Source organism: Wolffia australiana, chromosome 14 (assembly GCF_029677425.1).
Source record: "Wolffia australiana isolate 7733 chromosome 14, ASM2967742v1".
Lineage (NCBI taxonomy): Eukaryota > Viridiplantae > Streptophyta > Magnoliopsida > Alismatales > Araceae > Wolffia > Wolffia australiana.
In genome coordinates, this window is record NC_135848.1 from 7779133 (window position 1) to 7851221 (window position 72089).

Below are 72089 nucleotides of genomic sequence, written 5' to 3' on the forward strand. Positions count from 1 at the left end.
ACAAGACACAGAGGTTCGCCGCAGTCACCCTCCATGATGTTTTCTTCAAACTCCTCATTTTCATCTCCAAGCTCCTAGTCTTCATCATCACCACATGCATCTGCCAAATTTATCACCTTTCGAGTAGGGCAAACATTAGATTTGTGCCATTTGAGCCTAGTTTTTTATGTGTGGACCAATTTGGAACTCTTGGTTTCGTCTATTTAGCATAAATATACTGTATTTCTCTAGATTCTCTTGATAACTTTGTATATAGGCCTCCCTATCCCTCATTTTACTATAATTACCTTGTGAAACTCTCGGGATCGCAATACATCGATCTATGGTTGTGCATGCTCGATACCTAGTACAAAACATACACTAGCGCTTTGAAAAAATCTATCTCTATGCGTAGCTCTCTGAAAAACTACCAATCTGACACATTAGCCAATTTTTGCTTTTTTTAACTATTTGGAACTCTCTATTTGTCTGCTTTAAGGAAATTTGACTTTATCTTAGCAAATTCTCCTATTAGCCCTTTGCTTGGGTCTTGGGTTCCCTATTTTACTATAATAGCTTGTGAAACTGTCTGTGTCACAATACATGTATGTATGGCTTTGATAGCTCGAGATAGTAAAAAACATATGTGTCTTGCTTTGAGCAGCTATATCTCTACTTGCGGAATTGTTAAATGATGTCTATTTGATACTTGAGCCTATTTTGGCTTTGTTATACCATTTGGACCTCTCAAGTTTGCATCGTTATACAAAGTTGACTCTATCTCGCAATACACGTATCTATAGCTTTGTAAATGCTGTGTATCTATCATTTCAGCCTAGTTTTTGGTCTGTGGACCAATTTGGAACTCTCGGTTTCGTCTATTTAGTGTAAACTTACTGTATCTCTCTAGCTCTTTCTTATACGTCTAATTTAAGGTCTGCATATGCCTCATTTTTATATGATTGGCCTGTAAAACTCTCTGTCTCACAATACAGGTATCTATAGCTTTGCAATTGTGTGTATTTGTTATTTCAGCCTAGTTTTTGCTGTGTGGACCAATTTGAAAATCTCGGTTTTGTCTATTTAGCGTAAACTTACTGTATCTCTCTAGATTCTCTTTATAACTTTGTTTATAGGCCTCCCTATCCATGATTTTACTATAATTACCTTGTGAAACTTTCCGGATCACAATACATGGATCTATGGCTCTGAATGCTCGCTACATAGTACAAAACATATATCTAGCGCTTTGAAAAGCTCTATCTATATGTGTAGCTCTGTTTAAAACTGCAAATCTGACACACCAGCTGATTTTGATTTCCATAACCATTTGGAACTCTGTATTTCGCTGCTTTGAGGAAATTTAACTCTATCTCTGCGGATTCTCGTATTAGCCCTTTGCTTTGAGGAAACATCGTAAAATTTTAGATATTTTACGATGATAGCTTGTGAAACTGTCTGTGTGGCTTTGATAGCTCGAGATACAAAAAACCTACCTCTCTTGCTTTGAGCAGCTATATCTTTATTGGGGGGATTGTTAAATTCTGTGTATTTGACACTTGAGCCTATTTTGGCTTTGTTGTACCATTTGGACCTCTCAGGTTTGCCTCGTTATAGAAAGTTGACTCTATCTCTCTAGCTCTTTCTTATACGTCTAATTTAAGGTCTGTACATCAAATAAAACATTAAGATTTTCATCAATGCAAGAAAACAACTCCTTTTTGTAAATCAGCATCATCTCCTTTTTCTTTTTGCTAGGAGCAGGCTTGCTAGTCATGGGATTTAGCTTAAATTTTTGACAATCCTTAAAGAAGGTAAAGCAGTTATTTCTACCTCTGTGGGTTGGATCGCGGTCAGAATGCCACGATCGCCAAAGGATGATGTGACATGCATTCATATCCACAACATGACATTTCACTTCATCCACATATATCTCGCCAATGGAGAATTTCACCAGACAAGTCTCACTGACTTTGGCTCCAATATCATCATGAATCCACCCAATCTCATAATGTTGCGCATGTGGCTCTGTCTGCAAAGCTAGCTTCTTCACCATGCTGAAAGAAACAATATTTTCACTACTCCGTCCATCAATAATGACATCGCATATCGTTTCTCTGACGGTGCACTGAGTGCGGAAGATGTTCCGTCATTGAGGGTGTTCTTCCTTCCTTGGGGTGAACATGAGCCTTCTCATAACCAAAGAGAGAGGTTCGCCGCAGTCGCCCTCCATGACATTTTCTTCAAATTCTTCATTTTCATCTCCCAGCTCCTCGTCTTATCATCATTTGCATCTGCAAAATTTATCACCTCTCGAGTAGGGCAAACATTAGATTTGTGCCCTTCTTTATTGCACCGATAACACTTCACCACAATATTTGGCGCTTATGTGTTCTTGGTAGTTGAGCTCCTCCTAGGTTCTATTGACCTAGTCAGCCTAGTTAAAAAGTAAAATAATAGTAAAATGAGGGATAGGGAGGCCTAAAAAGAAAGTTATAAAGAGAATATAGAGAGATAGAGTAAGTTTACACTAAAAAGACGAAACTGAGAGTTTCAAATGGCTCCACACACCAAAAACTAGGCTGAAGAGTCAGATAGACAGCATTAACAAAGCTATAGATACCTGTATTGTGATACACAGAGTTTTACAAGCCAATTATAGAAAAATGAGGCATAGGGAGACCTTACGTTAGAGATATAAGGAGAAGCTAGAGAGATAGAGTCAAACTTCTATAACGAGGCAAACCTGAGAGGTCCAAAGGGTACAACAAAGCCAAAATAGGCTCAAGTGTCAAATAGACAGCATTTAACAATCCCACAAGTAGAGATATAGCTGCTCAAAGAAAGAGATGTATGTTTTTTTCTATCTCGAGCTATCAAAGCCATACATACATGTATCATGACAGAGACAATTTCACAAGCCCATACATACATGTTTCACAAGCCATACATACATGGATCTAGAGACCCAAGCAAAGGGCTATTAAGAGAATCTGCAGAGATAGAGTCAAATTTACTTAAAGCGGACAAACACAGAGTTCCAAATGGTTAAAGAAAGCAAAGATATGCTAATGTGTCGGATTGACAGTCTTTCACAAAGCTACGCATAGAGATAGACTTTTTAAAAGTGCTAGATATATCTTTTGTACTATGTAGCTAGGATTCTGAGGCATAGATCCATGTATTGCGATCCAACGAGTTTTACAAGTTAATAATAGTAAAATGAGGGATAGGGAGGCCTAAAAATAAAGTTATAAAGAGAATATAGAGAGATAGAGTAAGTTTACACTAAAAAGATGAAACTGAGAGTTTCAAATGGCTCCACATACCAAAAACTAGGCTGAAGTGTCAGATAGACAGCATTAACAAAGCTATACATACCTCTATTGTTATACATAGAGTTTTACATGTGAATAATAAAAAAATATATGTATTGTGATTTGGCATCTTTCCCTCTTTAAAGTCTCTCTATACCTTGTTTTATTATTGTTGGTTGGTTAAACTCTCTCTGTTTCAATATATATTTTTCTCTGTTTCTTACTCACCTCTTTCTAAACACTTGGAGAAATTAGTACAAATCTCAAGAGCTCTCACTTTTGCCTCTGTCAATAATTTTACCTCCATGTCCTAGGGTTTGGCCTATACCTTCTAAAAAGTCTCTCTATCCCTCCTTTTACAACTTTTGGTTGGTTAAACTCTCCTAATATAAATACCTTCGACTTCCAAAAACTCCCTCTATCTCTCTCTTTCTCAGTTTTAAATATCCTCATTTTATAAAATTCTCTGTGTCTCACTTACTTCTTGTTAAACACTCGCTATCTAGCCTAGCCCTCAAAACCTTTATAATTAAATCTAGTGGCTAGGAAAAATGGGGCACATATATTTAATCTCTTCTCTGCTCTCTTCGTATCTCACTTTGGATGTCTACTCACTTCACTACATGTTGTTTGAAGCCAAACACGTCAGATTTACTTGATCCATTCTTGTTCTACAAGAGTGTGGGAGAGTGAGTTCAAGGGTGATCGAATTTCTTGGAGAAAGAGCCACCACTTGGCCCTTGGGGAAGTGACAATAAGGTTCATGTGCTCTCCTGAATGTTTGATTTAAATTTTCTCACCATTTTCTAGGTAAACATTCCAATGGATAGCATACACTTCAAGCTTTCCAACACATCAAACGATACTGAACAATTCCTCATGTACCAAAAGTTACTATGTTTTCAGTCTACTACCCGTTGGTGCCAAAAAGTAGGGAACGACAATCGTCATCTGTCACATCACAGGTCACATGTCACCATGATGGAAATGTGATGGATGACATGACGATGGCAGTGACAAAATTCAGGGGTAGTGACGGTGAAAGTGATGCGTGAAGAGGTTTACGTGGCCATATGAGATAGTGACGGGGTGCCCTGAACGTAAGACGTGACGAAATGGCTGTCACGGACGGTCGTGAGATTTATTTTATAAATTTTAATAGTGAATTTATTGACTGAAATTATGAATATAATGAATTTAATAAATAAATTATTGACAGAAAAATTAAGGACTTAGTTAATTTTGTTTTAATATATTGTAATAATTAAATTACTGACGTAAAATTGTGAATATAATTAATTTAATAATTAATTTATTAATTGGAAAAATCAAGGATTTAGTGAGGTTTTATTTGAAAATAATTTAATAATTATTTTATTGAATGTGAAATTATGAATTTAATAATTAATTTCTTAACGAAAAAATTAAGGATTTAATTGATTTTTAAAAATACATTTTAGTAATTAATTTGTTGACAGAAAATTGTGTATAAATAATTAAATTATTAATTTCTTGACAGAGAAATTATGGATTTAGTGACTTATTTTTAGATACAAATTAATAATTAGTTTACTGAAGGAAAATTCTGAATATAATTAATTTAATAATTATTGTCTCGATGGAAAATTTAAGGACTTAGTGACATTATTTTAATTACATTTTAAAAATTAATTTAATGACAGAAAATTATGAATATAATAAGTGGAATAATTACTTTCTGGATGGAAAAATTAAGAATTTAGTGACATTATTTTAATTACATTTTAAAAAGTAATTTACTGACGGAAAATTATGAATATTATTAAAGTAACAATTAGTTCTTCACAAAAAAGTAATGATTTTGGACTTTTTTAATACATTTAAATAATTAATTTATTGACTAAAATTTGTGAATGTAATTAACTTGATGTCGGCCGTTTGCTATAATTTTTATTGCTTTGAATTCTTAAAGTGTTATTCTCTAGAGGCAAATTTTAAATAATATATTTTTCATAATCTATTATTAGTATTTGTTATTTTTTATTTTTTCTCTGAAATTAAAACCCTACTCCAATAATTTTTCTGTTAACATAATAGTTTCTTAAAGGCATTGTTTAGTTACAGTTATTGATGGCTGACTAACTTACTATTTTTTGAGAAACTATTTTGTAAGCTGCTCAACTTCAATCACATTTTGTACATAATAATATATGTGAGTAAATACATATGCGCAGACATATATGGTTTGAACTATTTATTGTTAAGTTATATACACATGGTGAGAGTGACTAATTTCCAAATGCATAAAAGAATATGTTAAGCTGAATATGATTTTACTATTTGAAAATAGATAAAATGACCTAAGAATCATGAAGAGTTATGTACGATGGTTTTCGCAAAAGTTCTTTTACATGATTTGGACACACATCGCATAGAATGTTTTGGCCCCTCCAATGGCATCCGCTTTTAAAGCCAAATATATAGAGACAAAACAATCAGAAGATCATGCACTTGACAACTTTACGCCTAGAAGCACTCTTCCAAAAGACAGCAGCTGCAAAGGGTAGCGAAGTTGGGGACCTAGAAGTCACAGGAACATTGAGTAAAACAGTGAGCAAGCGTGAATATATAAAGTTATACAACAACAGAAATTAAATAGGTCTGACTTCTAACAATGAAAACAAGAAGGTGTTGGCCAGACCCCATGGTAAAATATTCAAGAAGATACCAGGCGCAGGTAAAACAAAAAAGTTTGATGATTCAGCAGAATGCATTGACTCTTCATATGTTTTCAAACACGTGCCAACATGACAACAACTTAGAACACCAACTTATTGAAACTTTATTTGATATTATCTCATTCATCAACATACCTAAAAGTCGCAAGAACATTGAGTAAAAAGAGAGAGAGCGTGAATATAAAGTTATAGAACATCAGAAATTAAATAGGTCTGACTTGTGGCCCGTTATGGGGAGTGGAACCCAGATATTGAAACATTAACGTACACAATTGATTTTTTTTAAGAAAATGAATATCAATATATTGGTTGAGAACTCAAAGAGGATTGAGACTTAGTTAAGTTCTCAAAAAAAAGGTACCTGCGCAGAGATCAGGACAAAAGACATTGATCGGGCAAGAAGAATGGAAGAAATAATTTTCCCAACGACTATCACCATAGCTGCAAAAAAATTGTCTAATAAAATTACCTTAGAAGATTGGACCGATATAAGTAAATTAAGATTAATAACTTACACTAGTCTTCGTCGTCAAAAAAGTCATTCACACTATCTCCATCACACAGTTAAGCATTCTTGACACGTAACTAACACTTGACTGTCACCAAGAGCTCGATGCTTTCAACAGTAAGACGTGCCCGCTTGAAAGTGACTACTGCACATCCTGTGGAGAATAAACGTTCCACTGGGGCACTGGTCGCTCATACTGAGAGAAACTCTTGTGCAAGGGTAGAAAGACGCGAGTAGGTTCGTGCCAATGCGTGCCCACCATCCTAGTGATGTTTGTGTCCTTCCTCTCCATTGATTGTAGATACGTCTCCAATTCCTTAGTTGGAGTTGGTACTCATCTTTACTTCCCCCTAGATGGTGCTACGCCATAGATGAGTTGTGTGAGCCAATCATCATCCTCGGGGTCGTTACCAATTATGTCTTGTTCACCATGTAGGGGCATAAGTCGGCGGAAAAATGCCAATGCATCCTAAATGCCACTAGAATTGAGTGATGCTCCCTTGTTGAAAGGGTCAAGAATTTTTGTTGTTGTAGTCGCACAATTCTTCTAAATCATCTTCTCATATTTCAACATCTTACACTCTATGCTCTCACAAGCTTTATGGGCTAACACAATTTGAGCAATGGTCATCTTTCTTCCCTATGTGAATATTGTAGACATATCAAACTTGAGCAAATTTCTATCGATATGTCGCATCAACGCCTTTAAGATGTGAATGACTTCCACGTCTTCGAGCCACTAACATAATTTGTCATCCTGCAAAATGGCCCTAGAATGTCGTAGAAGTCTGCCAACATTTCCCACTCTTCGCGTGAGGGTCTCATGTCCTTATCTGTTACCGGCAAGATTTGTGAGGCCATAAAATCTATGACTTCTCGCTTCTCTAAAGTGACATGCAACATGTCATGCGTACTATTCCACCGCATTGGGCAATCTGATGGGATTTGATTGTGATTCTTATGCATGTCTCTGCACGTCTTTATGTATTGTTGTCGTTGTTGTGTCGATGCTTGGATGATTGTCACTAAGTGCCTAAGACGGGAAACCGCGTCCCCTAGGACAAGGCCACTGTCATGAATGACAATTTCTGCATGACTTGCCGCAACATCCCGCATGGTGTCCAAATCATCTATATAAGCGTTGTAATCAGAGTTGATGCAGGATGACTAGACGGAACGGGATTGGATAATGACAGATATAAGATGTTGGGCGACTAAGGACAGGGTAGGATAAAACCAGACCACAAAATCACACGGTCACTTTCGAGAATTAAATCCGATAAAATAGTGGTGGTGCAGCCCCTTTCCTCGTCGAGGGCGGGAGTACTGTCTTCAACCACCACGATGATGTTAAGCACCAAAATCAATAAATTCGAACGATCGTCCGTTTGAAGATTCAAAAAAATTGATTCAACTAATCGCTTGAAAATCTTAAACCCAAAGCAAACCCGACGGCGGTGGATGAACTCTCGAGGAATACTGGACGAAGAACATGGGACACCAAAGAGTTTAGGAGTACCTCAGCATCAGATAGTGCACAACAAGGTTGCAAGGAATTCTCAAAGCATCGTTGGTGGGATGATTGATGTGCGCTTCAATAGGGTGTCGTAGATCCAACTGCGCGGTCAGTTGCCGGGGGGTCGAGCGGGGAGTCACCCCCTTGCGGGATGCGAGGCAGCGCCCCGACACCTAAACAGTAGGCACGGCGACTAGTGGCCACGAGGGCGTCGAAGGGCACAGCGGGCGCGCACTGGTGGCCCAAGACTCTGCGGGTAGAGGCAGACGGACGCGTGGTGGCGGGTGCGAGCGGGCTGCGTGGGCGGCTTGCCCGGGCAGGGCTTGCGCGGGCGACCGGCGTGGGCAGCCCGCTAGGGTGGCCGGCGCGGGCGGCCTGTGCGGGCAGGGCTTGAGCGGGCGGCTGGCATGGGCAACCTGCTAGGGTGGCTAGCACGGGCGGCCTACGGGGTGGCCTACGCGAGCTGGGCTTGCCCGCTAGGTGATCGGCGCGGGCGGCCTGTGTAGGCGGCCTGCGAGGCCAGGGTTCGTGTGGGCTTACTATGCGGACGACCGACGGCGGTGGCGGCGACAGCAACAACGGCAACGATCCGAGAGGGAGAGAGAGCTAGGGAAAATCCTTCAAGAAGAAAGAAGCTTCAATTCTTGAAATAAATTTGCCAAGTGTTCTTTTGCAACATTGGCCTACATATAGGCCTTGGAGGAAAGAGAAAATATGAGAAATGACATAAAATAAAAGTGCACGACGTGTTATCGTGTCACGTCAAAGGGTAGTTCTGGATCTGGCATTCACAACATGTCATGATGTGTGACGGGGCGTGTGTAGGTGGAGACCTAATTGATGTTCGTGCATTGACTTGGTTGTTGTCAGGCCGGTTCTGTAGTTGATGCTGGCGACGAGCCATGATGCGGAACGTCTCGGGAGACGGTGGTGGCATATCCACAGAAGGTGTGTTGACGTCGTCACCACCAAGAGTCATATGATGTGTCCGTTACGCAACTGTCTGTAGTCCTAGGAGGTGTGTTCACTGATACATGTAACGATTTCAATGTAACCTGGACGATGATGTTCAGCACATGGCCAGCACACGAGACATATTGGTCCACTGTGAAACGGTCATTGACCGGCCTGAGTTCCTTTGCGAGCAGTGCAATCATCCGCATGTTACTTGATGCATTGTCTGTAGTGATAGATGCAACCTGCATGCTCAAAAGGTTAGTTTTGCAATAAGGTAGTACGATGCAAAATGAAGCTAGACGGGATGTCTCCGTCCTTCGTCTTCAACCCATAGTCTTCCAATGCTTGGAGCACTATTTTGCTCATATTCTCGCCATCATGTTTCCCCACTAGCTCTCGTATAGCAAGTACACATTCACATAGTTCCCACCGGTTATTCACCCAAAGAACCATAATGTCGAGAAGACCACACAAAGTCTTAGCGGTCCACGCATCCACTGTCAGTGAGACCTTGGGGACATTTGCTAATAACTCTACAAGCCTCCCCTTCATGGTCCCATATAACTTATATGTCGTAAGGCTTTATTAGCTTCAAACCTGGAAGGTCAACTGTCATCTCTACAACGTACTTCTACATAATCTTGAACCCTATGTTGTCCACAATGGTCCATGGGGAGTTTGTGAGACAAAAAAACTACGCTCTGATCTCCTTTGTCTTCTCCAGTGTCTTCTTGACGGCACCACCCTGCCCGTACGCCTTAGCTATTGTTTGTTGATTGAGATTAGTGCCCTTCAGCTTGTTGTATAATCTGGCATGACTGAACTCCAAGTGCCTCTAGAAAATGTTTGTAGACCCATCTTTTTGCCGCTTCAACCTATTTCGTAGTGGGTCAACTTTTTGGTCGCGGCATAATAGGCACGCCCATATGCATGACCCAACCTCCGTGAAATATTACAATACTTTAGCCTTCCCTTTGTTTTTGGGACCTGACGGCTTTACCACCGGTAGAGGGATTTCTTGAACATCCTCCTCTGATGACTCTACTGCCAAGTCAACGCACACGTCGCCAATTGTAGTTTCCATCGGCGATTGTGTCGTAGAGAATAGGTGAAAATGCACCAGTAGTCAAATTCAAAAGTTAACTCATTCAATGAATAAATCTCCATGAAATTTACAGTAAGATACTATGAACATTAGAAACATTAATTACAAATATTAGAGCTACATCATCATCACATCAGCACAATTATTTATGAGATTTTGGCATAAAAATTTGTAAAATTTCAAGTCTCCTGGTGGTCTTTTGAGACGAAATTTCCCCATGTGAAATAGGGGTGTGAAGAAAATTTCCCCATGTGAAGTAGTGAAGAGAATCATCACTAAGACCTTGAATGTGTGAAGAGCGTAACCATCATTCTAAACTTAAAAGGAATAACAAGAGTGTAACCATCATTCTAAAATTAACCATCATGTGAAATAGTGAGAGTAGAGAGTGATCGAGATAGGGAGATAGAGAGTTTGAGATTAGGAGATAAAGGAATAGAGAGAGTAGAGAGGGATGGAGATAGGGAGATGGAGAGATAGAAATAGGGAGATAGAGAAAGTCAGAGCAGAGAGTGATCGAGTTAGGGAGATAGAGAGATTGAGATTGGGAGATAGAGAAATAGAGAGAGAAGAGAGGGATGGAAATAGGGAGATAGTGACAAAAGAGTTTGAGATGGGGAGATAGAGAGAGTGAAAGCAGAGATAACAAAATTCAAAGACAAGTGATAGATATATTAAAATAGAGATACTGAGATAAGGAGATAGAGAAATAGATAGAGTTGAGAGGGATGGAGGTGGGGAGATAGATAAATAGGGAGAGCAGAGAGGGATGGAGATAGGGAGATAGAGAAATAGAGAGAGCAGAGAGGGAAGGAGATAGAGAGATGGAGAGATAGAAATAGGGAGGTAGAGAGAGTAAGAGCAGACAGTGATCGAGATAGGGAGATACAAACAGCAACTTCAAAACTAAAGCAAATCGCATGCTTGAATGAACATAACAAGGAGTTCAATGAAATGTATAATTGTTATAAAAAGTTAAATTCTCAAATTTTCTGTAGTTGATGACAGTTGATTCTGTTCAGATCAATCTAGTCCCAATAGCTCATATAAGTAGAGCAGATTTCAATCTAATCTACCCAAAGAAAGCAAGGGTTTAGATACCTTTTCAAATGCCACGGTCCGGTTGTCTCGGGCTGTAAATAAAGGATTCTCCACTGCCAAGCTCCGAAAGTATCAATAAATTGTTGTAACTTCGTTCTTGTCAGTACAAATTGATAATATAGCACGCTGCCAAAAACCATTCACCATTTAATGCTAGAGATAGAAATACGGAACAAAATCAATTATACAATACCTATTGATATTGTTGTAAACTTCATCATCAACGGAGAAGACGACATACTGCTTGACGGAGAAGCTCCTCTTGGCGGAAGCGGTCCCCGACTGACAAAGAATCAATGGAGAAGAAGGCACTCAAAGAAGAGCTCAACCTGGTAAGAGCTCTCTCGACCGGGCAAGAGCGTTCGACCTGGCAAGAACTCGACGGAAAATCCTTGGAGAAGAGCGTTCGACTTCGATCCTAATGGGGAATCCTTAGAGAAGGTAAGCTCTTAGAACTTCTATGACTGTTTTAGATGTTATAACGGGGAATCCTTAGAGAAGTTAGAATTTAGATACTATTTCCGTGACCAGTGAACGGGGCGACGATTGTGGGGCGTGTGATGGGTCTGTGAAGGTTTTTTTTCCAAAATCCTCAGATGTGTGACGAGACGGTGACATGACAAACCGTTCGTCACGTCACAGTTCGTCACTGATCGTCATCCGTCCCGTCACGTCTGGGGCGTCACGTCCCGGACGTGTCGTTCCCTACCCAAAAGTTACTATGCTCATAGAGCACACTCGCCCACCAATTGTGGCCAAAGGTTATCTTTAGCGTTAATTTTTTTTTGGCTCCAAAAGTCACCAAACTTTCTAAAAATCATATTTAATTATTAAAACTTATCTCAAATAAAATAAATATGTAGTTCATTTATTAAAGATAGTTTTAACTAATTTTTATTTATTTCATTGATTTTTCTATTTAGAAAATACTTTAAAAATTCAAAAAAAATAAAATCACGAAGACCAATTTTATTTGAATTGCAATTTATTCTCTACTCCTTGAGGATTCGGCCATTACTTATCTCATTCTAAGTAAAAATATTATAAGCCATAACAGAGGCCACTCAAACTCGTAGTGAATTAAAACCCAATTGTTCGCTCCTTAAAACCCAAAACCCTTTCACTGTCTTTACGCCCTCCTCGCAGTTGCGAACTTGCGAAGCACAGCGGCGGTTTTGGTTTTTTCCATGCCCCACCAGCCCAGCGGCGGCCGCCGCGAAGGAAGAAGCCACTTAAACTCCGCCTTCGCAGTCGCTCCCATGCAGAACCCCAACCCTGGCTTCCCCTTCTTTCCCCCCTTCTACGCACAACCAAATTGGAACTTTCCTCACGCGGCAGCTCACCTATCACCCGCCATTCCCCAGCTCTCCCCTTTCTTCCAAAGCCCTAATCTCGTTCCTCCACAACCAGCCTACGCCCATCAGTCTCAGGTGAACTATGGTGGGAGTAGCCAGGGGGCTCCGTTTGAAAGGGCCGAGACAGCTCTAGAGAAGGCGCACTGCGAGGTGCTGGCGGCGGGAGAGAATGTTTCTGCCTGGAAGGTGTCTCAGGCTGCGCTGGTTTCTCTCCAGGTGGATTCATGGGCTTCTTTGGGTTTCCAGTTTCAGGACATCCCCTATCTCCGACGCCTGGTGGCTATCGAGGGAAAGGTTCGTACATCAGTCTCCAAAGATCAGATTTTTCAATTTATCTGATCGCCGTTGTTCGTTTTTCTCAAGTTCTTTCTCTGGAACCGCGGCTGAAGAATATCTGTTCGAAATTCCGCCTGGAACATTTTAAAAATCTGAGTCTCGAAGTCTTTTTCTATTCGGAATCTGGTTGAAAAATTAAGATTTCTCTCGGTCTTTCATTTTTTCCGAGGCACCATGATATATGGCCATTGATTTTTCAATCTGCTCGAACTTTATTCAGCATGATCACTGTGGGAATATGCAGTAATCTCTCAGCATTGGAATAATTGACCTGGTTAATTCTTTCAATATTTAACCTTGAACCTTGATTTGTTACTTTTCACTGATTGATCTCATGCATTCGTCATCTCTCCAGGTCAACGCGTTCATACATTGCTACATTGGTGTGTGGAGAATCGCGTCTCTTCACGATCTTGAGATTGCTATTTGCAAGAATGAAGGGATCGAACAGTTTGATGCTCTTAGACTGGGGCCATTGTTAAGGCATCCGCTAGTATCCCACTATTTCTCCATTCCTCATGACACGAATGAGGTGCCAAAGATTAATGTGGAGGAAATTATTTCTCATTTAAGCTTTTACTTAGATAAGGTCAAGCAAGTGGTCGTTCCTGAAGAATTTCTTGATTTCCTTGCTGATAAATACGGGGTGAGCTGTAAGGAAAAACTCGGGGTGCGGATTCATAGCTTAGGGTGAGTCCTTCAACTCTTTTGTATTCACTCTGAATGGATCCATTTTAATTATTCACTTCTATCTCCTTGAAGTCTGATACAAACCCCAAACCCTCAAAGGGTATTTTTGGTCATTTAAGGAGGGCTGCGAGAACGATTTGGAAATTACTTCTTGTGAAAAGAGGGTAACTTCCAAATGGTTCTTCACTGCTCTCCCAAAGAGGGTACATCTGAAAGGAAAATATACATCAGAGGGAAATGACCAAAATACCCCTGGGGGGGGGGGTTAGGTTTCGTCACAATATCTCGATGAAAGTTAAGTTCCAACGCATAATTTGATTGCTGGAGCATTTTCCTACTTCCATTGTCTGCATTATGGCTTCTTTTCTTTTCTTTGTCATAATGATCCAGTTCTTGAGAATTCTCAGAAACTGTGCACTAAAAATATGAATTCCTGTGATAATGATATATCATTATGGTTGAATTCTCCTGTAGGTTGATATTATTTTTAAGCCTTTTGGCTTGTGCGTCATTTAGGTCTAGAAACTGACAGTAGTGAACTTACCTTATGTTATCTTGAAGATTAGCAGAGCGCTTACTTGTCTTCCTTCAAAAATTTTAGCATTTTTTTTTCTATTTCATCAGGTTGCATATTGCATACATTCGGGATGCAAAAAGAGCAGAAAATTTAACTCGCAGCAAAAGGTTGGAAGATACAAAAACATGCAAAGGAGAATCAGAAGGAAGACAATGGGCTCAGCCCCCTAATATGTTATCAGAGAAGCGAATCCTTGACAGGAGGTTTGGTTTCATTTCCAAACGTATTAAGTCATTTTCCTCGGCTTGTGATGACTTTCAAGGTAAACACATCAAGTTTGATCCGTCAAGTGACGATGACGGTGAAAATGAATCAAAATCACGTTACCATGGCAGCCCTCAATCAAATAATGATGTGCTGCAGCGTATTAGTAGCTGTCCTTATCCATCTACTACAGAGGAGAAAAAGCGTCTTGGTCTGCAAACCGAGATAGAGGCAAAGTCAACTTCTTCAAGCAAGAAAAGTCAATCTAAGATTGATAAAATTTCTGCAAGGAAAAGGAAGTATGAAATGATCAAAATGAAAATAGATGAACACGCCACTCTTGATAGAAGTACAATGCAAAAGTTTGTAACCAGGTGGAAAGAAGCTTGCGGGAGACTCTCTACTTTTGAGGTATGTTTTTCACCATGATTAATAATGTTTTCTTTTTATCATTTTTATTGGAACTCATCTTCCTGGGGAAAGATCATTTGATGATCACTTTGTCGAACCACTAATTAAAAAACCTTTGCCTGCCGATGTTCTGTACATGGCTGTTGAGAGCGCTGTGATTGCTCAATATTTATTCTCAATAACCTTGTAAACGTAGGTTTTTATATTTTGAAAAAAAAATTGAGTTGCTTTGTTACATCATTGCATCATCTCCATGAAAACAGGAATTCAGCCTTTGTATGGGTATTGTGTCCATTAGCCAGTGTGCCGGTCTCAAGTCCAATCGAGTCTTGATTTATCAATTCTGACGATTGATATGGAAATTCCAGGCAATGATGAATGACAATAAAAAGTCATCATCGTCCATGTGAGGACAATGATGAAGTCATCATCGTCAATAATCCATGATTAGGTTGACGATTATGAAAACATCATCCTTATCTTAGTGGTGGATGATGACGAAAACAAATTATGATCCTAGACCAGGACGACGATGGCAAATCATCATCCTCATCGTTACATGCATTGTGACGATAGATGGTGATTTTGGGACGAGGATGAGAAGTTAGCCCTCGGATGGCGAAATCTAGTAGTCATCTTTAGTGAGTCTGATTCCAGCAGAGAGTACTTGTGCCTGAGGTTTTCAAAATAAAATTAGAAGTACTTGCAGCATTTTGTATTGGATGTCAATGATCAACCTGGAGATTGTTGATATGTGATAAGCACGAGAGGGTCTATTTCCTAGAATTGATAGCCTTTGCCACAGATTTGGAAAATTTTGCTAGAATTCGTTTCTAATTAAGTGCGCATCCCTAGTTTGATGATCAAGATTGATAAAATTTATTATTTCTTCAGGTTCTTCGCAGAATGCTGAACTTTTATAAGCCGGATAATAAATTGAGAAAGAAGGGTTCAAGGAGCTTTTATAGATACCCAGGCATTGCTCTGCTTAACATCGCTGTGAGTTTGTATGTTTACTATTCCTTTGTCAACTCTAGTCAACGGATTGTATAAATATTTTCTGGCTTCCCTCAGTTTTCTTGTCAAAATAAAGCTGATTTATTTCGCTGAAATTCATTCCTTTTTACTTTTTTATTCGTTTATTCTTTTTCCACTCAAACTTGTCAGTCATGTTATCCTGATTTATTTCTGCAGTATCAAAATTTAATTCAACATTCTGGCCATTCATACTTTAGGGCGATTGGAGAGAAGGGACCCAAACTTGCATATTTCTATTCCATTCAATCAACGTTAAACAGGCAGATAAGTGATTGCGAATGATTGGGCGCACTCCCTGTGTCACCTAATGCTAGAAAAATTGTCAAACTTTCCTACAGCGGTAGTTGGGAGAAGAAAATTGCTCTTTACTTTATTGTCGACAATCACATTTGCAGGATGATTACGTTGTCCCTTTGTGTCATTGATATGCACCTCCCCAGGAATCACCTGGAAAAGAGCAGGAAGAAAGGTCGTCTCACACGTGCTACTCCAAGCAGCATGTGTGGAGACATTCTGCAAATGTGATTGAAAAAAAAAGCATGTGTGGAGACAGCACAAGCGGAATCCCTGCCCATAAATACTGGCAGAGGGGAGTAGCAGTTGAGATTTTATTTTCTTGAAAGGTTACCTAGACGACTGTGGCTGGAGGAGGAGATCCTCCTGTCTAGACACCAGAGGGAGTCGTGGCTGATCTAGCGCACCTCTTCTCCACCTATCCTTCTCTTGTCATACAATCTATCTTGTTCGCTGTTCTCGCTTCTGTGAACTTAGCATTTCTTGATACCGTTAATATTTTTGGAAATTCCTGGCTAAAGAGATTGAGATTCATCGAATGAGCTAGATCTACTGAGTAACCTATCAAATCGAGATAAATCCGTCAAAATTTGTGTTATAAGTCGTGGTTTTGTTATGATAGTTATTTTATGATTTATATATCTATACGAGGCCAAGGAACCTATGATTTTAATTGATTTTGATTTTATCTCCATTTGTGCCTGCTCCCAGTGTTGCAGGGTTTCTTTCTCTCTTCTTGCGTTTCTTTCTATTTTTTTCCCCATCCACTTACATAATGGATGCAGTTCAAAAATTTGAAATGGGGATGTCTCCTTCATCATTGCAGATAACATCTATTAGATGTGGGATCACTGAGAGTTTTTATGATGTTTTCGATAATGTTATTCCTGATTTTGACGGTCAAACCTCTACTGAGGGCATTGAGTTAGAACTTCCAGAGGAAAATGATGATCAGTCAGAGACAGTTGTTTACATGCGGAAACTTGTAAGCAGTAAGTTTTACATGTCTCTTTCTTCATTCAGTTTTTGAGTAATAATGGGCGAGCAATAAATGAGAGAATATTAAAGATTTGTGCCAGATAATTTCTCCATTCTTAAAGAAGGTGCGTAGTGGATCGGATGGAATTATTTATAATTTATCCAAAATAATACTAATCCTGCGCACTAACTTAAAACATGTGACCAATCAATGAACCAATAAAATTACTTGTTACAAAGAACATCATGTCCTAAAGTCAGATGCTATGCCAGAAATGATGAGAACAACTCAAATGGTGACCTTTTTCCCTCCATTGTTTTAATATGCAGGTATCACTGATGGTGACATTTTACAAAAGATAGTGCATTACTTTGAAGCCATCTATCCTAAAAAATATGTAGACCAACCAATGAAAAATGAAATTGGCGTTCTTAGGCGATTCCATGATTGCAAAACTTGGTTGGAAAATGAATTTCATGTGGATGAATTTTATTCCCTTGGTTGTGGTTCCTTAGTTGAGTTTTTAGAGAGGAATTTTGACCGAATTCCTGTTGAAGTATGGAGCTATTTTTCCAAGGATCCGTCAAGAGGCTTCATTGTTGTCAACCCACAACAGTTTGATACGTTTTTATCTCAGGCACAGAATAACAGTGGGGATCTTGGTGTTGAATCTCAACGTTATGTTTTGCTACTACTTCAAAAACAATTTCCTACAATACGTCTTGATTTAATCAGTGAGAGTGGTGGTTTCCCTTTTCAAGACACAGTCAAGAGACAAGGAGACAGTGGTGTTTCAAATTGTATCTACTACTCTGCTGCTTTACTGGGAAAATTCTGCTCTGAGAAATTAAATATAAGTCCTGGAAGCAATTCTATGTGTACAGAGTCTGAGGTAGACTATGAGGGTGACCATGTTTCAGCCAAAGATGCAATTGAATGCTTGCTTAAAGTGCCAATGCTATCCGATTTAAGATCCTGGACCCACTGGGACATCGCATTTGGCCCAAAGTTCGGCCCTCTCTTGCCATGGTTATCTAAGCAAATTCAGAATGATGAAATATCGTGCGTTGCACTATCAGATGGAAGATTGATTAGGATTGATAATTCTGCCACCATTGATGAATATTTGGAAGCTTCAGTTCATTGTTCCCCATTTAACGCTACACTGAAGCTGTTGTCCATTTTGGCCTTGTATCGTGGAATACACAATCTGCCAGTTTCCCTTCTCAAGTGCTATACTGAGAAGGCGATCGATTCCCTTATTGGATGCAGCAGAGAACCCCAGAGTTTCAATCCCGCACTACATTTTCCAATATACGATAGTGGTGACGATTCATCATATGATGGTGCTGGTGAAATCAGATGCAGGAGTGGTGCTAATATTGCTGCCAAGTTCGTTCTTGATTGTCTGGAACAGATGCCATCCGAATTTCATTCTTTTGCTGCGGATATACTGATGTCAGGTTTGAGGTGTTCCATCAAAGATGCGCCGCGCATAATGTTGCAGGAATGCAAACGAACAGAGCAACGCACTATGCTTCATGGCATTGGACTCTCGCTTGGGATAGTGGAGTGGATTGAAGACTACAACTATTTCAAGTCAGAAATATCTGCTCTCTCATTTGCACCTTCCAGGGATCCATGTAAGATCCTTGTAACAGCTTTTCCTGTTAACAAGGAGGATGTTGGGGATTTTTCTGCCCGTTCCGCTGCCATTAAATCAGACATGAATGTTGTGTATTCTGACCTCCAGGTTGGTAAAACTGCTGTTGAGTCCTCTAATGATATATCGATTGTGGATGATGATATTGAGTCTGAAGAAAAGATGAATATGGATGCTGCTGTTGTTGTTGAATCTATCAGACGTGATGAATTCGGTTTGGATCCAAGTTCCAGTTGCTCTGACAGTTCATTGCTGAAAAAGCAGCATGCCCGCCTTGGGAGAGCTCTGTATTGTCTTTCTCATGAACTGTATTCCCAAGACTCACATCTCCTCCTGGAGCTGGTACTTGTGCCTCTGTGCAGTTTTCCTTTTTCTTTGGCAGTTTCGTAAAAAAATATGTACCTCTACAACCTATCCATTTTTGTTCTTATGTGAACAGGTACAAAATGCTGATGATAACACTTATCCAGAAGTAAACGAGCCTACTTTGGTCTTTATTCTTGAAGCTGATGCCATTGTAATCTTAAATAACGAACGTGGATTCTCTGCTGAGAATATTAAAGCTCTATGTGATATTGGTAATTCTACGAAAAGAGGGTCTAGTGCAGGATATATTGGGCACAAAGGCATTGGATTTAAATCAGTGTTTCGGGTATTTCAACAATCTTAGATCTTTTTCTTTTCGGTAGATACATTTATTTTCTTCTTCTTTTTGGCATCTTGCTTTTAGTCAGACCTTATTACTAGAATTTCAATCAAGTAAAATTTAAAATAGATTCATTTTCCCATTTTCCCGTTTCTATTTTGCCATCGTTTATATGTCACAGGGAAGATCATATGCGGAAGGCAAGGAAGGGTCACAGATAGAGGGGAGAGGGAAAGGTAGAGAGAGAAGGGTAGAGCAAGTCTCAGTCAAATTCTTCATGTCCCTTCGAAACATATTGATAGCCTTTTATAGGGAGTTGCATTTTACTGCGCTGGCACTTTTTGTAGAGCTGGCCAGGTGTCATATCAGTTGGCCAGTATGGTACCAGGCCCATACTGGTCTTACTGATAAAAAGAATGTTTGTCTGCTAGTCTCATGATGCTCCTACCTTTGACAGTGAAGCACCTGTGGCAGCTAGGGTTTCAGATTAGCCAAAAAGACTACCTTCCATTTGGTAAGAACTTCCCACAAATGTATTGGAGAATGTAGAGGAAGGACGTCACCTGTGTGCACCAGTGAAGTGTGCATGGGATTCAAGACGAGGAAGTCGCAGGATTTGGAATGAGGAGGAAATCCTAATACGATATTGCTATGAATAAAGGGTCACCCTCTTCAAAAAGTTAGTTGCCCATTTTCGGAAGTCAGAGTCCTCGGAGCACTTGGCCAGCTACGGGAGATCCTCTCGGCTGGACAACCTGAGCTAATCCAGTTAGCTCGATTTCAATATTTTCCCTCTCTCTTCTAGTTCCACAAATGCTTGCCTGTTCCACTCATTTGTGACCTATCAATCCGCATTGTTTTCTTGAAGACTTCCCTCAATATGGTACTTCTCCATCAAATTATTGTTTTTCCTTCAATTCCGAATTGGAAGGTTATCACTTTACATTTATTAAATTCCAAATTCGGAACGGTGATACATTTTCTCCGAGTTGGTTTATGATACAGCGTCGTATCAAGAATGAATCCATTGCAGTGAGTATTGATATCCAAATATGGCAATGCAGTTCTTGATGACACAATATAGAGAAATAGTGAAACAGACTGGAGTTGATCCAGACGGCTCCCCTCCTCGGTGAGCTCCTTCGTGAATCTCGGCGGTCCCCTCCTCGGCGGTCGGACTCCTCCCTCCATGTCATACGTCGGGGCAGCACGCTCACAGCTCCTCCCCAGCTAACTGTAACCACTTCTTGCCAAGAAAAGACAATCCCTCATACCTGAGTGTGCCCCTTTATTTATAGGTCCCGCTGGGGGGGGGTCACTTACGCTGGTCAACTGTCTGTTGACCAGATCTGAACCTCCTCCTTCCGTATTTCTTAGAATAGCGTTTATCAGTTTAAATGCCAGCCAAAACAACCTTTCAAAACGAATACCAGCCAATATAACTGGCCTGCGATCCCCTGTTGTAGTTCTTGAATAATTCCAACAGAAAACTTCAATGGAATAGGGAAATTGTTCCGGAACTCAACAGAAGAGGGATCGTTCGGATGTTAACGGGAAATGACGATGGCGAGATTTGAGAGATGAGGAGAAATGGGATAAGAAAGAAGAAAGGGAAACGATGAAGAGACAAGCTCTCCCCTCTGGAACAGCAGGCCGACTCCTGCTCTCCAGCCTCTGGTTGCAGGCTGCAACTGAATCTTGAAACTCTCTCCTTTCTTCAACCGCTGCGCCCCCTTTATTTATACCTTTTCAGATCTTTAGTTGTTGAACTTTCTTTTCCTTCTTTGGTAATGCTTGGAAAATAATCAACTTGTATCAGCCCCACGACCTTAAGTGACTTATTCTTACGTAGAAAAGTCTCTCAAAAACACGGTCACGTGGGGCTCTTATCTTATAAAGGTGGCCGACTTGCGTACTCAGAAAAAAGAGCACCGACAAGAAAAATGGGCCACATATTGAACGTGGCCCATTTTATTTTGAAAACTTTTCAAATTTTCTCTTTTTTTTGAAAGGATCAATGCATACCTGATGAGGATTGAGCAATTTCCTTATATCGTTGGAGCAGATTATGAGACATTGTTGTTGGTACTCCAGCTTTCTCAGATTTTGGAGATTGGGTTGGGATTCATTCATGCCAGCTAGGATGTTTCTTGTTTTACCTCCTATTTCCCTTATGTTTATGATAAGTTCTACATATCAATTTGCGATAGAAACCAACAGCATACCAGGAAAGAGCGCTGTCCTCTGCTAATCACCCTTCCTCAATATGCTCATGATTGGGACTGTTTCTTTTCCCGTTTGGCTTCCTTCTCCGTACCCAATGGGAGGTACGATCTCACCAGTTTCCTGTTCCCATATGTTTCCGATTTCTGTTATTTCTTTTTGTGCTATTTCTATTATTGTCCCAGTACTTGTATACCATAAGCTGGTATTTAAACCAGGATTGTTTAGTGAAAGAAGTGTGGTTGTTATTGTCCAATACTTGCTCTCACCCCTTGGGTGTCTAGAGGAGTTGAGATTCACAATCAGGATCTGGAGACTCCTGTCTCCATTGAAGACAATTCAGATGTCCTTAGTATTTTCTTTGACCAGTTTTTGCTGTCTTGTTGTCAGTCTTTCATTGTGTGATCCACTCCTCCAACTCCGCCGTGGGCTGGCCTGAAACTTTGCCACCAAGCAATACTCCACTTCAATTGATACCCTCTTGGTGTTCGATAGGTCAATCCTGTCTTATAAACCTTATTGCAAGGAATCCGACACCAAATCCAGTAGAGTTCTGAACTAGAACATAGAACCAGGGAGATTAAGTGGAAAGAGGAGGCAAGAAGCAAGAATGAGAAGAAGACATTGGCCATGGAACTGGACCGAGTAGGCTTTGACATTTTGGACCGGGGACCAGTCGGACCGGACCGAACTGGGACCCAACAAGACCGGAGTGGAACTGGACCGAACTTCAGGTACGGTTTAGGTTCATGCCAAAAAACCGGACCAGACCAGACCCTGTCCCACGCACTTCCCATCCCTTGGCCCGTTGCCCTTCCCATCACCCGCCCCAAGTGCTCATCGCCACTGATCCACGTGCACAACGCGTCCGCCACCCCTGTGCTCCTCCGCTACCCCCGGTACCGGACCAGACCGGACCGGAACCGAACAAAACCGGACCGCAACCGGACCGAACTTCAGGTACGGTTTAGGTCCATGCCAGAAAACCGGACCAGACTGGGACCGTCAAACCCTACCTATGAGGGGACCTCCTGGATGGTCATCTATTCCAGATTGCTCCACCATAGTAAACTTCAGAGATATCTATTCCCTGTATCCATTGTGGCAAGCCCTACAGATTGGCATTGGACACATACAATACCATCTTTTATTGGCTTTGTTCTGTAATTGTTATTGATGACATTTCCGATTCTGCATTTTTCGGTGTATTTTGACTTCTAAAGTAGTGTACTGATATCCTGTTTTTGCTTTCAGGTCACAGATGCTCCGGAGATTCATTCTAATGGTTTCCACGTGAAATTTGATGTAAGTGAGGGTCCAATCGGTTTTGTGCTACCCACTGTGATTCCACCTCGTGACACTGGACTATATGGTAGAGAGATATCTTCAGAACTTGGCAGAGATGATGCTCTGTGCTGGAACACTTGTATTGTGCTTCCATTCCGATCTAAACTCAAACAAAGATCTGGAACAAGCTCAATCAAGTCCATGTTTTCAGATCTCCACCCATCTTTATTACTCTTCCTCCATCGGCTGGAGTGTATAATGTTCAAGAATACACTGAATGGCTCTCTAGTTGTCATGAAGAAACAGTCTCTAGGAGACGGCATGGTAAAAGTTTCCTATGGAAAGGAGAAAATGAATTGGCTGGTTGTGAGGCAAAATTTACGGGCCACTGTATCCAGGCCAGGAGTCCAAACGACAGAGATTGCTTTAGCATTTACCCTGCATGAGACTGACTCTGGTGAATATGAGCCTTATCTTACCCAGCAGCCAGCTTTTGCTTTTCTGCCTCTAAGAACGTACGGTCTTAAATTTATCATCCAGGGTGATTTCATTTTGCCGTCTTCACGTGAGGAGATTGATGGAAATAGTGCGTGGAACCAGTGGCTTTTATCAGAGTTTCCTCTTCTCTTTGTGAACGCAGAGGCTCGTTTTGTTGCCCTCCCCTGCTTTAGAAAATGCCCAGGTAAAGCTGTGTCTGCATTCATGAGTTTTGTCCCAAAAGCTGGAGAAGTTCACGGGTTCTTCTCACATCTTCCCCAAATGATTGTTTCAAAATTGCGTGCTTCCCGTTGTTTGCTTCTGGATGGCGGTGAGATAGAATGGGTTCTTCCCTGTAAAGTTTTGAGGGGATGGGATGAGAAGGCAAGAACACTCTTGTCCGATGGCTTACTGCATAGGCATCTAGATCTTGGTTTCTTAGACCGGCACATCATGTTATCCGACTCACTGGCAAAGGCTTTAGGAGTACGAGATTATGGACCCAAGGTTCTGACTGATGTTTTGTCCTCAGTCTGTCAAGATAGAAATGGAGTTAAAGAGCTTGGCTTCAGTTGGTTGTTCAATTGGGTTGTTGCTATAAGTAGTGCACTATCTCACAGTTCGGCAGAATATCAATTGCAGAATGCTGGAACAGAAGCTGAAGTAATTGAGGAGCTGCACAGAATTCCATTCATTCCTCTTGCTGATGGATCCTATGGCTCAATCGCTGAGGGACCTATTTGGTTACCTGGTGTTATGTTTGGAGCTGGGTTTGAAAACATGCGGGATCTCCATTTCCCTCGCTTGTATGCCAAACTTCGTATGGTGAACCCTGACTTCCTGTCCTTGGGGCATGATAATAGAGAAGATGAGTCCAAGACAGACACAATTGTTCGGTTCCTTCAAAAGTTTGGGGTGCAGCAGCTGTCCGTGCATGACGTAATTGTGAGTCATATTCTGCCTGCAGTATCTGCCACTCAATGCTCGAAGGAAGAAGACAAAGACTTGCTTGTTGAGTACTTGTCGTATGTGATGCTTCATTTTCAGAATGCATGTTCGAATTGCCTTACCCAAAGGAACAGAATAATCTCGGATTTGCAGAAGAGCCGTATTGTATTGTCTAGCAACGGGTGCAAGTGCCCTGCCGAAGGGCCCCTTCATTTCAGCACTGAGTTCGGGAATCCTTTCAAAATAGACAAACTGATTGAATCAAATGATAATAAATGGATCTTGGTGGATGACATATATTTGAAACATTATAGCATAGGCTCCTCAGCGCCCATGTTGATAGAGTGGAGGAAGTTCTTTCGAGAGCTCGGGGTTTCTGATTTTGTTCAAGTAGTTCGTGTTGAGAAGCAGGTGAAAGATCTTGAGACTACTACCGGGGGCAGTCTGCCCAACGACTTTTCTTCCGAATCTCAGTTCATTGCCTGGGAGTCACCCGAGTTAGTTCAATTCTTGTCTACATTTTCCTCTACCAAACAGAGGGAAAAATGTAAGTACCTGCTGGAAATACTTGACAAGACGTGGGATGAGCTAAGTTTCGAGGCGGAGAGCTATGCAAAAGCAGTGTCTGTTGACGGCAAGCATGCTCAGCGGCTGTTATTTCTGAGGTGCATTCATGATTTCAGATGGATTGGGTCAACAACAGGCAATGAGCTTCATTATCCGAAGGATATTTTCCACGACTGCGAGGAAGTGAGATCCATACTAGGTTCATTCGCTCTGTATGCCAATCTGCAGGTGAGCTCTCTTTTCCGTTGTTTCACCTTTATACTATCACATCTTAAAATTACCTGCTATTTTAACTATCCGAGAGGGCAACATTAATTCATTTTTGGGCTGGTTCCTAATTTTTCGATTCTGAGCTACAAGTTTTTATGCATAGGTGAAAAACAAAAAGCTTTTGGGTGCGCTCGGATTTAAGACCATGGTTACATACGAAGATGCTCTGGCAGCTGTAAGAGTGTTTGCGACTACTCAAAGCCCTTGCTTATCAAGGTACTTTCTGATCTTCAAGTGTAATTTCCCAAATATTTTGACTTGGGTGGCCATAAGCCTTCTTTTCTTTTTCTTCATTGCAAATATAAGGAAATGGGTTTCTGTTTATGGTCAATGATCCAAGGTTGGAGGATGATGATGAAGTGCTCATAATCGTTGTTATTCGCACAGACACTGTCATCCTAGTTGCATACGAATGACAAAAATGATGACAAAGGCTCGTGGACAATGACAATAGTTTTATGATCAGCATCTATTCTTTCCAGACCCTCCAACGGGAGACAGAACGAAACTGTCACTAATGGCACTGATGACTGAATAGATTTCCATTCAGCCCTGTTCTGTCTGTCTACTAATGTCAGAGAGCACAGATAGAGAGAGTCACATTTAGAGAAGAATATCAAATTACATAACTGGTTATCATCATCCCTATCTGCCAAGAATGACGATGAAGATGATGAACAAATGTTGAGGACCTTGGCAACTCATCCTCATCATCGTGGACGCCAAACCCTACAATGATTCAAGTTATCATCTCTATCAGGATTGGTATCAGTTAGGAGGAAGATTGACTTATTTTTAAGTCTTTTTTGTGGGAATAACATTGTGCTCTTGTTTTATTTTAAATGGCTTAGCACGGAGCAAATGACCAAGCTCTACCATTTGATCTGGGAAGCAGTAACTGCAGGAAAGGTCAATTTACCAGATTGTTTCCAATCAAGTCCCTTGATCTTTGTTCCATCTTCCTGCGAGTCAACAATCTCACATGCAGTCCAGTCCGGGTCCTTTCTGTCCTCAAATCACGCTTACTGGTGGGACCCAACTGGTTGTGTTGATAAAGCGGAGAAGATGCTGGGGAACAGCATTTTGAGCCCAAGTCACGCAATATTATGTAAAATATACCCAAATTTGCACGAGTTTTTTGTCAATATTTGCAGTGTTTCAGAGACCCCTTCATCTGGGAACTACGTGGATATAATGTTGAAGCTATCAAAAGCTATATTACCGGCTCAAGCTGCACATTTGGTGAATATTTTTTATTTTATTTTTCGTTTCTCAAGTCACGTTCGTTCCCTTATTATTTCCATGCTTTTATCAGGTTTTCCAAGTTTTCATCAAATGGTCTGATGATCTCATATCTGGAAGCATGGACGATGAAGAAATTTCTCTCTTGAGAAAGAGTCTTAGAAATCTAGAAAATACAGTTCTTCCGACGATGCTTGATAAATGGGTTTCTCTTCATCCATCATTTGGTATCATATGTTGGTCAGATAACAACGAACTCCAAGAGCAGTTTACGGACACTCCGAATATCAATTTCATACACTTTGGGGAACTTTCTGGTCATGACCAGGAAATTCTCTCAAAAAAAGTCAGCGTATTGTTGCAAAAATTAGGCGTTGTGGCACTTTCTGAGGTAGGGTTAACCTCATGTTGTCCATGGATCTTCATGTATTCAGTCATCAATCTTAACTCATCTGTGTTTGACTTATCAGTTGCCATGATGTATGCAGATTGTTTCTCGAGAAGCAATATTTTATGGCACAGAAGATGGGACAGAGAAGGCATCTTTGATCAACTGGGTCCTTCCCTATGCCCAACGCTATCTTCTCAAGCTATATCCTAACAAATACGAGGCTCTGAAGAAGAATTGGACTGAGAGAGTGCCTCTTCTGCGAATCGTCACTGTAGACAAGCTGTTCTTTAAGTACCGTATCAGAGTATCAGATGGCACATCCAGAAAACGATACGAGTGCTGCTGCCTTTTGCAGGTCTCTCTGAATTCCCGTCTTCTCTCCATTTGCTATCTTTTACCATCAGCAAAACAAGTTTTCGTATCTTGATTATTCACCGTGTGAACGTCAATTTTCCCCCATTGAAAAGCAAAAAATAACCCCAATTTCACTTCATTTTTGGGTGTTGCAGGATAATGTCTTGTACATAACCTGTCTCTCGGACTCCCATTCCATCTTCTTGGAGCTGTCGAGGCTCTTCTTCAGTGGATCTGCCGAGCTCCATTTTGCAAATTTCCTGCACATGATTACAACAATGGCTGAATCAGGATCGACTGAGGAGCAGATAGAAATTTTCATCCTCAACTCTCAGAAAGTGCTGGCCCTTCCTGCTGCAGAGCCTGTCTGGACACTCTCACCTTCATTGTCGTCGTCATTATCTCAGGGGGTTCTCTGTGCTCGCAGCAGCTACACCCCTTCATTGGCAATAACGCCGCAGCAGAGCACTCTGCCCATTTGGAGGAAAGCAGGCATTGCCATCAATTGGCCACCTACTGACTGGAAAACTGCGCCTGATTTCTCTGGAGGACACCATTTTGGTGCCAACTCTAGGCCGAGTCTCCTGGTTACTCCCAGTTCCGAGGACATCTCGAGTCTCATGGAGACGGGTGCAAACTGGTCGGTCACTGAAGAATTGGAAGAAGAGTCCGCCGCAGGCCCTGCAAAAACAGAGGATTCAAGCTGCCAGCACGACGCCGCCAACTCGGTTCATCGCACTATGGTGGCGAGCTCCATCACAGAGTCAGACGATGTAGCCTTGTGCTTCGGAGGCCTAGGCAACAGCCAATCGCGAAGGACCGGAGCCCTGGGGGAGGCCATCGCTTTCAAGTATCTAAGGGAAAAGTACAGTGCAGTCTCTGTGAAATGGGTGAACGAGGGGGGGGAGACAGGGCTGCCCTATGATCTGATAATTGAGGACAATGGGCGGAGAGAATTCGTGGAGGTGAAGGCCACAAGGTCCGCAATGAAGGACTGGTTTGCGATAACAACAAGAGAATGGCAGTTTGCGGTGGAGAAGGGGGACTGCTATACTATTGCTTACATCACCTTGGCAGGGCCGAAGAGTGCCAAGGTTGTTCTTCTGAAGAATCCCCTGAAGCTATGCCAGCAGAGTGTGCTGAATCTTGCCCTCTTGTTGCGCAAGCCATGAAAGGGCTGAAGCTTCTGGTCACATAAACTGCCAAGGGCTGGATTTGCAGTGGAAAACCCGAACAAATCGGGGGCCTCACACTTCCTCTCAGCATTTGAAATTTTTCTTCACTGGGAAGACGAGGAAGCTCATATGCCAATCATTTATTTGAATTCATATCCCATTGTTTATATTACTTATTTACAACCGCCAGATTCTTTGTCCCACCTTTGTCAGTTCAGCATGTCCCGAAGACGATGAGTGGTTGATGGCTTGGTGGTAACATCAACTGTCATCATTATCAATAGTTCAGTGATAAGAAAGATAGCATCATCAGATTAAAAATATTATTTCCCCTCCCTGACTCCCATCTGCCGGCTCTCACTCTGCCTCTCTTAAACTGCTCCCTATTCTCTCTCTTCTGCTCTCTCTCTCCTTGTGCCAAAAATCAATGCAAATCATGGAAAATGAGTAAATGACATTAAAAAATGCAAGATAATCGGCAGAAAATATACGAACTCCATCTACTTAAATCTCCATAATCCCTCTCTATCTCATCTCTTCAGCAAATTATCTCTCTACTTTACTTTTGTTCCTCATTAGTGTAACAGCTCTAACAGGGTTGCAGCTACACAGACATTGCACGTGTACTTGTTTAAAGTCTCGGACTTCATCCTGACCTCTCCGCTGAGTGATTCCCCTAGGATTGGTGTCTCAATGGCATCATCTGTTCACACGGGCAACTCTTCACGTTCCAACATTGGTAGCATGTTTTTCCCTTCTGACTCCATGCCACAACTATTCCCCACAATTAATTAAAAATGATGATGAAACTATGTAACATGGGCAAAATAAAAGGTTACACATGCTAACCTATTCAAAGCAATAAGAACGAGATTTAGCGATTGATGCGAGGACCATCAAATTTGCAAAATCAAATCCAAGTTAAAGATGACTATTGATGATCACATAGACTTTCAAGGGTTCCAAAATGGGCATTAACATTCACGTCAAATTATGTGCATCAACATTCGAGGAATTCAAATGATGATTCTTACTCTATAATTCCTTGCTCTCTCCTCGTTCCAAGCAAGAATTTGATGCTTAATTTCTAAATGATAAATATGCTAACTTTGCGTGATCTTGAAGATGGGTTGATGATATCTACCAAATAGAGTTAGGTCAATAATAAAAAACATGATGAATAACACAATACTGATTTGATGACAATCAAGTCTACTCAGCAAGTGAAATATACAAATAACGAACAAAATATGCGATGAACAAAAATCTCATAGCATGGATCGAACATATATAGAGCAAAATTGATGTAGCTCAGAAGCCCATTTTCTAAATCCCGTTAGCAATTTGTAGCCCAAGAAGAAGATTCTTCTAGAATTGACAAGATCTGCAGAAAAGTACCTAGAGTCCCTCAAAAGCCTCTGACAAGATCCTTTCACAGATTTTCTCTGACAAGATTGATTGACAGATTCATATCTTCCAGAATCCTCTGACAGATCTATATATGACATAATCCTTTGACAGATTCTTCTTCTGCCAGGATTTCTGCTCTAACTTGTCAAAGCTGCATATCTTCTGTTTTGTGCCATCAGGATCTTCTTTCGCCACACAAATATCTCCTGACAGCTTCTACATGCCCCATCATCTTCAGGATATCTCTGCTCAGGCCTATCAGGCTGCTTATCCTCTTTTTTAGCTAGTCAGAGTTGTTTTTCTCAATGTTTTGAGTTGTCCTTTCATGGGTACAATCATTATGGACTCCCCTGAACTTGTTGTAGCCTATATAAGGCCCCCATGTACCCCTGAATGAGGACTATTGAAATCTATTTTTTTGTTGAAACTCTTGTTTCTCCCCTCTGAGTGTTCATTTTGCTAGAGAGTGCTTTAGTATTTTTGGATTTAAGCACAACCCCTTGTGGACTCAAGGGTTGGAGAAACTAGTTCTGCGAATTCAGGACTTGTCTCCTTCGAGTAGAACAAGGGTTGTGGATTCAAGTCCTGTTCCTACACTGTTCCTGCACTAAGGCTGCGTCAAAAATAGGCAGACAAAGAGATGCACTCTACCTAGCATGAGACTGCCCCACAAAGGAGAGGATGGCAATGATGATAAGACCGTAGATGGCAAGGGCTTCGGGGAAGATCAGGACAACCAAAAACTTTAACCGATGTGCATTTGCTCTGAGAAACCCAGAAAAAATCCAAATCAGTCTTATTCACCAGTGCATTTTTCAGGACAAAATAGTTGTGTAGCATGCACGGGGGCACATCGTGTATGGAGTGTACTGCACGCTTATTTAGATTACCAACAATCCTCCAAAAAAACACATATTTTTCATACAACATCTTTGATACTGTGATCAAACATGATTGCTTGACACTCGAGCCACATGAAAATAAATTACATTAAATTTAAAAAAAAAACATTAAAAATGTTGGAGATGGACTCCCATCCTAGACTGATATGATCAGAGCTACATATCTGAGTTTGAGAATCAGGTGCACATTTACAAATTTTGGCAGATGTTGTTTAAAATTTGGAACATCTTTATAATAAAAACATTTGTGGCTTTTCTAGGGTTTAGGGGAAAACTCCTAAAAATATGTTGACTTCAAGTTTGTCTTCAAAAGTTATATTTTCAAATGATTAAGCTGGATAAATAGGTCCTCACCAAAACCATGATAAATTATTTTCGTGAATTATTTAGTGATGAGGTAGAGATACATTGGTTGATCTATTGATGAAGAGACGTATCTAGTTATTGATTGGTTGATTGGTTGATTGGTTGGTTGATAGATAGATACATATACAAACAAATAGGGAGATAGAGACATAGATGCATAAAAAGATAAACATGTGTAGGATTCACCATTCTGGACCAATGTCCAGACAGATTGCAGGCCTGCCATTTTAGGGCAGGCTAGTCAACCAAACTGGTTTTGGTCTTGGGGACAAACTGGATCAAAGAATGATTATATTTATTAAGTTTTATATACTGAAATATTTTCTCTCTGTGGGCTATCAACTTTCCCTGATCCAACACTCACCATGAAAAAGGGAAAGTTACTGGAGGTGCAGGCTCCCCACTCTGTCTCCCCCATTCTTGCACTCCACATGACAAAGACTTCCCCTCATAACAATGTCACATGTGCAGCCCTGAAGCCATCGACTTTCCCATTTTTCTTCTTTTTGAATTTTCTCGTCTTTATCTTAAGATTTTATATATCTCTATTATGTTTTTGATATGGTTCATCCCATAGAGTAAAGCCTTAATTTTTATTTTGTGTTGTGTTTATCTGTCATATTGTAAAAATAGCCATTTATTTAACGAAAAATAAAGAAAATAAAAAAGAATAGTTTTCAAAGTAAATACTAAAAGAAATTACAAGCTACTTAGAGCATTATTTTTGTGCTGCAAAACATGGAAAACCAATTCATAATTTATTCGTACACATATATAATCATATCACCTTGTGTGGTACTAACTCCACCCTCGACTTGTTCCTCGACTTGTTCAAACCTTCATATGTTTGGCATCCACAGAATTCATGGGATGATGGATGTCCTCATATTCTTCTCTAACTCTTACTGAAGATCTAGTAGATCTTCTCACCATTAAGTCTCTCTAGTGGAGGGAGTGAGGTAAGAAGAAAAGGGGCCGCCCCGATCCGGGTGCAAAGGGCACCTAAAATGGGTTCTGCCAATATTTTTACTCATTCAGGTACTTTTAAAAACATTATATCCACCAACATCCATAGATTTTATGTTTGTGACCCTACTAACATTTATTGGCCAAACTAATTAATCAACTATATCAGCATATAAACTAATAAGTCAAGGATCAATTAAATCAAATCGATTGGTAATGTATTCAGATTGCGGGGTACCAAGCTACAGCTTGTGCTATGGAAGATATATAGTAGTAAATGAACTCTCTTATGGAACCTTTACGATAATTGCTTACCATATATGTATAATGTTTTGTTTTTGTAAAAATTCGAAATGACTTAGGGTCTAGTTTACTGTCAAACCCTAATTTGTCATTCCAATTAGAACTAATGTATCATGGAGATAACCATATAATATTTTTTTCAAAATCTCTGCAACCCTGGCCATAGATTTATTGCATCTTTTTCTTTGAGTCAATCTCCGCATATACAACTTGGTATATTTTCATGTTCAACTTGGTATATCTGAGCTAAAACTTATTTGAATCAAGTGATTTAGGACTGATAATTCATACTACAAAAATAACCATCAATTTGTAAGATGTCTATGGTGTCTCGGCTCAAAGGACCACATATAAAACTGTAACATAAAATTCAGGGATTTATACAAATCAATTCAGTGAACATCATGTTATAGTTGTAAAAAATTTGATCATTTTGCATCTGAATGTCATAATCAGAAGAATGAAGAGACGCTGAACATGGCCAAGATGGAAGAAAAGGGAGCCAATGATGTTGATGATGACTTTCACCATAGAATATAGTGACGTACTGCTCCACGGAATGTGTGATGGAGCGTAAGAAAATAATCTATTTTTTTCTTGACACCAAAGATAACAACCATATGACTGGTAAACAATCCTATTTTATTCTAGAGTATTGAACAAATTCATGTGGGACGAATAGACTTGGAGATGAATCTAAAGTCACTATATGTAGGAGAGGAAGCATACATCTTAAAAATTACTAGTGTTTGTAATCTTGGATAATGTTCTTCATATTCCTGAGAATAATAACGTTGGATAATGTTCCCTAACACCTCAGCAGAATGGAGCAGGGGAGAGGAAGAACCCAACTGTTATGTCCACGGTGAGAGGCATGCCCAGGAGCAAGAGCATACTGTTACAATTTTTGGGAGAAGAAGTCAACATGTGTGTTTATACTCTGAACCGATGGATAATTTATTTTTCACTTATTGTGTATTCATGTGACTTTCATTTGTGCACATCTATATTGGCTCATGTGATGTATGGATGTGGTTGATTGGTAGGTTTAAATCTGTGTATGTAAGCTTAAGCACGAGCTGCATGGGAGCCGCAATGGGAGGTCTGTCAATGGCCCCAGAAGGCAACCGCGGTCACCGGTAAAAATTGGATCCCGCGACAATACTCATACCAGTCGCAGCGCACCACAAATTCACCAGTGGTCAACGCTCGCGGCCTTGGTGAGAAGGCTCTTCCCTCGTCGGGCAAAACACGGGATCCACACAGCCACCTCTGTGAGATGGCAGTCAGCGGCGAGAATTTGGTGTTTTGTGCGGCAAGAGACGGTTCCTTTGGCATCGTTAGACCGATTGGATGGTCAGGGAGGTAGGAGGGCGGTAGGGCTCTCCATCTTCCTTGGGCGTGGGTTTTTCCTGTTCTCCACCTTCACCTTGCTCTCTTCCCTTCTTCTCTGATTCTCTCAAGGTGAGACCAAGAAAACACAATACAACATACTCAACGTGAAAATTTCCTGGTTTGTCTTCCTTAGGGCGCCCTCTCTTCCCTTATAAAGCGAGGTCAAATAAGCCCTAAGTAAGGTCAACACAAAGGGCCCTAAGGAAGGTCCATCAAGGGGGCCCTTATATAATGGGCCATCATTACAAGATTAAAGGGGAAAATCAAAGCATAAAAAAAGGAGAAAAGGGGAAGAGGGGAGGGGAGTCCAAAATGATTAAGGACCCCCCCCCCCCGCATGACGACGAGGACATACGGGCAGACGACGGATGCGTCGGGACGAAAACACATTGACGAGTGCAAGAAACACAAAATACGACTAACGAAGATGATGGAAATCAAAATGCGATAAAGGAGCATGCTACACCAGGCTGTCGACGATAGAGACGGCGATTCGAATGACGTCTTCGGCGGTTCTCGATGGCGTGCGCCATCAGCAGCTTCACCTGATCACTATAGAAGAATCTAAAAGTAAACCATGGAATAGTTTCTATTATTACCGAACAGAACCGATCAGAAAGCAGAAATGCATGAGAGAAACCAAGAGATCAGCAGCAAAAATATAGTCACTACACCCTAACACCATGCAGAAAGTAAGATTGAGGGGTATTTGCATCTGAGCTCCTTTCAATTGGTGGAATCAGCTGCCACCTTCTCTCCCTGTCCTGACCCGGATCCAGCAGGACTCCAGGCACATTGAGCCACATAGGGTTTTAGCTGTAAGGAAGACACAAGAAGTAATGTAAGTATTCTCTCTCTAGAGTCCTCACTCTCTCTGTAAATATCATAATTTATCTAGATATGGTCCTGTACATGTTCTGTGGGCGGTTTAGGGCGGTTGGGCAGTCTCAGAAGGTTTGGCCCAAATATTTGAACCACCCATTCTGCAGCCCAGCGAGCATTATGCTCTGCCCACCATGCAGAATATGGGGAGGGGACGGAATTTTTTTACCCAGATAGAATTTGTATCATGTGCATAATAACACAATGTCAAAAGTCTATTGTAGGTGGGTGGCCAACGAGTAAGACATGTCCTTTGAGGCAGGGAGTTCAAATCAATAAGTTCATCAATACTGCACTGAAATTGGGGCAATTTTTGTGGTGGGAGGTTCAAATTTCCGCCCCAAATTCAACCTACTACCGGCCCATGGGTTTGGACGGTCAAAGTTTTGCCCACTTGGGGTTCCACATACCCATGTCTAACTATTCATCCATGTACCAACCACATAAAACAGGATATTGTTCATCATTGTGATCTAGAGGAAACATGGAGCCTTACCTTGAAGTTGGTCAAATCTGGGACAATATAACGCGGCAATTTCTCATCCACAATGACATATCCACCTGGAAAAAAAATACCATTGAACAAAATTGATGCAACCAGTTTCAAATCCGGATACCATAAACTCACGGCTTTTCAAATCATTATCCTTGGATGTAGGCAAGATTGATTATCCCATACGAGGTTGATACAACCTATGGGGATGAATCAAACACCCGAACATCCTCACTGATTTTTATCTTGCCTTTAATATATCAAACGGACATGAAGAGGGAGATAGAGAGAAATGAAGAGGAAATAGACGATGTTGGTAGTAGAATGATCACCAGGATGAGAGGACTGGAGGCATCATCTAGTTTACTCGGAAGATATTATGTTGAACGAAGGGTCACGGCCATAGAGAGGGGGGGAGAAGGAAATAATGCAACATCGTTTGATTCTTCATATATGTAAAGAGAAAACTAATCTAAAAGGAAATGACCAAAATGATAAAAATACAATGAGAATTGTATCAGAACTGAGGTAAATTCTAAGGCAAAATATTCGGTAATATATAATTCTCAAGAACAAAAATTTACAGTTAACATTATTTCCTCAAGGAATCGGGTAGAAGCGGAGATTTAACTAGTAATATAAAAATTAAAGATCATGATACAGTATCCGATTGCTTCGAAGGAGGAGAATAAGAAAATGTTCATGAAAATTCCAACACTTGGTTCCTATAAAAATCCCCCAGAGGCTCATAACATCCTTTGGAATCCTTTGCATCTCTCTTTTGCATTCTTTAACGTTCATTTAAAAAGGAGAGAGAGAGGATGAGTTTACTTGATAATTCGAGGAAACATTCATATTCGAGTAGGAACTCATTAGGCCTAATGATATATAAATACGAGCAAGAACTCTATTCATCAGACATGCCACTCGGCGCTTCGGGGCTCATTTTCTAGGTATCAAACCATATGATGACAATCAAAAGCAAGCCAAAGATAGCAAAAAAACTACACTTTCAAGCCCTCATTAGGCCTTACCTAATGGGATAATGTCATGAGGGTAACGGTTAAAAGGATTGAAATTGAAGCATTAATCTCGTAGCTGATAATCCGGCGAACAGACAAAAAATGATAGCAACGGAAGAAATGCGAAATTCGTGACGAAATTGTGAAAAAAAAGGAAGCAAGACAATAGGGCCTAGGTGAAGAACAAAAGCGAATGAAGGCAAAGATCCACCGCGTGATCATTGGCGGGGTGAGGTAGGAAACTGACCTTTGCGTGTGTGAAAACCGGTGGGCTTGCAGTTCTTGCCCTTGTAGTAGTCCCGGGGAGCCCGTTTCGAAGAGAGAATACTCAAAGACGATGTTCTCTTCCTCCTCATCGCCCTCGCCAGCCCCGTCAACAAGCCCAGCGGCATCTCTGCTAGCTCGATCAGCTCAGTATGGCGGCGAGCCCGTTCGGTGCCTGCGAAGCAGAGACTCAGAGAGCGAGGAAGAGAAACCAGAGTTAATTTAATATAGTTCCGGATCGTCCCGGACGTGGACGATGGACGGGACGGGACGAATTCCGTCCCGTCTGACGTCTGGATTCAGTGCAGGACGAAGGCTGGGGCGAATTTTTCGTCCGCCGGTATGAAAACCGTCCCGTCCAGTTCTCCCGAGACGAATTTTCGTTCCGTCCCGGTAAGAACCGTCCCCTCCAGACAAAAAAACCCATTTTATATATTTAATATATTAATATATATATTTCTAAGTTTTTTAGGAAATACGGAGGAGAGAGAATCCAAAGGGAATATGTACAATTATTTCTGAGCGGCCTCAGTTTACATGTGCGTAAAAATACAGGTACTTTGATGCAAATTGTCATAGTGAGTCCACGTGGCTACATCTCAACCATTGATGGAGGACCATCCAGTCGATCACACCCCGATCTGTCGCCAGCTAAGTCGGGAAGCCCGAGCCGATGTGAAGAATCAATAGTTCCACGACCAAGCTAGAAAAGAGCCATCGTCTTATTGCTTCACGTCGTGTATCTTTACGTTCTTTCTTTCTTTTGTCGTCTTTGGATTAACGGGAGGCCCCTCCTGCGAGAGTAAAGGCCTCCCCTCGTACGTGTTTTATTTTAATTATGTTTAAGTGTCATCTTTAGGGGATGAAATCCATGCTGGGCTTCTTCTCCCCCTAAAGATCCCTTTTAAGGGGAAAGCCCAATGGACCTTCTCCTTAAAAGGGGGCCCAGTTGGGCCTCCATAACTGCCACCTCCCCTATATAATGAAGAGGGAGGAGTGGACGTGGAGGCGAGTCAATTTGTGTCGAATCCAGATCTCGTTCAAGTTTAGTGGAAGTTACCTTTTTTTTCTCTTCTTGTTCATCGTTTGTTCTTTGAGAAACGAAGAATCCAAGTTCATCAAGAAAGAAGAAGCATAAATTCGTCATAGAAGAGGAAAAAGAGCCGATTGCGTTCAAGAAGAAGAAGATTGCGTAGACAAATTATCGTGATGTTCCATTTCAGAGAGGTCCCACTCATCGCTCTCCAAAGATTGGCAGTACTTCAGCCGTGAAAAATCATCGAAAGCCTTTGTTGCTCAACCCTCCGATCGTGGCCACTGATTACTTCGATTCTGCTGAGAAATTCGTGTCTTCTTTGCTGAGAGGAGACAAATACTTCCAATTGGGGAATCTGTGTGATAGAAACTGGCGGCGATCGTCTGATCTGCGGCTTCTGATTTTGATATTGCCGTTGTTTTTATTTGTCATCGCTTCCGGTGGAAGTTATTGCTCCATCTTCAGAAAGCATCGGAGTATCTGTTTATCTAATCGTCTTCCAACGCCGGCGGTGTTTCATCGACGGTAATCTTCCGTCATCTCCGGCACTCTGTCGCGACCTCCTCATTGTCATCAGCTCTGTTGATGAATGATCCGCTAGCGTCACTCTGTACCTCGGTAACTTAATATTGATATCCTGGATGGTTATCCGCCATCTTAATTGTCCGACGAAGTTGTCGATAGAATTGCTACCACGCCCACTATTCTCAATCTCAGCCACCGTGGTCATCATTGTTGAATCGTGGACCTTTTCAGCGGGATTCGACGGACTTTTCTTGGACGCCGACGGTCTAACCTCGTCGAAGATCAACGGGCTGGTCAAAGGAAACAGCGTGATTTCTCTTTCAGGGTAAACAAATTACTCACCGAATGTGTTTTGGGATTTCCTCCACCTGGATGACTGTGCTATTTTCATTGTGATTTGCTTCGCCCTACGGCCGCTGAGCTGTTCAACAGTCAAACATCCGTTCACTTTGGAATTGTGGAACTCCAATCAAATCCGACGAACCAACCAGCTGAAGAGTGCACATTGTCACTGGTAGTCCCCCTACCCTTTTCGTGGACTGTTGACTCTAGTCTTGCACTACCAGATTGCATCCACAAATCGGACGGGCCAATACCTGCATTACATTGGACCTGCCACTGGATTGTCGAGATTGGCTAAAAGCTTATCTTGTGCCAAACCTCAGGTTCGTTTGCTTCCCTTTTATTTTACAGTATTAATTACTTTCTTCAGTGCTGATCTTACTACTGTTCCTCTGCCTAGAGAGAATTTGAATGTGAATTTTGGTTAGCCACCGATCACTGTGTTAGTTAATTTTCTTTGACAGTACTTGATCAGTTCGTAATCGTCAACTGTGTAGACATTATTGGACGAAGAGCGTCCCCCACCACGTCGGTCCCTTCGATCTGGTTGTGTGGATCATTGGGAGCTTGATCACGACTAAACCCGTCGTGTCGTCCAATTGATTTGCGTCTCTAGTCATTGACGATCAACATATTTCTCGTTAAAATTTTCTCAAATCATATATGATAACTCTCATCATTTCATTGCATTTAGAGTCTGCCATTCGGACGTGACACGAGGTGTCAAATCCGGTCATCGTGTTACATCAACCGTCAGATGTGAATCTGGTGGTTTTTTGTCCAGATTCGTCCAAGACCTCCAGACGGACGGTTTTTTGTCCCACGGGACAAAAACCGTCCCGTCAGGTGGTTCCTGAGAATATTTTTTGTCCTAAAATTTGTTCAAACCCTTGGGCAGGTTGATTTTTTCGTCCCGGGATGAAAAAATCATCTCGTCCACATCCCTGCACTATAGGCATAAATAATACGATAGTATACACTATTATATAGTATTATTATACACAGAACTAACACTATAACACAGATAAAGAATTAGTTCTATAGGACTAAAAGTGAAGCCGTTTTATCAGTTTTTTTTAATCATTTTTTGGCATTGCACAATCTACAGATATTCAATCTGATAATTGTTCGAGATTGTAGATATTGCACGTAAGTAAAGTTCTGCGACGAGAAGAATGAAGAATTAGAAAAATGGCTTACCATTTGAAGATTCTGCCATTCCAGATGGAGTTTCATCGCTTCACATTTCCCCCTCTTGACTCAGAAATGAAAACTGTTTTCCCCCAAACACTATGTCTGATCAACAAGCACATATTATTTTGCATCATTGATTCCAGTCAGGTTGTCAATCAAAGACTCAATTAATCAAAATTTGACAATCATCATCGAGATCATCGATTCTCTTTGATAAATCTTATGATCGAGGGGTCAATAAGAATCTGAATCACTTAAGTTTTTCATACTGAATACTTATTAAAATGAAATGCTAACAATGTGATGATGAAAGGGATAATGGAAATTTAAGTTTGGACATCTAAATCTGAACAATATATTTCCAGTGTTGATGTTCATTTAATGGAGAACAAAGCTGATGAAAAATAAGATGTTTCCCATGCACTGATAGGGTTTCATTATTAAACCATTAGTATAAGATCCAAATAATTGATGCATAAAAACACATTAATGTGTAAATACATTAAAAAAAATGCAAAACATTTTTTCTTTTGCCAATGGATTGGATCTGTTACTTTTCTTTCATCTATCACTATAGGATCATAATAAGCAAGCTGTAATGGCATCAATAATCTGCTCCATAAATAATATTATTTAAACAAGTGGGGAGCATATCAAGCATCAAAAAAATATCAGCATATCTTGATACATCAGTATAATTTCATACTTGTAGAAATATATATGTATGTATTTGAAAATGAAATGTAATCACAACATATTTAACTAGTATTATCACAAAGAGTTCCTTACGATTCAATAAAAGCTGGTAAAATTGAGAAAACATGGAATTTTATAACCAACATATGGGTGAGTTAATCCAAACTTTGTATGATAATCATGGTACTTGGAGGGTGGTGGAAATATATGTGGCAGCAATCCAACCATACATTCCAAATCTCATTTAATGTCTATTAATACTATATATTTATTATTAATGAATGTGTCATGCTTATGATGAAGTTCATGAATAGATTATCGAACTTAGTGAATTATGATGAGACCATAAAAGGAGATAGCCAGTCCTTAAGCGTGTGTTCCAAATAGTCATATTTTAAGGATAGTCGAGAAGGACATCAAAATATATTAATCTAATAAAAATTTTAGTCTAAATCATATTGTGAGTATGGTCGATCCCATAGCCATTAGTTTGGCGATAATAAGGATAAATAGTGGGTGCTATTTAATAGAAATATTTTATTGAATTGATATGTATGCATCCATGAAGAATATTATACCAAAAGTTTGATTAGGTTTATGCAAGTCAGAGATGTGTAAGAGGTCCTTAGAATTGAGCCAACAAAGATGTATTTTGGATGGAAGGTTGTACTATGACTTTGAGTTACGAGTTCCTATTCATGGAATTCCAAACTGTCTTAGGTCAGATGCATCAAGAATTCAATAAAGATGATTGAGTGGACAAGATGGGATCATCCAATTAACAATATCCTCCCTGCACCCCATGCAGACCCTTGGGTGGAGGGATTGTGGGATCCCAGTACAGTTCTTTTCCCTTTCTCTCAATTGCTCCCTCTAATTTTTCACCTCTCTATCTTCCTTTGTCATTTCTCATCTCTCTATCGCCCTGTTTATCACTCTATTATTTCTCTATCTCATTTCGTGTCTCTCTCTCCTCGCTTTCTCTCTCTCTCTCTCTGATCATCTTTATCTTACCTATATTTATCTCCTCTCAGATAGTTTTGAGCAATGTGTGGTTTAAATTTCTGCCCCAAAAAGCCTATCTCATTGAGAAAGGGGTTGGGAGCAGTTCAAAACTTGCATGCTTGGAGAGGATTTTGTTAATTGGGTGGATTTCATCCCACCAGATAGGGGCTCGATGCATTCATGCATACCATCTTTTTCACTAGGCACATGTTCAGCACCTCAAACCTGCCCAAACAACAGCACGCTCTAATGTTGGAGTATTTTCACCAGTGTCTATTGTGCATGTAACTCCCTTGGATCATGTATTAGTCGATGTAATAAATCTAATGATCTAATAACATTTAATGGATGACCTTTCAAATTAATTGTATCATCAGATATCAATTAGCCAATCATTTATTTAACCTAATTGATAGGTTGTGGTTTATAGCCTGTAGGGTGTGAAGCTATATCTCGTGACCTAGAAGATATAAAAGAGTAGGCCAACTCTCTTTTAGAACCTTTGTCATCATGAATCACCATGTACGTATAATCCCTCATCTGCAGAATACTTTTTGAATGAATTAAGGTCTGGTTGATCATCAAACCCTAACTAAATATTTGATTTAGTATTACTATGCAAAAGAAACCAAATAAGAACACATGTAATATTTTCACTACTTTGGCTTGGAATTTAACTAGAGTTCATTATAGCCTCCTTGATTCAGTCTCCCCCTAGACCTAGGCCAAATGATCCCATCTTGACCACACAAACACATTCTTGGACATATGGCTACATTCAATCTAATACTTATTCCAATCACATGGTTAGACACTCAATAGTTAATTTTTACTATCCATTAGCAATGTGTAATTGGTTTCTGAGGTCTAATGATCATTCACAAAATTAAGAGGCACAATATCATTCAAAGATACAGGTGGATTAATTCATCACACTTTCCTTAAAGATTGCCCACAATCCACCCCTAGTGTCTCCACATTAATGTCTGCAAGATCATTTATACTCATAATATCTAGATATTTTGATGTTGTTCTACCAGAATATTTTGATCTCCATTTTGACGATCCTTTCAATGGGAGCATTTAGGACACATGTTTAAAGAACATATTTTGAGGATCCTTTAAATAGTAATTACTATATAATGTCCTCATCATAATTCACAATGATGGAATAGTTGGTGATGATGGTAGTGCCAATGATGATACTTGTACTGATTGAGACGGAAGTTGTCCAAGTGTTAGTGGTGAAGCCCGCAGTAATGGAAGTAGCTTGTGGATTGCGTAAAATTTGGTGGAGCAACATGATCATCTATTGGTGCGGTGTCTGCAAAAGTGGAGTTTTCTGGAATGCAATGGCACTCTCAGTGTGGTCACAAAATGGAAGGAATAAGGCAGGCATGATTCCTGTTACTAGGGAGTTTTGAATGGTTCTTTTGGTCTATAGTTTTTTTGGTTGGTTTTCTAGAATTGGTTTTCTCCCTTTCTCTTCTAAAAATCGATCCTGTACAATTTAAAATAAATTCGAATTGGTTCTCTCCATTCAGTACATTGTGTCGAGCTGAGCAACAGTGCAGTGGTTAATACCTTCATGAGGCAGACATGATTTATTTCCAAAAATTAACCCCAAACGAGCTGATATGTTCGGATTATGTTTGAGATTTGGAAACACCAGTACCAAAGCCAATACCTTCCTTCCCTATTGCAGATTTATCATTCATGTGATGCCGTGCCACTCCAAGGGATTGTAATGCATTGAAGGGTCGAATACTTCCCATGCACATACATTTCTTTGACATCTAAATAAAATTGATGTTAAAACTCTTGCTGAAGAGAAAAGGCGCACAAAAGAAACCATCAAAATATTCTAGTGGCTTTGAAGGTCTACAAGAAGCTATCAAAATAAATTTGAATTTCTAATCGTCTCTTATATCTTTGAACTTCCGAATACTTAAACCATGAACTTAGAGTGTTTACATGCATCGAAGAGATTACAATATTATTGAAAAATAGATATAGCGAGTAAAGCACAAGGATGTCAACATTCAATGGTAGTTTATGACAAAAACGGATGATAATGTGGATCTGCCTCTTCGAATATTGGACAACAAATGAGTTTTTATTACCCCATAAATGCTAAAAAACAGCCAACAAATGTAATGAACTTCCCCATTTGGACACTCAAATGGGTCGATGGATGAGATCCTCCAAAATCATGCTCACATCTCACAGATGAGCAATCAAGGTCAATCATTTCCAATCACATCATATGAGAAATGGTCGGGTCATATCATGATCCTTTCTTGCAGCTAGGCAGCACATAGTTCACTTCGTGATTATTTCTTGCAGGTTCATTGGATGGCACATCTGAACGTGCTCCCCGGACCATATATTGTCAGCCAGGATGGCGTTAACCGCGTCTGTGGGGTGAAACTCGTCCCACCAGACATGGCTCGACGCATTCCTGCACGCCATCTCCGGCACAAGGCACATAATCAGTCCCCCATACCTGCCCAGTCCGCAGCACGCCTCAGTAGTCGTTGTGAACCCTGAAAAAACAGGTTAGAGTAAAAGTCAATTCTTAGAAGTTTATGAAAATTACATCGCAAGTTTTCTTTTTCACTAACCATAGTGAGAGCGATTCGCGAGGATTTCCATGGAGCCTTCGAAGGCGTCGCAGAAGACAAAGTTGGCGTTTGGGAGCTTCTGGTTTAGCTCGTAAACCATGAATTTCAGCACCATATTGAAGCCCACCACGATATTGTTCACTTCCTCCACGCATCCAACTCGCTCGCTCCTCTGCTGCCATAGATAGTGCGGTGCGCATCCGATTGGGGCCAGCCCCATCACGATAACCCTGCGCACTCCAGCACTGTACAGGTTCTAAGGAAGAAGAAAACGCAGAAATATAAGAAACAGTGGGAGATGATTATGGAAGTTAAGTTAATTCATGTAACACGTATGTGTATTCATGCTATCAGTTTTGGACCGTCCAGTTCCACCCATGTTACTGTTGTAAATGAATCAACGTCTCTCATCATCATCATCATCATCGTCATCATTTCTTCTTTTATAAGAACTTCTGCTTCCACAAAATCTTTTTTTTTTTAATTTGGTTCTTTTGGGACCGCCATTAATTATGACGAAGGAAACAAACACTGACGATGACGATGATGGTGATAATGGACGATGATGGATAATGATGAAGAAGTTGCGAATTTATAGAAGTGGGTATCATTCCCAAGAATGGAGGGCCAGGTACCTCCACTTCCAATTTCACTGTGTTGGCCAAGAACTTATTGAATTCACATGGAAGAAATAAGGACGGCCGTATCGGCGGATTTTGCAGGTGGTAGGATGAAATCGTCGCCATTAATTTTGACGACGACGATGCCAATGGTGGTGGTGGTGGTGGTGGTGGTGGTGATGATGATGATGATGATGATGATGGGAGAAGAGGAGCAGTTTGCAGGTACCTCCAACTCCAGTTTCAAGAAGCTGGCCAAGACTTGGTTGAATTCCCATGGCAGATACAATGACTGCACACTCGACTGATTTTGCAGGTAGTAGTGTATGAAATCGTTGCTACCAATGGAAATGTAGACGATTGATTTGGATATCAGATCTGAGGTGACGTCTTGTCCCAAACTTAGCGTAAGCTTCTGAAATGTATCCACGGCTTGCTGTGCTTGCAGAGTAAATGACACATGCTGGCCCTGCAATAAGGTTCAAGAGAAGATAAACTTTATTCTAATGGGAATGAAAGAGTGGATATATTCGTTGAAAAAGTAGCGAGTTCCTCACAAGATCGTCGCCACTGGTATAGAGGATTCCCGCCGCTGCGGAGGCGAAGTTGACGCCATGGATCATGTCCTCGATCCTTCCGCTTTGTCCCAAGAACGAAGGAACGAACGGAAGGTCCATTCGAAGAGCTTCTCAGAAGGTAAAAGAGTGAAATAATTGTAAAATATATGATAATAAGATGATGTAGAAATATGATCTACTCTCAAGGATTGATGGCTCTTGTGTTGCGGAGCAAATCTTGAATTAAGGGTAAACTTTCGTATTCTTGGTACGAAGCGTAAGAAATCATCCTATGGCGAAAGAAAAACCGCAAAGTTCTGAGGTAAACAAATCGAGGAGCGCCTATTTCTCGAAAATTCCGTTATTCCAGTTCATGAAGCGGCAGAGGTGCTCTAAAACTAAGCATGAAAATCTTCCTAACGTTAGTCCAAAGTCATTTAAGAAATAAAGAACTTCAAGATACTTTGGCACGGAGCATTAAATATTCATGACCTTGGTTCTAAAGATCAGAGAAAAGATCTTCAAGATATTCGAAGGCTACTGCATGAAAACTTGGGAACCATCCGAAGAGATAAATCAAGAACCCCATCCGACCGCAAAAGAAGGTGCTCAAATTTGTGCAGGAAACATCAAATCTGTCGGAAAAAAATCGACGAACGCCTAATTCTCGATATTCCACTCCTCCACATCATGAACCGGTAGAGCATTTAATATGGTAAGCTCGGTTCAAACACAGATCAGAAAAAAATAATTTCAAGAAGCAGCATCCAACCGCGGAAGAAGAACCGCAAACTTCGGAATAAACACCAAATCCACCGGAAAACGAACCGAGAACCGCCTGATTATGGATAACTCCGTTGTTTCAGTCAAAGAAACGGCAGAGATTCGCGTTACCGAGGTAGTCGACGATGACTCGGCCATTGCTGAACCTTCCAGTGGGGTTGTGAGTGTCGAAATCGCGACCGTAGGGGAGGCGATCAGCGCGGGCAAGCGTAGCAAGGAAGTTGTTGGTGCCGCAGTCGACGGTTGAATCTCCCAGAACGAAGAGCGCGGGTGCAAGTGGCGATTGCGCCGCTGGATAAGGTGCAAGCGGCGATTGTGCTGCTGGATAAGGCGAAATAGGAGCTAAGTCGGCCTCTACGACGCCTCCGGCGAGCGAGCGCTCTTCCAACGCAGGAAGAGAGGAAGAGAAGAAGAGGACTAACAGAACGTAGAGAGAGAGTAACAGTTGATATGTTGTCATTTCATGCAAAATTTGATCGTCGAACAGAGAGAGAGTGAGAGAAGGGAAGAACGATGGCGGGAGAATATAAAGAATATGTGAGCGTTCGCATGCAAATTCGTACTGTCCCCGAATTCTTGCGCGGCGAGCGGGGCGGTTCTGGAGCGGAAATCCGAATCGCGCACCGCTCAAAGTTACCTGAGAGGAGAGAGAGTGATGCAGATATCTGAATAATGACTAATGACGACCGAAGGTGGACCAAAACGCCTTAGATTATGTAAATCCAGGGATGTTAATAAGGGAATAGTCCTTTTCTTCAGTCGAGGTGGAAAGGACTGTCTGCCAGTGCCGTGGTGTATATTTGACCCTAGATTCAATGATCAGTAGGTCTCAGCGAGGATAAGTTGGGCACTCAACTATCCTGTCTAGTCCAACGGCACAAGTAAACACACGAGGAAGTACTGAAAGAAATAAAGCGACTTATGGGGGGGGGGGCACGAGTGCACCTTATGGCTGGACAACCATCGTCAGCACTTTAATGCAGACCATTGACCGAGTCAAGGAAACCGTTAATCTGGTTGAGTACTCAGTTAACGGAAGGTCAATTTGTCCGTTGACCGATCTGAGTTGACTGGTGGCAGAGCCAGATTGATCCTTGACTAGGTTGACCATTGATCCTTGAAAATGTTGACTATTGACAATCTTGAATACGTTGACCATCTTTAATGTTTACTGTGTTGATTGTGTCGACCGTTGACCATTGATAGTGCTGATCACTGATCGTGTTGACTCTGTTGACCACCTGGTGATGGAGAATGAATGGGAAGATGACTGATGATTGGGTTGTCCAAGATTGTCCAATGTGAAGAGATGAGTGGTGGTGTGTGAGATAAAGATAATAGAATAGGGTTGGTGGAGAGAGTGAGGGAGAAAAGGAAAGATGGAGAGAGATGAGAATCGATTGAACAGAAGATGGAGGAGGAGAAGGAATGGGGAAGATGGAGAATTAATCAAGAGAATGAGAGGAAAAGGGGGAGGAGAAGAGGCTCAACGATGGGAGATAAGCTTCAGTAGCAATGAGGGTGGTATCCCTCAGTGACAACGGCGGCGGCAATAGAGAGATTGGGGGGGGGAGAAATTCTTGAACAAAGCAACTTTTTCAAAAGATATTTCACCACCTAAAACTATCTCAAGTTTGGGATCTTATAGATCCATAGAGGCGAAGAAGAAGGGGGCTCGAGGGGGCGGAAGGATATTAGTGGCGATTGCAACTCTGACATTTTCCCTACATGTATATGAACGTGGGATTGTGTGTGGCATGGTGACAAAGTGATTTTTAGTATTAAAAATATACACATCTTAGAATCATTATATGCATAATTCTATTAATCTTGTATTTATTTTATTACATATCCCCATTCCATGGATTAATTCTTGAAAAGCTTAAACTTCACCATTTTTCTCACCAAAATTCTTTTTAGTACTTGAAGGCCATTTTTATCTCATTTAGAAAAAAAATGGAATTATTATTTCTAATAGCATTAAGCATAAAGTGCATCAAATAAAAAGAAGAAAAGATGAACAACAAAAAATGCCTTTTGCTGGCTAGCTAAAGGATGGAGCCAGTGGCACTCAAACCATCTGCATACCAGCGAGCGCACAACACTCAAGCCGGCCAACAGCTGGCGATCACCAAGGCAGAAGGAGCCTATGAATGTTGGCACACAGAGGCCCACAAAAGGCCTACATAGAGCCCATTGAGAGGTTTGTGCAAGCACACGAGAGATGTTAAGTCTTTTCAAAGTGAATATTAGAATAAACATATGGTAATGTTTATTTTCAATTTCTCTGATCTAGGATCGATGAACCCTCTTAAGTTTCAGCTCCGCATCAGCCAGGGTCAAGAAACAACAAAGTGATTGCAGCTGAATGAGCTGCGATCTTAAGAAATAAAAGATGAATTTCTAGCCGGGCTTCAAGCCGACCCGGCCCAAAGCCCGTGTCATGCCGGGCCATCTTAAGTAGACATACATCTTAAGTAGACGACCAAGAAGCAACTAAGTGATCACGGTCTTATCTCTTTACAGAAGATCGTATGATGAGATATGTTTGTAACATTTGATTGTTTTAATTTTTTTTCCAGCCTTCTGATTGGTTGTGGCTGATGACGCGGATAGTGGGCCCAAGTATAGAGAGAATCAAAGCACAAGTTGGCTGATGGGGCAGCTGATGGGCCGCTAACGAGAAGAAAAGGGTACATCATAAGAATGGGTCCACGGTTGAGATTTAATTGTAGCTGTTAAACCCATCCAAAGGGAGATCAAACGTCCAAGGGTAGTCGTGTCCTTCTCCACCCCCAGCCATTGTCCTCCTCGGCCAGCTGGCAAAGATCGGCAACGAGGGGATCAGAGAGTGATCTAATGCCCATTGGAGAGTCGTTAGATCAGGTCTGATCCTTAAAGGGAGATTTTTTGGGCTAAAATCCCATCTCCCGTCGTAGGAAGGAACTATGACGGCGAAGATCCCTTTCAGAGTTTGGAACACTCAGTCCTGTCCTGACAGCTCTGTGGTTGTGCAGACAACTCAAGAAGGTTTCAAGGAAGAGCGAGGAAGTGAGTTCTCCATGCCAGCAAGGAAGATGATGCAGCCTTAGTACACGAAAAGTGTAGGAACATGACTTGAATCCACAAGCCTTACTCTACTTGAAGGAGCCAAGTCCTGAATCCACAGAACTAGCTTCTCCAACCCTTGAGTCCACAAGGGGTTGTGCTTGAATCCACAAACACTAAAGCGCCACAAACACTATAACACTCTCTAGCAAAGAGAACAATCAGAGGAGAGAAACGACATTTTCAACAAAACAATAGACTTCAATAATACTCATTTAGGGCTACATGGCGCCTTATATACGCCGCACCAAGTGCAGGGTCGTCCATAATGACTGTACCCATGAAATGACAAGTCAAAACATTGAGAAAAACAATTCTCACAAGCTAAAACAACGGATAAGCAGCCTGAAAGGCCTGAGCAGAGATATCCTTCAGATTCTGGGGCCTGTAGAAGTTGTTAGGAGATATTTGTGTGGCTCAAGAAGATCGTGATACTACAAAATAGAAGATATGCAGCTCAGACAAGTTGGAGCAGAGATCCCGCAAGAAGAAGAATCTGTGAGAGGATTCTGTCATGTATGAATATGTCAGAAGATCTTGTCAGAGAAAACATCAAAGTTTGGGGGCGGTGATCGACATCCCCACCCCCGTTCCTAGATTCATGCTGGATTTGGTAATTTTTTGAGATCAATTTGGTTGCATTTCAGTAGAACAACATTGTAGATTAGATTCAAATTAGTTTAATAACTTATCCAATTCTATTTGGTCCAGATTTAATATCATAATTTTTTCATTGAGGCATTTCATGGAGCACCTAGTGTGCATTCAAAGATATCAATCAATTTATCTAAGTTCCTACTGGTTTTACCTTATATAAAAATATTGAAAATACACATTAAACTCACTTCTGTCTTGCAGCCTCGTTGAGGCATTCTGTCGAACACCTGCAAGGTGTCGACAAAAACACCCAAATTTCTTGTGATTTTCCTCTATTAAAAAAAAAAAAAAATATTTCCTCTATAGACTATATTACTATCTACCTTAATATAAGTATAAAAATCATAAAAACACCTTAATATTCATCTACTCTTAGTATTCTCAACCTCTTTGTCTTTTCTTTCTTTCTCCCTACGATCAAATTAATCCTTCAATTCTCCTTTGAATTAGCTAACACATCTTCTCCTTAAACTCTAAAACACCCATATATATACACACACACACACACACACACTCCAATTTCTCTCTCCTCTTCTTATTATCCCTTCTAGTTAAGCTTTTTCTAAATAAAACAAAAATTAATTCCTATAGTTGGCTTTACTATCTTAGATACTATTTTTACCTTTTCTTAAATTAAATATTTCTATTAACTAACTTCTTACATCTTATAACCTTAAAACCCTTATTCCTTATCTAACTAAAATCTTAAGATTCCTTATCAATAGTATTTCATTATTAATATTAATAGTATTTCATTATTCCATCTATCTTATTAACCTTTGCTACTTCTTCCCTAATTATATTAATATGATGATCCTTAACTGAAGAATCATTAATTCATCTCAATATCCTACTTTCTTATTATCTTTAATATCTGTAAAAAATATAACTAACATCTTATATTATCTCGCTTACTCTAGTTCTCTCTCTTATCAATTATTATTCATTATTATTGAAAATTATCTTAAATTCTCTAATCCATTAGATACTATACCGTAACTACTATTTACTTATCTTCCTCTATATTCACTATCTTTATTCCTATCATTACTCCTCCTTAACTATAACTCAATTATTAAATTCACATCTAAAGGCCAGTTCCTACCGAGAGGACCTTGCTCCTACTATACAGTTGAGTGAATTTTCTATATTTTAACAAATTTCTTTGATTTATAAAAATTAAAACTACAATTATATTAAAATTAAATACACAATTTGCCCTTCATCAAATGACATTGGGGTCCAGCATTGATTTTCGTGGGCATTGGCAGTGGGGGAAGTGTTTGTGGTCGTGGATGCGGCATTGTCAATTCAGCGGTGGCATCTCCACCAGAGACAGAGAGACCAAGAGAGAGAGAAAGAGGAGAGAGATATGAGAAGTGAGAGAGGGAGAGATTGATATGAGAAAAACAAGGGCAAAGAGGAAGAGGGAGATATGAGAGAAACATGACCAGAGATGAGAGAGAGAAGAGGGAGATGAGCAACGAGAGAGAGAAGACACAAGAGAGAGAGATGAGCAATGAGAGAGACAAGAAATGAGAGAGAGATCGTTGTTACTTGTGACTTTGAGCGTTTGTTGCTGACAATTCAGATGGCTATTAAATTTTCCTTGACTTGACCGCTGACTAGCTTAGTGAAGGGGGGTGTGTGTGACCTGCGATAGATTAGCCAGAGAAAGAGAAAGATTTGATAGGGAGAGAAAGAGGGGCGATCCAGAGGGAGTGTGACTGACATAGAGAGTGCATTAGAGAGAGAGTGATAAAGAGAATTTGATAGAGAGAGAGCAGGAGATAGTGATGGAGAGCAGCTGCCCGAGATTGCCGCCACATCTTCGAAGCCATCATCATCATCACCGTCGACCCCTACCGGCTCTTGTCCTACCCGACCGACACACCAAGGCGCAAGCGAATGCACCCAGGTTCAAACAACCTGGGTGAAAAGCACGTCGTTATCTATCTCGCGTTTTGATTTCGTTTCATCTTCATCATCATCTTTGTCATTTCGTCTTCATCATCACCTTTATCTTTTTTATCTTCATCATTGTCGGCTATCTAGTGTTTGAATCGTTCCTTTTTATCGTTGTTCTAAGGAGGGTCCTTGTGTTAATGGACCCTCCAGGTTGGACCCTTCTTAAGGGGCTAATGGACCTTCTTGTAAGGCCCACCATGGCCCTATAAAAGACCATGATGGGCACCCATTAATCTCATATCTAGAATTTGTATTGTGGAAGTTATTTCTCGTCCAGGTCTCACCATGAAGAAGGAGAGGAAGAGGAAGACGAGGAAGGAGAGGTAGAGGAAGAGGAAGAGGAAGAAGGAGAAGAAGGAAGTAGGAGAAGGGAATAAGAAAGAAGCCCCGCTAACAATTGCCGCTGGAGAATGAGTTACCGCCAGGGCTTGCACTGTCGATCACCATGTACCCCCCCCTCAACGCTGTTAGGTTGCACCACCAATCTCCAAGGACACTACCACGTCATGTCCCGAAAGATCCAAGCGCCCCTCGATCCGTGAATGGCCGATGGTCAACCGAAGCTGAACGATGGTTTTGCTACATGCATGGACTGGTCAATAGGGCGGCCACATCACGGTGGGCATCAAAATTAGCCGTGTTTTGCCTTGGAAAGCCGCGGTTCTGTCCATGGGCTTACCGCTTCCGTCGAAAGCTGATCCGCGTTGCTACCGAAGTGATTCAGAATGCTATCCTGTCTCTGGTGGCTTTTATCACACCAGCACGTTTTGTTGACTGTGTGTTCCATGCATTGAAGTTCCATCGCTTTTAGTGTTTGCTGCGTTCATAGAAGGTTGGCCTACCCGTGATGCTGTCGTGTTTGTGCCGTTGAATTGCTGTGCACTTGTTCGGCCCTACTCTTCTACCTGTCTACGGTTTCATCTCCCTATGTCGTTGTCGTTACACTCCAGTACCTCGCCTCGTCTCTCATCCGGCGATGAGTTCTAGCCGTGCGAATCGCTAGCTGCTCAATCCCAGTCGCACATGATCTCGCGATCTATCGTTGCTCTATGACATCCCCTCCTCATGACGCTGCCATCGCTCGCATCTACTGCTAGACTCCGATCATGCTGATTCCCCCCTCAGGGTTGCCTGCTGGACTCGGCCGACTACTCAAGCCACTTTGCAGCCCATCGTCTCTACCTCTCATCTTCGCCTCCGCTCTCTGACATCACGCTCCATCGCCGCACCATCGCTGCCTGTCGAGCCAACCCATGCCCATCTCTGGCATGTCCGCGCCGCACCCGCCCATATCAGTTCTTGCACTGACGAAGACGCCAACGACGAACAACACTGCCGACGATGTACGTCATTCCCCTTGCTCGTTAGTTATATTACCGTCTTCAGTATATTGTTGACCGTGCTCCACTACGCTCGGGTTAGAAATATATTGAAAACTACAACTTGAGAAAATTCCCGGGTATGGGGAAACCCATTCGTTACGTGCGAGCGCCAACAAAATTATTCCATTCGATAACATAGTCACCATTGTCGCTTTGAAGAGGGTCAAAAGGTCACCGTCACTGTCACCGGTCGCCCACCCCGAAGCTCAAAACTCGGCTTATCCCCACAAGTCGGTGCCTGCACGTACCTCCACCTAGGGATCTTTGCATCACACAATTTCATACCCTGGAGGGCATTATCTGTCAGATGACGTCACTGACAAAGTCCAACAGCATCTAGGTACCCGAGCATCATCGCGACACCCGACCGGACGACGTCCCTGACGATGTCCGGCATCAGATAGAGAGATAACACATTTGAAAAGAGAGAGTGAGAGAGAGAATGTGTTTGAGAGACAGAGCGAGAGAAAGAGAACACGTTTGTGAGAGTGTGTGTGTGATAGAGATGGAAAGAGAGCGAGTGCATAATATAGAGAGAGAGCGTGTGTGAAAGAGAGATGGAGAGACCGCCAAAGAGAGAACACGAGAGAGAAAACAGTGCAACTAAGAGAGAGATGAAGAATGCTTGATAGTGTGTGTGTGTATGAGATTGAGAGAGAAGGAGAACACTATAGAGAGAGTAGGTGACATAGATAGAGAGGGCATCCCCTCAACAGCTGCTGCAGCGGCAACAACTGAAGAGAAAACCCATGGGTCAAATTTCTGAAATGAAACCTTTCTTCAAAGCAATTTTTCCATCTAAAACAACAAGAGATTGGGATCTTATAAATCCATAGAGGGAGATTAATAAAGTGGGAAGAGAGGGGGGGATTGTGCGGACACTCGCAACTCCAATGGCTTCATTCCTACAGGAACAGATATGTGAGTCATTTGGGGCACGATTGTCAGTGCGGTGGCATCGAGACATCAGTGGTGGAATCTCGACCAGAGAGATAATAAAATGAGTAATGCGAGAGAGAGAAAAATTAGAAGATATGAATAACAACAGAGACAAACTACAAACGAGAAAGAGAGAAATGAGAAACATGAGAGAGAGAGAGAGAGACTAGATACAAGAGACAAATACGCCCAGGGAAGGTTGTGGTCTAGTCTTCGTCTGTTTTTAGCAGATCCCTAAACCTAGACCTATTGTTCCTTCTAACCTCAATCTAGTCAAGGACCTATTAGGCCAGGTTGGTCATGTTGATTAGTCAATGTCAAAAACAAAGTTAAAAACTTCAATATCATGGTTTTGAAAAAAAATTAAGTACCCAAAAAGGTAATATTAAAACCTTAAAATGCAATTTCACATGGAACTAAATTTAATAAATAAAATAAATCTTGAGATGATTTTTCATACTACGAATAATGTTTGATAAATATTACATCTATATTGAAAAACATAATATTTACATTTCAGTGGATTTCATTAAACTTGGTCTCCCTTTTAAGGTAATTATGTTTCTCAAGGTGGATACAAATGAATATAAAATGAGGGACTGTTAGGGTGCTAAGAACTTGGGTTCTGATCAGAGTGGGAGAGGGAGAGAGTAAAATGGATATATATATATATGTGTGTGTGTGTGTGTGTGTGTGTGTGTGTGTGGATAAAGGTAGAGAGTGGCATGGAATGAGATATAGTTGTAGAGGAGAAGAGAGTGAAGGAACAAGAGATAACAAGAAAAGAGGTGAGAGTGAGGGAAAGGGATAGAATTAGAGAGGTAGAGCAAAAAAGATGACGTTAGAGAGTGGGAGAGAGTGAAAGGAAAGGGAAAGAGTTGGAGAGGGGGAGGGAGTAAGATGGTAGGAGTTATAATTAGAGATACAAACAGAGTTACAGGGAAAGAAAAAATATTTTTAGAGAGGGACAGAAATTGTGTGACAGAGAGAGGGAAAGAGTGTTTGATTGAAAGAGAGAGGTTGACAGAGGGAGATGGGAAGAGAACAAGAGGGAAAAAAGACAAAGGAAGGGGGACAAAGTGAGAGGGAGAGGGAGATAGAAGGAGAGAGAGAGGAAGGTGGGAGGAAAGAGAGGGAAAGAGAGAAAGAGAGATTAATAGAGGAAGAGTGAAAGAGAGAGAAGTGGGTAGAGGAAGAGGGTGAGTGATAAGCCTAAAATTGGTTAATCAAATTCGATTAATAGTGTCATTAGAATTAGACATGCAATAAATTTGTAATTTTTCGCTTTATCAAAATTTGGAAAGAATAGGATGAGAAAGGGGTTGAACCACAGGGAGACACATTCTCAAGAAACTTTCACTGTATTCTTCTGAATTAATTTTTTTGAATAAACTAAATATTTACTTAGTGAGCTTTTCCTCATGATTAATTTGGTTTTGTAATTACTAAAATGTATTTATATTCTTTATATTGGTAGTAAAAGTTTTTTTCAGAGCATTGCAGAGATGAATTTTCTGACCAATGGTTCAGTAAAATCTAAACCACATGCTTCAATGAAATGTAATATATCAAAGTCTTTTTATGTATCTAATTGAGAGTTAAAATTTGATTTAAAATTGTATTTAAGCAAAACAATTGAATTTAAAATTGGGCTTCAAGATGGATGAATTTTTTAGTGAAACTTTAGATTTAGGTAGAGTAGACATGGAGTTGAAGTTTTCAACAATCAATTTCCAAATATAGAGAGAGAAAGTAGGTGAGACAACCTAGAGAGAGAAAGTAGAAAAAATTGGGCAAAGTGAGTTTCAGGTTGAACTCCAATTTGATCTATAGATGTGAGATATCAGATGAGATGAAAAACAGTTTAGAAATGAAGAATTACACTAAGATCTTGAATCAGAACCAAAATTCACCATTTAAACCACCTCCTGGGGCATTTATACTTTGCCCGTGCCTTAGCGTTTTGAAAACGTGTAAGAAATTGTTAAAATGTTAAAGAAGAAACTTATAGTTTCAATCCTTGAATCAAGAAATGTCGACTTCAGAAGATGCTCCCGTGTCCTTCCTGACCAAAACAAGTTGGGAAGAGCTTCCTCGGTGTTTTTCCCCTTGCTCCTGACCTCTGTTTTATAAACCAACCATCTGTTTTATGAAGACAAACATATCGTCTAAATTTGGGTGCAATTGGGAGGTTGGATCTCAAGATGTCGCCATTTTAATCTCAATAAATCTCAGCCCTTAGATTAGATTTTATCTTTGCTCCTTGCAGACGCCAACCAGGTAAAATGGCACTTTCTAATTCGCCAGACGTGCTTCTTGTTTTCTCCATGTTTGGGTCATGTGTGGCCCCCTGTCCTGCGTGCTAAAAACAAAGCACTCCATAGCTGTTAAACGTGAGAGATATATACCTTTTGAACGGCTGAGAGCGTTCCACGTCGCCCGATCCGCGTCAGCTCTGCATTGTATTTGATGAAAAAAGGTACTTTGAATTTAGAATTTATTTAATGCACGCACACGTAACGATTCACCACGTGCATTTATTGCTAAAAAAAGACAGAAAAATCTCCTCGAGCCGTGTATTTTAGTTTTCTTAAAAAAATTCAAAGCTCCTCTTGACTCCCGTGCCACGTATATATAAAAAAGATCACTGATTGTATAATTATGGCATCACAAATTGCGACGCCATACTTATCCTATGGTGAATGATTGGCGCAGCCAATCATTTGCCAGACATTGAGCAAACTACATCTTACATGGCAGACATTAAAAAAAATCCCAAAAATACATTATTAAATTCCAGATAAAATCACGAGATATATTATATTTACTCTAAAAAATATATTTATTTGCTAAAACACTGGTCAGAAATTATAAAAAAATATGGAACAATTCCAGAAAAATTAGTAAATGCCTTAACAGCTTCTAGTCAAATATTTTATGCCCTTCAGAAATTAATCTTTCAACGCTCTAAGGTCAACACATCATGTAAAAATACTTAAATAATATAAAAAAATCATGAATCTATAGTGCAAGCTATTTAGGTCTGTTTAATTATGTTAACATGCAAACACGGACATTAGAAAAAGAGTTAGGGAAGGGGATTGAGAGACGGGGAATAGAAATATTGAGGGAGGGAGAGAGACATAAGAGAGAGAGAGAGAGAGAGAGAGAGAGAGAGAGAGAGAGAGAGAGAGAGAGAGAGAGAGAATGAGAGAGGGCGGGAGAGAATGAGTGAGTGAGAGAGAGAGGAAGCTTGAGAATGAGTGAGTGAGAGAGACAAGGAGGGAAATATATAGAGAGAAAGAGAGATAATAGGAGAGGGGGAGAGAGAGAACAAGAGAGTGAGTGAGAAAAAACTAGAGAGGGAGAGAGCAAGAGCGAGAGTGAGAGAGAACAAGAAAGTGAGTGAGAGAGAGAGCGAGAGCAAGGTTGAGAAAGAACAAGAGCGGGAGGGAGACTGAGAGCAAGAGAGAGAGAGAACGAGAGAGAGAACAAGAATAGGGAAGGACATGGTCTGACCCAACTTCGGTCACACCAGACTGAGATGAACCATCAGTCAGTTATTTTAGGGCTGACCAGGCGTCCCATCGAATTCCGGTTCGCACATTGAATTGAACCACATGTCGTCAATATAATAAAATATATAATAATATATAATAATAACTCTCTTCCTCTCGCACGCTCCCCTCTCTCTCCCCCTCTCCCTCTTTCAAACTCTCGCTCGCCCACTCTCACTCTCTCCCTCCTCTCTCCCGCTCTCACTATCTCCCTCTCACACTCTCTCCCTCCTCTCTCCTGCTCTCACTATCTCCCTCTCACACTCTCTCCCTCTCACCCGCTCCCTCTTACTCACTCACTCACTCTCTCCTTCTCACAGTTCCTCTCGCAGTCTCTCCCCCTCAGTCTCTCTCCCTCCCCCCTCCCTCTATTTCTCTCACGCTCTCTCCCACTATCCCGCTCCCACTCTCTCAGACTCATATCTTCTAAAGGAACATTAAATTCATCTTATAAAGGAATGGTGTTACAAGTCTCCTGAAAATATTCAATCAGTCCGTTATTCTGAAAACAAAAATTTTGAGATAATATGGTGGATATTGCACAACGAGTGTACCCACAAGCGTGACACAAATGAACCAGGTACGTGTTCGTGGGGAAACCACGTCGTTGGAGTTGCAACTGCTTTCTAATAAGGAAGCAATGATCGACCTCACTCAAAGGCTGGACGACCGTTGCTTCTGACACACTCTTTTTAAAAAAAAGAGGTACACCAGTCTACTTCTGCTATTTCAATAAAGGATTGAAAAACATTCACAGTGGTTCAACAATTCAACAGTCATGTTGAGGGATATAAATACCCATGTAATGGATTATTTTATTGAGGCTTTTCCTTTCAAAATGTATCTCTCAGGGCTGCAGCTTGACCCGTCGCCCTGTCCATCATCTGATCCCTGTCTCTCTTTTGCTGTCTAATGTTTCAGCCTGAATGGCTTTTCTGAGTTAGGATGGTGAGATTCCCCTCCAACTTGTTCTCTCTTCTTATTCTTTACTTCCCTCTTCTTGAATACATTATGGCATCTCATTTTCCTTCACACTACCACCCCCCTCCCCGTCTCTCCCTACTTTCGTCCTCCCCCTATCTGGATCTATAAGACCTCAAACTCCCCTTGTTTTAGATGGTAGATTTTGTTGGAAGAATAGTTTCCTTTGAGAGATTTTGCCAATAGGTTTATCAGCAGCCATCGCTGCCAGCGCAGGTAATTCAAATTCAATAGGAGTAAAATTACTTCATCATGAATTTGAGTTTGGTCAATAATTTTTTCAAACCTTTACTCACTAAAAAATTGGATAGTTAGTGTTGAGAAAGGATCATTTTCACAGAGAATGGTTCTTAGGAGATAACTCTTTCTTTAGGGTGAATTCAAGAGGGTGAGAAGGACTTCGTAGAGCGTAAGAGATACTGATATGATGAAGATAGTAATCAAAGATGGGGATAACAATTATTTAAGAAGAATAGGATGAGTATCATTCAAGTGGTGGATCGTGATTGAAGCAAGTGAAAATGAGAGGAAGGATGAAGGAAGTTGTGACAAAGTGATGATTGAACGAGATGAGATATAATAGTGATGATAATAAGATATATATTTTTCAGGTTTAGTATGATATAGCTGAGTTTGAAGGCGAGACATGATGAACATAGGAGACACGGTGATGAAGGTGGTGGAAGTGGGAATAGAGTAATGGATAAAATGAAGGAAGTTAGTAATTTAAGTTTTCTGAGATAAATAGAGAGGGGAAATGTGACAAGATCATGACGACATAGGTGATACATGAGGTGGATGGTAGGTGATGATAGATAGGCATGATGATGGATGTTGATGGATATGGATGATCTTCCTAAATGAATGTGTTGAAGAATAACCAATGTAAGGCAAAAGACTAACCTTAGATCCCTATGTTCCACCAGGATCAATGCATCTTCTTGATATAGATCAGCCTCTCCACTTCTCTGTTGATCCTATCCAAGCACAAAAGACACCAATAAAACTCTTGATGGACCTTCAAAGCATCAATTTCTTTCAATCTACCTCTCTATGAGGAAGTGAGCTTTAAGATGCTTATTTACAAACATTGGGAGCTCAATTTATTGATTCATTTGAAAGAATAGAGGACATAAAGAGAAGCTACCCTTCAAATTTTAACTCAACTAGAGTTCTGGATTGTCAGATATCAAGCCTATAAATTTATGATTCTTAGCCGTTTACTTAATCCAAAGATTCTCTCTCCTCGTCCTCATTAGCATAATAATATCATTCAGTTAGGTTTTTATCTCATCATGGCATTTAATGCAATAATTGGCCCAGATTCATTCTCTTCGTACATGATGAATGGATCCCATTGCGCCATGTGTCGCATGCTGAAAGGAAAACAAAAAGAAAGGATTAAATGTTTAATATCATAAGATATATTAATAAGGTTTGTCGTGTTTGACGTGGCAGTGCATCAGCGCATGCCACGTCAGCTCGCTTCCTTTTAAGCCCAATAGAAGAGAGACATGTGTGTGCCGCATGTGTGCTATGTGTACACATGCACACCAAGTGTACACATGGCACTAGCTTTTCTTGTCACAATGGGGGGTGATGTTATCTTTGACCAGTCTAGGTGTTCAAAAATTTCAAGCTCGGTTTCTACATCGCATTTTTTGCAGAATAAAATCTCATCTTTTATTTCATTATGCCACATCATCCTAGGAAAAGAAAAAGAGGAGAGATAAATAGTTATCATAAATGCCATAATGTCATCTCTAATTGTGATGCTATAATAGTTTACATTTAATGATTGGCAGACACCAATCACTAACCCTTACCACTGGTTAGTTGTCGTTCGACAAATCAAATGGTGACACATGGCTTGATGGAAAATAAAAACTTAAAAATGTAATAAAATTCATATATATTTAAATATAAACCCAAAAAATATAAATAAATATATATTTCAACTTAAACCACATCTTTATCAATATAATATCAAAAGATTCAGGAAAATCATATTACGATTCAGAAAAATTATTTTCTTTCAGATTATGCTGTCAAGAAAGTCCCTAAAAATACACAAAAAATGAACAAAATGCAAAACATCATTCTAAATAATGGATTTAATTATCTTTGGCATAGTAACGTGCATATCATTATATGAACCTATTAATTAATATTGTGTGTTGTCACTGCCACCACTGTCGTCTCCCTTCTGTTAGCCAACCCTCATCCTCTCTATGTTTCTCTCTTTCCCCTCCTCACTCTCTTTTTGTTGCCCTCCCTTTTTAGTTTTGTCTCTTGCTCTCTCTCTTTATCTCTCTCTCTATGACTCTCTCTCTAGAATTCCATCTCTCTCGATTGCGATCTCTGATTCTCTATCGCTCGCTCTCTTTCTCTATCTCTCTCTCTCTCAAGTGTCCTCTCTCTAGTGTTACCCTCTCTCTATTGAGCTCTCCATTTCTCTATCTCTCTCTATCTCTCTCTCTCTATTGCACACTCGCCCTCCCCCTCTTTCTCAAACACATTTTCACTCTCTATCTCTCTCTCTCTCTCACAAATGTGTTCTCTCTCTCTCTCTCTCCCACCTTCTCTTTGAAACAAGATCGCTTTCTACCTATTTTTCTCTCACTCTCAGTCTCAGTATTGTCTCTATCACTCTCTGTCTCTTTACAACACTCTTTCTGCTGCACTATCTCCCTACTACGCTCTCTCATTGTCTATCATGCTCCCTCTAGCTCTCCCTCTTAAATCTGTCTCTCCCTCCGGCTAGTCTCTCTATGGTCACACACATCCCAATTCACTGAAATAGTCAACTCAAGAACAAGTCAACAGTCAACTTAAGGAAAAGTCAAGAATCATCCATATTGCTAGCAACAGACTGACACAACCAGTCGTCACTCAACTCTCAGTGTACTTCTGCATGCCTGTCCTACATCATCAATCTCTCTCTCTCTCTCTTGATATTCCTCTCTCTTGCTCTCCTTCTCTCTCTTAGTGTTAATCTCTCCCTCTCCCTCTTTTGAACACCCTCTCCCTCTCTCTCGCCCTATTTCTCTCTCTTTCATTCTCTCCCTATCAATTCAAAATATAACACAATTTAATATCCCTTTTCTCCTTCCCCCCCTTTTTCATTATTTAGAATTCCCGTGGCGATCGTCATCTGTGAGGGATGTCCAATCACGTCACCTGTTTGATACCCTCGTTACTGTCACGTCACCCGTCATGGATATTTCATCACATCATATGATACTGTCACGGAGCTAAATATTGTCATCTGCCATGGATCTGTCAAAGTAACAAATGACGTGACCGATGACACTTGACGTTCCTTGGTTCCCATCACTCTCTCTTTTACTCTCTCTGTCTTTATCTCTGTCTTTGGCTCTCTCTCTATTTTAGTCTCTCTCCTTCTGCTAGCCTCTCTCTCTTTGTCTCAGTCTATTTCTTCCGTGCTCTTATTTTCTCTCTCACTTTGTCTCCCTATCTGGCTCCTAGACTTATTCCTACTCACTCTGTCTACTTCTCACCCTTAATCTCTCTCTTAGTCTATTTCTCTCTCGTTCTGTCTCTTTCTCACTTTTTCTCTCCATCTCTCTCTTGCTCTCTCTTGTTCTAATCTCACTTGTTCTTTGTCTCTTTCTCACTTTTTCTCTCCATCTCTCTCTTGTTCAAATATTGCTCTCTCTCTCTATCTCTCTCTTTTGGACTCACTCAAAAACTCACTCTCTTTCTTAGGCTCTATTGTTACCTGTCTCTCGCTCAATTTCTCATTGTTACTCTTACTCACAAACTCTCTCTCTCTCTCTCTCTCTCTCTCTCTCTCCCTGAGTGGCGTCATTAAAAGACGATAAGGTTATTTATAAAAGAACAATCAAATTGAACATAACTAAATATTATTAAAGAGATCCATCTAAATCTAATTGTAGTCAGATACCCCCATCCGTCAAACATAACAGGATTCCCACACGTTGCCCATGTACATAATGCGCAACCCCTAAACAGCTACGATTATATAAAAAAATGCAAACCACAACGGCTATTAACCAGGGCTTTAACTACAGGTCGCTAACAGCTAGAAGTTAACCAGACGTTAACCCGACATCAAACTAGGTGATCCAAGCATATAAATAAAGGACTCTCTCTCTCTCTCTCTCCCTCCGTGTGTTTCTTTGTCTCGGGCATTCTCTTTCTGATCTCCCTTTTCACTCTCTCTTACTCTTTGTCCCTGGCAATATTTTTCTCTCTCTCGGTTGCTCTCGCTCCCCACTTCAAAGCTTGTGTGCGTTCTTTTTCTTTCTCTGTCTCTCTGCCTCTATTTCTCTCTCTCCGACTTTCTGTCGCATTTTATGTTTCTATATGATAACCCTCACTCTACTTCGATCTCTGAAAGTGTTTCTCTCTCTCGCATGCCCTGCCTCGCCAGATATGTTTGAACAGATTGGTATAGTTCGAACAAGTCGAAAAGAGGGTGAAAATCAGAGAGGTTGAGAGCGGGGCTGTGAGAGGTTGAGAGAAAGCAAAAGAGCAACTATGTCAAAGGTCGAGAGAGGGAGAGAGCAGAAGCGCAACTTAGTAAAAGGTTGAGAGAGAGAGCGGAAGAGCGACTAAGTGAGAGGCAGAGAGAGAGCGGAGAAGCGACTAGGCATTGGGGATCAGATCATTCTGATCTTGATGGAAAGACTCAAACCAACAAATGCCGATTTGAACTGATCTGTTGGAATCTTTCGATCGAACAGACTTTTATTCGCGTTCGATAGAAAGTTTGAAAGTTTTGAATGAACAATTTGGTTCGTTTGTGTTCGATCAGCCATTTGTTCGAAATGTTCGAACAAGTTTGAACAAATGGCCAGCGACCGCCAGTAGGGATCGGGGATTCGGTCAGATCGCTCGAATGTTCGATCAGATTGGGCATTCGAATGATCGAATCAGAACATCAATCTGTCGATTTTAGATTCGATCCGAAACTGATCTGCACATCAGGTTCGGAACGGATTGTTCCGACAAACCGGCGGTTCGGATCAAATGTTTGAATTCAATCCGATTGGAACGCGTTGTTTGAATCGGATATGTTCGAATGTCCGTTGAAACTCTGATTGGTCGAATCCAAAGTTTCGTCGTGTTTGTTCGTTCATCTCCTCCATTGAAACTCTGGTTGAAGCTGAGAATAGATCCAAGTTCTTAATCTGTTGATCTTCTACTTCTTCCTTTCTTCTAGACATCAAAATTCTCATAAAATCATCAAGATTTTAACCCGGGTTCTTGTTCATATCTGGATCCACCATTTCTAGTGGAACTCATCAAGCCGGGCGGTGGCGGCAAACTCTCTTGGTGGCGACAACGTGTTCGAATTGGATCTAATTCAAACATTCGATCCAAACAACCATTTTGTTCGAACTGTCCGATCCAATGCGCAGGTCGGGCTCTGATAGGATCTGAACTTGACAGATTGGCATTTGGATTCGATGGTTCGAATGCCCCATCCGATCGAACATTCGAACAATCTGTCCGAATCCCCGATCCCTAGGAGAAAGGTAGAGAGAGAAAGAGCGGAAGAGCGACTAAGTGAGAGGTTGAGAGAGAGCGCAGAAGAGCGACTGAGAGGTTGAGAGAGAGCGCGGAAGAGCACCTAAGTGAGAGGTTGAGAGAGAGTGCAGAAGAGCGACTAAGTGAGAGGTAGAGAGAGAGAGGGCGGAAGAGCGACCAAGTGCGAGGTAGAGAGAGAGAGAGAGCGGAAGAGTGAATAAGTGAGAGGTAGAGAGAGAGAGGGCAGAAGAGAGACTAAGTGCGAGGTAGCGAGAAAGAGCAGAAGAGCGACTATGAGAGAGGTAGAGAGAGAGAGAGAGCGGAAGAGTGACTAAGCGAGAGGTTGAGACCGAGACTGCGGAAGAGCGACCAAGTGAGAGGTTGAGAGAGAGAGAGAGTGCGAAAGAGCGTACAAAACATAGACTGAGAGAGAGCAGAAGAGTGACTAAGCGAGAGGTAGAGAGAGAGAGCGGAAGAACAACTAAGAGAGAGGTAGAGAGAGAGAAAGAGCGGAAGAGTGACTGAGCGAGAGGTTGAGACCGAGACTGCGGAAGAGCGACCAAGTGAGAGGTTGAGAGAGAGAGTGTGTGAAAGAGCGTACAAAACATAGACTGAGAGAGAGCGGAAGAGTGACTAAGCGAGAGGTAGAGAGAGAGAGTGGAAGAACAACTAAGAGAGAGGTAGAGAGAGAGAAAGAGCGGAAGAGTGACTGAGCGAGAGGTTGAGACCGAGACTGCGGAAGAGCGACCAAGTGAGAGGTTGAGAGAGAGAGTGTGTGAAAGAGCGTGCAAAACATAGACTGAGAGAGAGCGGAAGAGTGACTAAGCGAGAGGTAGAGAGAGAGAGTGGAAGAACAACTAAGAGAGAGGTAGAGAGAGAGAAATAGCGGAAGAGTGACTAAGCGAGAGGTTGAGACCGAGACTGTGGAAGAGCGAACAAGTGAGAGGTTGAGAGAGAGAGAGTGCGAAAGAGCGTACAAAACATAGATTGAGAGAGAGCGGAAGAGCGACTAAGTGAGACGTTGAGAGAGAGGAAGAGTGACTAAGTGAGAGGTTGATAAAGAGGAAGACCGACTAAGTGAGAGGTTGAGAGAGAGGAAAAGGGACTAAGTGAGAGGTTGAGAGAGAGAGCAGAAAAATGAATAAGTGAGAGATTGAGAGAGAGAGAGAGCAGAAGAGCGACTAAGTAAGTGGCAGAGATAAAGAGCAGAAAAGCGAATAAGTGAGAGGTTGAGAGAGAGAGTGAGAGAGCGGAAATGCGAATAAGTGAGAGGTTGAGAGAGAGCAGAAGAGCGACGAAGTGAGGGTTGAGAGGGAGAGAGAGAGGAAGAGCGACTAAGTGATAGGTTGAGGAGAGAGAGAGAGGAAGAGCGACTAAGTGAGAGGTTGAGGAGAGAGAGAGGAAGAGCGACTAAGTGAGAGGTTGAGGAGAGAGAGAGGAAGAGGGACTAAGTGAGAGGTTGAGGAGAGAGAGAGGAAGAGCGACTAAGTGAGAGGTTGAGAGAGAGAGAGAGGAAGAGCGACTTACTGAGAGATTGAGAGAGAGAGGAAATGAGACTAAGTGAGAGGTTGAGAGAGAGAGGAAGAGCGACTAATGGAGAGGGTAGAGAGAGAGAGAGAGGAAGAGAGAATAAGTGAGAGACTGAGGGAGAGAGCAGAAGAGCGACTAAGTGAGAGGTTGAGACAGAGAGCGGAAGAGCGACTAAGAGGAGAGGTTGAGAGAGAGATAGCGGAAGAGCGACTAAGTGAGAGGTTGAGAGAGAGATAGCGGAAGAGCGACGAAGTGAGAGGTTGAGAGAGAAAGCGGAAGAGCGACTAAGTGAGAGGTTGAGACAGAGAGCGGAAGAGCGACTAAGAGGAGAGGTTGAGAGAGAGATAGCGGAAGAGCGACTAAGTGAGAGGTTGAGAGAGAGATAGCGGAAGAGCGACGAAGTGAGAGGTTGAGAGAGAAAGCGGAAGAGCGACTAAGTGAGAGGTTAAGAGAGAGAGAGAGAGAAAGAATGACTAAGTGAGATGTTGAGAGGGAGAGAGAGAGAGAGAGAGAACGACGAAGTGAGAGGTTGAGAGGGAGAGAGGACGAGCGACTAAGTGAGAGGTTGAGAGAGAGAGAGAGAGAGAGAAAGAACGACTAAGTGCGAGGTTGAGAGTTATGAGGAACGAGAAGAAAAGAGAAAGAGAGTGAGCGAGGGTGAGAAGAGAGCGAGAGCGGACAGCAGATCTCGATCTATAAATGTTTATAACAATCCCTTATAGAAATGCCTATAAATATTAACTCATCTGTAAAGAGAGATTCATGATCTTAACCCTTGTCTCCTTGTTCTGTCTCTCCTTCTCATCTATCTCCATTCTTCTCTTCTTCTTCTTCTACATCATCTAAAGAATTTTACATGGTATCAGAGCCAATCTCTGTAATATTCTGATTCTTTTCTTTATGGGGAATAAGACTACGAAGAAGCAGTAAAAATCACGATGGACGATCAAGTTGCCAGGAGCTTCTTCTATGCCGGCACTTTCTCTGTCTTCGCCTTCTTGTCTTCCACCGTGGAAGTGTCCTTGAAGATCATCGTCATCAAAGCGTAAGAATGAGATGACAGACTCTTTTGCTATAGACAGTTATATCAGCGGCGTAGACTCCTCCACGGATCTCAAAATCCTCTTCAAAGACTACGCCCGCGACTTTGCTGCCGCAAGACTTGCCTCGGACGGAGATTGAGCTGCCTTGAACGACTGGTGATCAAGTTTTCTGCATTCGACGATCATTTCTTCTGCAACAGATTCTCACCGAGCACGCCATCTTCATCGCCAACTTCATGTAGTCATTCCCCCTCATTGGCGAGCATAATCTCGGGCTCCATCATTCAAGATCCAGTTGTCTTCTACAAAGAAGCGCTACTGAATTACTGAAGCTCTATCAATCACCACGAACATTACTGAATCTGATAACTGCAGAACAGGTTCCAACATTAGTTCCAACTGCACAACAATGTCCATCAAGCTCACTAATGGCAATTATCAAGCATGAAAGAGCTCCATTCTGCCAAATATTAAATGGGTATGATTTAGTTAAATATATTGAAGGATTATCTACACCCATTTCTGCTATAGATTCAGAAAGAAAATTCACAGAAAATACAATATTTAAAGCATGGTGGAAGCTAGATCAACAAGTTCTGGGCTTTCTGCACTCAACTCTATCAGAAACAATCATTCCAATCATGAGCTAAACAAGAAGCATGGGAAAGCTTGAACATACCTTCTCAAATTGCAGTCAATGTAAGATTATGGAGCTCAATCAACAGTTCCATACTATGAAGAAACGTAAGATGACGACTGATGAATATATAACCTATTTTTGATCAACAATTGAACCAACTTGAAGTTGCCAATCAAGTGATTAGTGAGCCCACTGTGATTTTCACTTTCTTCAGAGGTTTGGCTTTAGAATATTCCCAATTTGTTGTTAGCATCAATGCTAACAACAGTTACATGAAATTTGATGATATAATCATGAACCTAAAGGTACATGATGCATATCTAGCTTATCAACAAGAGAACACTAGCGATTCTTTTCATCCTGTTGCCAACTATACTCAATCTCAAAGTGTACAAGCTCATTACAATCAAAGAAGGGATGGTTACTACAACATAAATTACAATCATGGAAGAGGAAGAGGAAGAAATAATAGATTTCAACCAAGATGCCAAATCTGTTTTTAATTTGGACACTGAGCAAGGGAATGCAGTGAATTTTGCAGCAGAAGAAACTCAACATGGAAAAATATAGATCATTAAATACAATACATGCCTTCATCATCAAGACAACCAAGAGCCTTCATCACAAATACAGAATGTTAAACTACAAATGGAGCTTGGTATCCAGATAGTGGAGCTACCCATCATGTTACTTTAGACACTAAAACACTTCATCAATCTGCCAGTTATCTTGGGAACAACCAACTCCACATCGGTAATGGCTCAGATTTGAGGAGCACCATTAAATACAAGACATGCCCTCCCCAAGACCACACTTCCCCCACTTTATGATGACACGACCCCAAAGCGGGGATACAGTGACTCCGAGGGAGTACGAGTCATTGCTTTCTCCAAAGAAGTGGTCTCGAAGATGGCTGCACCATTTGCTTATACCTTGATAGGGTGATTTGCTACGAAGCGCCCACTTATTGATGACATCATGAGGGTATATTTGGTGCCGGGAAACTTATCGGACCAATGGTTATTGGAGCACGTAACCTTCAGAGTGTCTTTATTTTCTTCCAACTAGAAGCTGACTTTAGGAAGGCTTCGAGCCGCATAACGTGGACAATTAATGGTTCCACTATGCACACTTATCGATGGACGGTCGAGCAGACGAGTAGATCATGGGAACATTGCCCCCACTCTATGCCGGTATGGATAGGTTTCCCAGGGCTCCAACCACATCTCTTCACGCACACTGCTCTGGAGTCCCTAGCCAGCACCGTTGGAACATTCATACGTCTTGACAAAGATGTACATCTGTTCAACCGCCATGCATTGGCGAGGGTATTGTAGAGATAGACCTACTAGAGCCCATCCATCGCATGGTCCTCACTCGCAATGGGGATGAGCTGATTCACCAGCCTATTGTGTATAAGAACCTTCCACAATTCTGTACACATTGTATCCTTCTAGGTCACCCTCTTCATACGTGTCACCAAAGGGCGTCGCAGGCCACATTGACCCCCTCAGAGGAGTACCTCCCACCTTTGCCTTATAACGACTACATAATAGAGGCAAAGTCTACAACCCAAGGGCGACGCCCCACCCAAAGGCAGACTCTAAGTACACGCCCCGCCCCTGCACTGCAAGGTGTGCCTACTACCACCTCTCTCCTACCTAGGGACTCTACGTCGGCCAAGCCTACCCCTTCAGCTTCACAATGGGTGAAGAAGGGGGCTGATAAACACCCACAAACCCTACCCCACCCTCCAGATGTACCTCCTATCAGTACTCGGTCAGGCAAGGGTAAGGATGTACTGGCACCCACAAGTACGTTCAATACTTTTGCCCTCTTGGATGTACTAGAAATCCCTGATGGAGACTGCTAGGAGGTTGGGCAAAGTTGCCTGGGTATCCCTAGCACTTCCGGCCCTACACCCACCCGTCCCTCATCGTTCCCCCATTCTACACCCTCTCGCCCCTCATCAATCTCCTAGCCTCCATCCTCCCACCCTTCATCATCCCTACCACCTCGATCCCCTCCACCTACATCTTCACATCCTACCTCACCTTTCCCTACGTCTCCCACCCTAGAGCCCTGTTCCCCTCCACCGGCTTCACATCCCTCACCTCCCCCCTCCACTATTCCATCCCCCACCCCCTCACCTTGCCCCACATCATCCCGCACTCCCTCCTTGGACCCACTCCTCCCTCTACCTCGCTCTCCCCCCCCGGACTACACTCCCCCTCCACCTGACATACTCACCTCCCTGCCCGACCTCCACCCATCACATATTCCTTTTGAGCGGGAGGACAGCTTGACTAACCGTCAAGCCTCACTCCCTAGTTCTGAGGACACTTGTGGGGATACTAGCAGCCACGCTTCCACGGGAGAGGAGGACGACGATGCTTCCATCTCTGAGGAGTCCGACACCGACACCCCCTCACCTTTAGGACATCACTCGGATGCACCTCATACATGTCGCATCTATGACACCAGATAGCTTTATGAGCCGATAGCTTTATGATTCCAAGTCTTGTTTGGAATTCTAGAGGGATCAGCAATCCTCTAACCCAGTCACATATCCTCTCCCTAATCAATAAGCACGACTTAGGGATATTTGGGCTTATTGAGCCAATGACTACGTCGGATCACTCCCATTCCATTGCGAGGAAACTCGAAATGGATCATGTTTACTGTCATTCCTTGAATAAGCTCTAGCTCTTTTGGAAGCAAGATTATTCGTTGGAACTACGGGCCGAAGGGACCCAATACGTCACTTTTGACCTACTGTACTCCCCCAAACCCTACACGCTTACCGTAGTCTATGCCCTTGCATAGACACCTAGTGTAGGAGGCCCTTTGGGAGGAACTCACCTTACACATCCATGCCCATCCATGACTTATTGACCTCCCTTGGTTTATAGTTGGGGATTTCAACTGCATACGAGTAGTCAGATAACACCTGGGAGGCCGCCCACCTCGGTCACAATTTATGCAAGCGTTTAATGATTTTATTCATCATGCATCACTCGTGGAGCCTCCTACCATAGGTGAGAAATGGACATGGTGTAATGCGCGTCAAGCAAATGCGCGTATGTACGAGCGGATCGACCGTTGGTTTACTAATAGCATTGCACTAATGCATTGCACCATCACGATTGAGATCCTACCGTGATATTACTCAGACCACTCACCGATCCTCCTTCTCCCAGACTCGAGTAATCGAGTCCGTCGTCCTCCATTCCGATTCCAAGCTATGTGGTTAGAGCATAATGACTTCCATCATTTTGTTCACAGCCATTAGGATGGAACGATCTCTACATCCCCTGTGGAGAACTTCAGTTTTTGACTGAGGACTCTCAAGTTTCACCTGAAATGGTGGAATCGACATGTCTTTAGAGAAGTACATGCACCGGTTGAAGCACTCAAGAGGGAACTAGCTGCTTTGGAGCGACAACTACATGATGGTTGGATGGACGAAATGGGAGAGTGCCAGCTTCGCCTTAGAGAGCACCTTGAGGATGCTATGCGCTATGAGATAGTGATAGAAACAAACGTTTCTTTCACGCCTGAATCCATCACAGAGCCTGTCCTAATTATACGACCCTATTAGAGATGTATAATCAAGACCCCGCTCAGGTAGCGACATCGCGAGTGGAGTACTATCACTCACTCCTAACCTCACAACCAACTATCATGAGTGAGGATCTCCTCGCCTTCATCCCCCAATTGGTGATCGATCAAGAAAATACACTACTCACAGTGCTTCCTACTCGAGCGGAGATCAAGGAGATAGTCTTTTCCTTGGGTAGGAACAAGGATCCGGGACCAGATGGATTCTCAATAGAATTCTATACTACATGTTGGGATATCATAGGCATAGACTTGGTGCTTGCTATCAATGAGGTATTTACGCGCAAAGTCTTCCCTCAAAGTTGGAAATCTACTTTGCTGGCGCTCATTCCAAAAGTGGACACTCCAATTTCCTTCCGTAACTTTCGCCCCATTAGTATTTGTAATGTATGCTACAAAGTTGCATCCAAGATCATTACAAATCGACTAGGGACTTTTCTTGATAGACTTATCTTGCTTGAACAGTGTGGTTTTGTCAAGGTTCGACAGCTCCATGACAATATCATGCTAGTTCACGAGCTAGCCCAATCATTAAACACTCATATTCCAAGCTCAAACGTCATCATCAAACTGGACATGGAGAAGGCCTTTGATAGAGTCGAGTGGAATTTCCTTACCCAAGTGTTACGTTGCGTTGGGTTTCTCGAAGAATTTATCGACCTCGTCGATGCCTGCATTAGGGAGAATCATTTCTCTCTCCTGATGGATGGAAATTCCACTGGCTTCTTCACGGCCACGAGAGGTCTACTACAAGGTGATCCTATCTCACTGACCCTATTTATATTGATGGAGGAGGTCTTCAGCCGATTGCTCACACGCACGATCAATTAAGGCCTCATCCAACCGTATTTTATGAAAATGGGATGCCCACTCCTCTCGCACACTCTATTTGAAGATGATGCATTCTTTTCCTCAATGGATCCAAAAAATCCATTAACGAATTTATGAACGTCTTCACTGCGTAGGAGCAAGCCTCGGGCTAGCTTGTCAATGCCTCAAAGAGTAGATTTATAGTTGGTCCTTCCACCACTACAAAGCGCTCTCAGATAATCCACGAGGATGCCTCCCCTTTGACTATCTTGCATGTCCTATCTTTCTCAGACCTGCTAAGCATCATTACTTTGATGCCTTGCTGGCCAAATAAAGAAAGAAACTATAGATCAAGGATGTGGACGGGATGATTTTTTCATCTTGGGATGAAAAAATCATCCCGTTCGAGGATAAGGACAAATTTTGGGACAAAAATTTATCCGGGGACCATCAGACGGGACAGTTTTTGTCCCGTGGGACGAAACAATAGGTATATTGTTGTCCGTCCAGAGGTCTTCGGACAATGGCCGGACGAATCTGGATGAAAAACTGCCAAATTCACATCAGACAGTTGAGATGTTGCCACTTGGCCTTGCTAGTATAATTTATAATATATTATAACCT

General features: G+C 41.5%; 3 protein-coding genes and 1 long non-coding RNA gene across 5 annotated transcripts; 2 read left to right on the plus strand and 2 right to left on the minus strand.

Moving 5' to 3' along the window:
- Positions 1–12313: 12313 nt before the first annotated feature.
- On the plus strand, positions 12314–28528 carry NOV (Histidine kinase-, DNA gyrase B-, and HSP90-like ATPase family protein). The gene is made up of 13 exons (XM_078585639.1): positions 12314–12849; positions 13247–13581; positions 14206–14773; positions 15668–15772; positions 16932–17097; positions 17414–19089; positions 19187–19399; positions 22871–25123; positions 25269–25381; positions 26017–26407; positions 26481–26798; positions 26896–27153; positions 27308–28528. Exons 1-13 carry the CDS (start codon positions 12388–12390, stop codon positions 28322–28324), a joined length of 7875 nt encoding a protein of 2624 aa, XP_078441765.1. The 5' UTR covers positions 12314–12387; the 3' UTR covers positions 28325–28528.
- A 5706-nt stretch (positions 28529–34234) lies between these two features.
- LOC144712136 (uncharacterized) lies at positions 34235–36534 on the minus strand. The gene is made up of 3 exons (XM_078586325.1): positions 36314–36534; positions 35048–35112; positions 34235–34485 (listed from the first exon to the last, which is right to left on the minus strand). Exons 1-3 carry the CDS (start codon positions 36456–36458, stop codon positions 34396–34398), a joined length of 300 nt encoding a protein of 99 aa, XP_078442451.1. The 5' UTR covers positions 36459–36534; the 3' UTR covers positions 34235–34395.
- Positions 36535–37351: 817 nt separating this feature from the next.
- Positions 37352–39557, plus strand: LOC144712137 (uncharacterized). 2 transcript variants are annotated; one of them, XR_013583740.1, is made up of 2 exons: positions 37352–38556; positions 39342–39557. It is a non-coding gene; the product is annotated as an uncharacterized LOC144712137 (long non-coding RNA). The 2 variants fall into 2 exon arrangements; XR_013583739.1 differs by having other exon boundaries at positions 39374–39557.
- Positions 39558–43290: 3733 nt separating this feature from the next.
- On the minus strand, positions 43291–46206 carry LOC144712485 (SGNH hydrolase-type esterase superfamily protein). The gene is made up of 5 exons (XM_078586785.1): positions 45824–46206; positions 44906–45057; positions 44602–44841; positions 43753–44008; positions 43291–43674 (listed from the first exon to the last, which is right to left on the minus strand). The coding sequence occupies exons 1-5, from the start codon at positions 46170–46172 to the stop codon at positions 43451–43453; spliced, it is 1221 nt and encodes a 406-aa protein (XP_078442911.1). The 5' UTR covers positions 46173–46206; the 3' UTR covers positions 43291–43450.
- Between the last annotated feature and the right edge of the window lie 25883 nt (positions 46207–72089).

What these genes read in the sequence shown, in the direction of transcription:
- NOV (XM_078585639.1), top strand. Translation starts at nt 12,388, where the DNA reads ATGCCCCACCAGCCCAGCGGCGGCCGCCGCGAAGGAAGAAGCCACTTA. An exon ending in TGGTGGCTATCGAGGGAAAG is followed by an intron (nt 12,850 to 13,246) that starts GTTCGTACATCA and finishes TCATCTCTCCAG; the next exon opens with GTCAACGCGTTCATACATTG. An exon ending in GCGTTGTGGCACTTTCTGAG is followed by an intron (nt 26,799 to 26,895) that starts GTAGGGTTAACC and finishes TGATGTATGCAG; the next exon opens with ATTGTTTCTCGAGAAGCAAT.
- LOC144712136 (XM_078586325.1), bottom strand. Translation starts at nt 36,458, where the DNA reads ATGCCGCTGGGCTTGTTGACGGGGCTGGCGAGGGCGATGAGGAGGAAG. An exon ending in CGGTTTTCACACACGCAAAG is followed by an intron (nt 35,113 to 36,313) that starts GTCAGTTTCCTA and finishes TTTTTTTTCCAG; the next exon opens with GTGGATATGTCATTGTGGAT. An exon ending in CAGATTTGACCAACTTCAAG is followed by an intron (nt 34,486 to 35,047) that starts GTAAGGCTCCAT and finishes TCTTCCTTACAG; the next exon opens with CTAAAACCCTATGTGGCTCA.
- LOC144712485 (XM_078586785.1), bottom strand. Translation starts at nt 46,172, where the DNA reads ATGACAACATATCAACTGTTACTCTCTCTCTACGTTCTGTTAGTCCTC. An exon ending in TCTTGAAACTGGAGTTGGAG is followed by an intron (nt 44,009 to 44,601) that starts GTACCTGCAAAC and finishes CTTCTTCCTTAG; the next exon opens with AACCTGTACAGTGCTGGAGT. An exon ending in CGCGAATCGCTCTCACTATG is followed by an intron (nt 43,675 to 43,752) that starts GTTAGTGAAAAA and finishes CTGTTTTTTCAG; the next exon opens with GGTTCACAACGACTACTGAG.